The sequence below is a fragment of the Ischnura elegans genome, chromosome 13 (genome assembly GCF_921293095.1).
Source record: "Ischnura elegans chromosome 13, ioIscEleg1.1, whole genome shotgun sequence".
In the NCBI taxonomy this organism is placed as follows: domain Eukaryota; kingdom Metazoa; phylum Arthropoda; class Insecta; order Odonata; family Coenagrionidae; genus Ischnura; species Ischnura elegans.
The window spans coordinates 7,327,755-7,399,843 of record NC_060258.1 but is presented as its reverse complement, the minus strand read 5'-3'; the positions used below and the strand labels follow the sequence as shown (position 1 = coordinate 7,399,843).

Genomic DNA, 72,089 nt, shown 5'->3' with positions numbered 1-72,089 from the left:
ATGGCTGGTGTCCTAACACCCCCTGCCACTCGCTTTTAAGCGGCTTGCGGGTCAGTGTGTACATTTAGATGTAGATGAATAAATCGTCCAATGAACGCATTCAGCGCAAAAAAATATTTTGTGGAAACAGCGCTGAAAAAAATACTCTTTGTCTGAGATTTACAACAAAGTAATAAGTTTTAAAAATTTTAATGCAAATTTTGTAAAACCAGTACCCCTATTGTTTAAACATGTAACACAAATTTTGAATTGAGTGTATGTATTTTCATTATTTGATTTGCAATCGACTACTACATACGGTTTAATTCATGATTCTTAAAAATAATTGTTATTAACTTTTGACGATGGAAATAATATTTAATAATGTCAAATAGTGTTTTTAATGAACTGATTCAACAATAAATGCTATTAAACTGAATATTAGTTGAAAATTAGGCGTTTTATTCCAAAATACATTTTAGGGGTCAAATGACCCCTAGCCGTCCTTCTAGGTAGCGCGAAACTCCCGTCCTCCTAGTGTTAACTCAAGATGGTTCCTTTTGAATGTGTGTCCTGGGTGTATGGCAACCACAAATCATGATATATTTTCGAAACTTGAACCTGAATCACAATTAAACTCAACCTTAATAATAATTGTAATATTTCAAACGTTTTAAAAGAATATTGACCAAAATCCGACGATAAATACTTTTTAAACTCAAGATGGTTCTTTTTGAATGGGTGTCCTGGGTGTATGGAAAACAAAAATCATAAAATATTTTCAAAAATTGAACATAAATCGCACTGAAACCCTACTTGAATAATTATTAGGATATTGCAAAGGTTTTTAAAGTATTCTGATTAAAATCCGACTCGAAATATTTACATTACTTAAGATGGATCTTTTTCAATGTGTGTCCTGTGTGTATTGCGAACAAAAATCATGAAATGTTTTCGAAACATGAAATTAAATCACAAAAAAACTCTAACTTAATGATAGTTAAAATATTCCGAACGGTTTAAAAGTATTTTGACCAAAATCCGACGAGAAATACTTTTTTAACTCAAGATGGTTGATTAAGTATTTATTGTAAATTTCAAAGTCCAGTTTCGGACCTGGAAGGACTGAATTTAGGATCGCGAAAAAAGATGATGCTACAACTGGGTGGGACTGCGGTACAAGTACGATCACGCTATGAATTAGACCTACGAATATCAAGCGCCGTAGGGAAAGGAAAAGGAAAATTCCCGTAAAATCACTCTCACTTGTCACTTCCGCGATCTTTGTAACTCCCTCGAATGCCGTGTGGTTGGGAGCCGAGAGCCTGCGTAAAAAAATGCAACAAAATGCCTCCAGTGTTCAGTGGCCGGGATGAGAACCCGGGTCCCCGAGGGGAAAAGGTGTCAACTCAGGGACCCGGGTTCGCACCCGGCCACTAAACACTGGAGGAACCTGAGACTACCTAACCGACATACGTTCTGATCGACCTGACTCTAACGAACCCAATCTTAACGCCCTAATTTTTCACATTTTTTCCGATGGCCGCGGCCGGGAATCGAACCCGGGACCCCCGCGTGGGAATCCAACACGCTAACCACTAGTCTACCGCCCCCCGTTCAAAACGTCTGATAATTAAGGTGGTCTTTTCAAACGCGGAACCCCTGTGGTGACTTTCCATAACTGCAGGTGATGATAATAAGAACTTAATACGCAAAACAATCATTTATCGAGAAAATAGTGGTTAGGGTTATTCAAATATACTCTCGACGCGTTCTTTACAAAACTTTCTGTTGGAAATAGCCTGATAAGACAGTTCCTAAGGTAGAATGTTCCCGTTGAAATTTTTTTCTAGGTGTACGCCATCAACAATTACTACAATATTTTTAAAAGTTGTAAATCAGTCGAACAGAAAATCTACATAACTATTTTCAATTCTTAAAGAACATTTAATCACGCATACGAACAAAATCTTTCTGATTTTGAAAGGGTGGAATGCAACCAAAAATCCTACGATATCTCCCGAAGTTGAAATTCTGTCACAATAACACTACTGAGTCATTTCAAACGTTTTAAAAGTAATCTGACCAAAATCCGATGAGAAATAATATTTAACACCGGTTGGCTGATTTTGAATTCTTTCTTGGGTGCATGACATCCACAAATCATGAAATATTTTCTTGAAACTTGAAACTCATTCACAATGAAACTCTACTTAAATAATAATTAGGATATTTCGTACGTTTTGAAAGCATTCTGATCAAAATCAAACGAGAGATACCTTTTTTTAGCAAGATGGTTCTTTTTGAATGTGTGTCCTGGGTGTATGGCAAAACAAATCTTGAAATATTTTCGAAACTTGAAATTTAATCACATTGAAACTCCTCTTACATAATAACTAGGATACTGCAAATGTTTTAAAAGTATTCTGATCGAAAACCGAGGAGAGAATACTTCTTTAACTCAAGATGGTTCCTTTTGAATGTGTGTCCTGGGTGTATGGCAACCACAAATCATGAAATATTTTCGAAACTTGAACCTGAATCACACTTAAACTCAACCTTAATAATAATTGTAATATTTCAAACGTTTTAAAAGAATTGTGACCAAAATCCGACGATAAATACTTTTTAAACTCAAGATGGTTCTTTTTGAATGGGTGTCCTGGGTGTATGGAAAACAAAAATCATAAAATATTTTCGAAAATTGAACATTAATCGCACTGAAACCCTACTTGAATAATTATTAGGATATTGCAAAGGTTTTTAAAGTATTCTGATTAAAATCCGACTCGAAATATTTACATTACTTAAGATGGATCTTTTTCAATGTGTGTCCTGTGTGTATTGCGAACAAAAATCATGAAATGTTTTCGAAACATGAAATTAAATCACAAAAAAACTCTAAATTAATGATAATTAAAATATTCCGAACAGTTTAAAAGTATTTTGACCAAAATCCGACGAGAAATACTTTTTTAACTCAAGATGGTTGATTAAGTATTTATTGTAAATTTCAAAGTCCAGTTTCGGACCTGGAAGGACTGAATTTAGGATCGCGAAAAAAGATGATGCTACAACTGGGTGGGACTGCGGTACCAGTACGATCACGCTATGAATTAGACCTACGAATATCAAGCGCCGTAGGGAAAGGAAAAGGAAAATTCCCGTAAAATCACTCTCACTTGTCACTTCCGCGATCTTTGTAACTCCCTCGAATGCCGTGTGGTTGGGAGCCGAGAGCTTGCGTAAAAAAATGCAACAAAATGCCTCCAGTGTTCAGTGGCCGGGATGAGAACCCGGGTCCCCGAGGGGAAAAGGTGTCAACTCAGGGACCCGGGTTCGCACCCGGCCACTAAACACTGGAGGAACCTGAGACTACCTAACCGACATACGTTCTGATCGACCTGACTCTAACGAACCCAATCTTAACGCCCTAATTTTTCGCATTTTTTCCGACGGCCGCGGCCGGGAATCGAACCCGGGACCCCCGCGTGGGAATCCAACACGCTAACCACTAGTCTACCGCCGCCCGTTCAAAACGTCTGATAATTAAGGTGGTCTTTTCAAACGCGGAACCCCTGTGGTGACTTTCCATAACTGCAGGTGATGATAATAAGAACTTAATACGCAAAACAATCATTTATCGAGAAAGAAGTGTTTAGGGTTATTCGAATATACTCTCGACGCGTTCTTTACAAAACTTTCTGGTCGAAATCGCCTGATAAGACAGTTCCTAAGGTAGAATGTTCCCGTTGAAAGTTCTTCTAGGTGTACGCCATCAACAATTACTACAATATTTTTAAAAGTTGTAAATCAGTCGCACAAAAAATCTACATAACTATTTTCAATTCTTAAAGAACATTTAATCACGCATACGAACAAAATCTTTCTGATTTTGAAAGGGTGGAACGCAACCAAAAATGCTACGATATCACCCAAAGTTGAAATTCTGTCACAATAAAACTCTACTGAGTCATTTCAAACGTTTTAAAAGGAATCTGACCAAAATCCGATGAGAAATAATATTTAACACCGGTTGGCTGATTTTGAATTCTTTCTTGGGTGCATGACAACCACAAATCATGAAATATTTTCTTGAAACTTGAAACTCATTCACAATGAAACTCTACTTAAATAATTTTTAGGATATTTCGTACGTTTTGAAAGCATTCTGATCAAAATCCAACGAGAGATACCTTTTTTTAGCAAGATGGTTCTTTTTGAATGTGTGTCCTGGGTGTATGGCAAAACAAATCTTGAAATATTTTCGAAACTTGAAATTTAATCACATTGAAACTCCTCTTACATAATAACTAGGATACTGCAAATGTTTTAAAAGTATTCTGATCGAAAACCGAGGAGAGAATACTTCTTTAACTCAAGATGGTTCCTTTTGAATGTGTGTCCTGGGTGTATGGCAACCACAAATCATGAAATATTTTCGAAACTTGAACCTGAATCACACTTAAACTCAACCTTAATAATAATTGTAATATTTCAAACGTTTTAAAAGAATTGTGACCAAAATCCGACGATAAATACTTTTTAAACTCAAGATGGTTCTTTTTGAATGGGTGTCCTGGGTGTATGGAAAACAAAAATCATATAATATTTTCGAAAATTGAAAATTAATCGCACTGAAACCCTACTTGAATAATTATTAGGATATTGCAAGCGTTTTCAAAGTATTCTGATTAAAATTCGACGAGAAATATTTACATTACTTAAGATGGATATTTTTCAATGTGTGTCCTGGGTGTATTGCGAACAAAAATCATGAAATATTTTCGAAACATGAAATTACATCACAAAAAAACTCTAACTTAATGATAGTTAAAATATTTCGAACGGTTTAAAAGTATTTTGACCAAAATCCGACGAGAAATACTTTTTAACTCAAGATGGTTGATTAAGTATTTATTGTAAATTTCAAAGTCCAGTTTCGGACCTGGAAGGACTGAATTTAGGATCGCGAAAAAGGAGGATGCTACAACTGGGTGGGACTGCGGTACCAGTACGATCACGCTATGAATGAGACCTACGTATATCAAGCGCCGTAGGGAAAGGAAAAGGAAAATTCCCGTAAAATCACTCTCACTTGTCACTTCCGCGATCTTTGTAACTCCCTCGAATGCCGTGTGGTGGCAACATCGTCGCTCATCGATACGTACGTTCTTTGCCACCGAGAGCCTGCGTAAAAAAATGCAACAAAATGCCTCCAGCCACATCTCCTCCAGTGTTCAGTGGCCGGGATGAGAACCCGGGTCCCCGAGGGGAAAAGGTGTCAACTCAGGGACCCGGGTCGCACCCGGCCACTGAACACTGGAGGTACCTGAGACTACCCAACCGACATACGTTCTGATCGACCTGACGCTAACGAACCCAATCTTAACGCCCTAATTTTTCGCACTTTTTCCGACGGCCGCGGCCGGGAATCGAACCCGGGAGCCCCGCGTGGGAATCCAACACGCTAACCACTAGTCTACCGCCCCCCGTTCAAAACGTCTGATAATTAACGTGGTCTTTTCAAACGCGGAACCCCTGTGGTGACTTTCCATAACTGCAGGTGATGATAATAAGAACTTAATACGCAAAACAATCATTTATCGAGAAAGAAGTGGTTAGGGTTATTCGAATATACTCTCGACGCGTTCTTTACAAAACTTTCTGGTCGAAATCGCTGATAAGACAGTTCCTAAGGTAGAATGTTCCCGTTGAAATTTTTTCTAGGTGTACGCCATCAACAATTACTACAATATCTTTAAAAGTTGTAAATCAGTCGCACAGAAAATATTAATAACTATTTTCAATTATTAAAGAACATTTAATCACGCATACGAACAAAATCTTTCTGATTTTGAAACGTGTTTCCTGGGTGGAATGCAACCAAAAATCCTACGATATCTCCCGAAGTTGAAATTCTGTCACAATAACACTCTACTGAGTCATTTCAAACGTTTTAAAAGTAATCTGACCAAAATCCGATGAGAAATAATATTTAACACCGGTTGGCTGATTTTGAATTCTTTCTTGGGTGCATGACAACCAAAAATCATGAAATATTTTCTTGAAACTTGAAACTCATTCACAATGAAACTCTACTTGAATAATTTTTAGGATATTTCGTACGTTTTGAAAGCATTCTGATCAAAATCCAACGAGAGATACCTTTTTTTAGCAAGATGGTTCTTTTTGAATGTGTGTCCTGGGTGTATGGCAAACACAAATCATGAAAAATTTTCGAAACTTGAAATTTAATCACATTGAAACTCCTCTTACACAATAACTAGGATACTGCAAATGTTTTAAAAGTATTCTGACCGAAAACCGAGGAGAGAATACTTCTTTAACTCAAGATGGTTCCTTTTGAATGTGTTTCCTGGGTTTATGGCAACCACAAATCATGAAATATTTTCGAAACTTGAACCTGAATCACACTTAAACTCAACCTTAATAATAATTGTAATATTTCAAACGTTTTGAAAGAATTGTGACCAAAATCCGACGATAAATACTTTTTAAACTCAAGATGGTTCTTTTTGAATGGGTGTCCTGGGTGTATGGAAAACAAAAATTATAAAATATTAATAATATCAAGCGCCGTAGGGAAAGGAAAAGGAAAATTCCCGTAAAATCACTCTCACTTGTCACTTCCGCGATCTTTGTAACTCCCTCGAATGCCGTGTGGTGGCAACATCGTCGCTCATCGATACGTACGTTCTTTGCCACCGAGAGCCTGCGTAAAAAAATGCAACAAAATGCCTCCAGCCTCCTCTCCTCCAGTGTTCAGTGGCCGGGATGAGAACCCGGGTCCCCGAGGGGAAAAGGTGTCAACTCAGGGACCCGGGTTCGCACCCGGCCACTGAACACTGGAGGCACCTGATACTACCCAACCGACATACGTTCTGATCGACCTGACTCTAACGAACCCAATCTTAACGCCCTAATTTTTCGCATTTTTTCCGACGGCCGCGGCCGGGAATCGAACCCGGGACACCCGCGTGGGAATCCAACACGCTAACCACTAGTCTACCGCCCCCCCGTTCAAAACGTCTGATAATTAACGTGGTCTTTTCAAACGCGGAACCCCTGTGGTGACTTTCCATAACTGCAGGTGATGATAATAAGAACTTAATACGCAAAACAATCATTTATCGAGAAAGAAGTGGTTAGGGTTATTCGAATATACTCTCGACGCGTTCTTTACAAAACTTTCTGGTCGAAATCGCCTGATAAGACAGTTCCTAAGGTAGAATGTTCCCGTTGAAATTTTTTCTAGGTGTACGCCATCAACAATTACTACAATATTTTTAAAAGTTGTAAATCAGTCGCAGAGAAAATCTACATAACTATTTTCAATTCTTAAAGAACATTTAATCACGCATACGAACAAAATCTTTCTGATTTTGAAACGTGTTTCCTGGGTGGAATGCAACCAAAAATCCTACGATATCTCCCGAAGTTGAAATTCTTTCACAATAACACTCTACTGAGTCATTTCAAACGTTTTAAAAGTAATCTGACCAAAATCCGATGAGAAATAATATTTAACACCGGTTGGCTGATTTTGAATTCTTTCTTGGGTGCATGACAACCACAAATCATGAAATATTTTCTTGAAACTTGAAACTCATTCACAATGAAACTCTACTTAAATAATTTTTAGGATATTTCGTACGTTTTGAAAGCATTCTGATCAAAATCCAACGAGAGATACCTTTTTTTAGCAAGATGGTTCTTTTTGAATGTGTGTCCTGGGTGTATGGCAAAACAAATCTTGAAATATTTTCGAAACTTGAAATTTAATCACATTGAAACTCCTCTTACATAATAACTAGGATACTGCAAATGTTTTAAAAGTATTCTGATCGAAAACCGAGGAGAGAATACTTCTTTAACTCAAGATGGTTCCTTTTGAATGTGTGTCCTGGGTGTATGGCAACCACAAATCATGAAATATTTTCGAAACTTGAACCTGAATCACACTTAAACTCAACCTTAATAATAATTGTAATATTTCAAACGTTTTAAAAGAATTGTGACCAAAATCCGACGATAAATACTTTTTAAACTCAAGATGGTTCTTTTTGAATGGGTGTCCTGGGTGTATGGAAAACAAAAATCATATAATATTTTCGAAAATTGAAAATTAATCGCACTGAAACCCTACTTGAATAATTATTAGGATATTGCAAGCGTTTTCAAAGTATTCTGATTAAAATTCGACGAGAAATATTTACATTACTTAAGATGGATATTTTTCAATGTGTGTCCTGGGTGTATTGCGAACAAAAATCATGAAATATTTTCGAAACATGAAATTACATCACAAAAAAACTCTAACTTAATGATAGTTAAAATATTTCGAACGGTTTAAAAGTATTTTGACCAAAATCCGACGAGAAATACTTTTTAACTCAAGATGGTTGATTAAGTATTTATTGTAAATTTCAAAGTCCAGTTTCGGACCTGGAAGGACTGAATTTAGGATCGCGAAAAAGGAGGATGCTACAACTGGGTGGGACTGCGGTACCAGTACGATCACGCTATGAATGAGACCTACGTATATCAAGCGCCGTAGGGAAAGGAAAAGGAAAATTCCCGTAAAATCACTCTCACTTGTCACTTCCGCGATCTTTGTAACTCCCTCGAATGCCGTGTGGTGGCAACATCGTCGCTCATCGATACGTACGTTCTTTGCCACCGAGAGCCTGCGTAAAAAAATGCAACAAAATGCCTCCAGCCTCCTCTCCTCCAGTGTTCAGTGGCCGGGATGAGAACCCGGGTCCCCGAGGGGAAAAGGTGTCAACTCAGGGACCCGGGTCGCACCCGGCCACTGAACACTGGAGGTACCTGAGACTACCCAACCGACATACGTTCTGATCGACCTGACTCTAACGAACCCAATCTTAACGCCCTAATTTTTCGCACTTTTTCCGACGGCCGCGGCCGGGAATCGAACCCGGGAGCCCCGCGTGGGAATCCAACACGCTAACCACTAGTCTACCGCCCCCCGTTCAAAACGTCTGATAATTAACGTGGTCTTTTCAAACGCGGAACCCCTGTGGTGACTTTCCATAACTGCAGGTGATGATAATAAGAACTTAATACGCAAAACAATCATTTATCGAGAAAGAAGTGGTTAGGGTTATTCGAATATACTCTCGACGCGTTCTTTACAAAACTTTCTGGTCGAAATCGCTGATAAGACAGTTCCTAAGGTAGAATGTTCCCGTTGAAATTTTTTCTAGGTGTACGCCATCAACAATTACTACAATATTTTTAAAAGTTGTAAATCAGTCGCACAGAAAATCTTAATAACTATTTTCAATTATTAAAGAACATTTAATCACGCATACGAACAAAATCTTTCTGATTTTGAAACGTGTTTCCTGGGTGGAATGCAACCAAAAATCCTACGATATCTCCCGAAGTTGAAATTCTGTCACAATAACACTCTACTGAGTCATTTCAAACGTTTTAAAAGTAATCTGACCAAAATCCGATGAGAAATAATATTTAACACCGGTTGGCTGATTTTGAATTCTTTCTTGGGTGCATGACAACCAAAAATCATGAAATATTTTCTTGAAACTTGAAACTCATTCACAATGAAACTCTACTTAAATAATTATTAGGATATTTCGTACGTTTTGAAAGCATTCTGATCAAAATCCAACGAGAGATACCTTTTTTTAGCAAGATGGTTCTTTTTGAATGTGTGTCCTGAGTGTATGGCAAACACAAATCATGAAAAATTTTCGAAACTTGAAATTTAATCACATTGAAACTCCTCTTACATAATAACTAGGATACTGCAAATGTTTTAAAAGTATTCTGACCGAAAACCGAGGAGAGAATACTTCTTTAACTCAAGATGGTTCCTTTTGAATGTGTTTCCTGGGTTTATGGCAACCACAAATCATGAAATATTTTCGAAACTTGAACCTGAATCACACTTAAACTCAACCTTAATAATAATTGTAATATTTCAAACGTTTTAAAAGAATTGTGACCAAAATCCGACGATAAATACTTTTTAAACTCAAGATGGTTCTTTTTGAATGGGTGTCCTGGGTGTATGGAAAACAAAAATCATAAAATATTAATAATATCAAGCGCCGTAGGGAAAGGAAAGGGAAAATTCCCGTAAAATCACTCTCACTTGTCACTTCCGCGATCTTTGTAACTCCCTCGAATGCCGTGTGGTGGCAACATCGTCGCTCATCGATACGTACGTTCTTTGCCACCGAGAGCCTGCGTAAAAAAATGCAACAAAATGCCTCCAGCCTCCTCTCCTCCAGTGTTTAGTGGCCGGGATGAGAACCCGGGTCCCCGAGGGGAAAAGGTGTCAACTCAGGGACCCGGGTTCGCACCCGGCCACTGAACACTGGAGACACCTGAGATTACCCAACCGACATACGTTCTGATCGACCTGACTCTAACGAACCCAATCTTAACGCCCTAATTTTTCGCATTTTTTCCGACGGCCGCGGCCGGGAATCGAACCCGGGACCCCCGCGTGGGAATCCAACACGCTAACCACTAGTCTACCGCCCCCCTGTTCAAAACGTCTGATAATTAACGTGGTCTTTTCAAACGCGGAACCCCTGTGGTGACTTTCCATAACTGCAGGTGATGATAATAAGAACTTAATACGCAAAACAATCATTTATCGAGAAAGAAGTGGTTAGGGTTATTCGAATATACTCTCGACGCGTTCTTTACAAAACTTTCTGGTCGAAATCGCCTGATAAGACAGTTCCTAAGGTAGAATGTTCCCGTTGAAATTTTTTCTAGGTGTACGCCATCAACAATTACTACAATATTTTTAAAAGTTGTAAATCAGTCGCACAGAAAATCTACATAACTATTTTCAATTCTTAAAGAACATTTAATCACGCATACGAACAAAATCTTTCTGATTTTGAAACGTGTTTCCTGGGTGGAATGCAACCAAAAATCCTACGATATCTCCCGATGTTGAAATTCTGTCACAATAACACTCTACTGAGTCATTTCAAACGTTTTAAAAGTAATCTGACCAAAATCCGATGAGAAATAATATTTAACACCGGTTGGCTGATTTTGAATTCTTTCTTGGGTGCATGACAACCACAAATCATGAAATATTTTCTTGAAACTTGAAACTCATTCACAATGAAACTCTACTTAAATAATAATTAGGATATTTCGTACGTTTTGAAAGCATTCTGATCAAAATCCAACGAGAGATACCTTTTTTTAGCAAGATGGTTCTTTTTGAATGTGTGTCCTGGGTGTATGGCAAACACAAATCATGAAATATTTTCGAAACTTGAAATTTAATCACATTGAAACTCCTCTTACATAATAACTAGGATACTGCAAATGTTTAAAAAGTATTCTGACCGAAAACCGAGGAGAGAATACTTCTTTAACTCAAGATGGTTCCTTTTGAATGTGTTTCCTGGGTGTATGGCAACCACAAATCATGAAATATTTTCGAAACTTGAACCTGAATCACACTTAAACTCAACCTTAATAATAGATGTAATATTTCAAATGTTTTAAAAGAATTGTGACCAAAATCCGACGATAAATACTTTTTAAACTCAAGATGGTTCTTTTTGAATGGGTGTCCTGGGTGTATGGAAAAAAAAAATCATATAATATTTTCGAAAATTGAAAATTAATCGCACTGAAACCCTACTTGAATAATTATTAGGATATTGCAAACGTTTTCAAAGTATTCTGATTAAAATCCGACGAGAAATATTTACATTACTTAAGATGGATCTTTTTCAATGTGTGTCCTGGGTGTATTGCGAACAAAAATCATGAAATATTTTCGAAACATGAAATTAAATCACACAAAGACTCTACTTTAATAATAATTAAAATATTCCGAACGGTTTAAAAGTATTTTGACCAAAATCCGACGACAAATACTTCTTTAACTCAAGATGGTTGATTAAGTATTTATTGTAAATTTCAAAGTCCAGTTTCGGACCTGGAAGGACTGAATTTAGGATCGCGAAAAAAGATGATGCTACAACTAGGTGGAACTGCGGTACCAGTACGATCACGCTATGAATGAGACCTACGAATATCAAGCGCCGTAGGGAAAGGAAAAGGAAAATTCCCGTAAAATCACTCTCACTTGTCACTTCCGCGATCTTTGTAACTCCCTCGAATGCCGTGTGGTGGCAACATCGTCGCTCATCGATACGTACGTTCTTTGCCACCGAGAGCCTGCGTAAAAAAATGCAACAAAATGCCTCCAGCCTCCTCTCCTCCAGTGTTCAGTGGCCGGGATGAGAACCCGGGTCCCCGAGGGGAAAAGGTGTCAACTCAGGGACCCGGGTTCGCACCCGGCCACTGAACACTGGAGGCACCTGAGACTACCCAACCGACATACGTTCTGATCGACCGGGCCGCGGCCGGGAATCGAACCCGGGACCCCCGCGTGGGAATCCAACACGCTAACCACTAGTCTACCGCCCCCCCGTTCAAAACGTCTGATAATTAACGTGGTCTTTTCAAACGCGGAACCCCTGTGGTGACTTTCCATAACTGCAGGTGATGATAATAAGAACTTAATACGCAAAACAATCATTTATCGAGAAAGAAGTGGTTAGGGTTATTCGAATATACTCTCGACGCGTTCTTTACAAAACTTTCTGGTCGAAATCGCCTGATAAGACAGTTCCTAAGGTAGAATGTTCCCGTTGAAATTTTTTCTAGGTGTACGCCATCAACAATTACTACAATATTTTTAAAAGTTGTAAATCAGTCGCACAGAAAATCTACATAACTATTTTCAATTCTTAAAGAACATTTAATCACGCATACGAACAAAATCTTTCTGATTTTGAAACGTGTTTCCTGGGTGGAATGCAACCAAAAATCCTACGATATCTCCCGAAGTTAAAATTCTGTCACAATAACACTCTACTGAGTCATTTCAAACGTTTTAAAAGTAATCTGACCAAAATCCGATGAGAAATAATATTTAACACCGGTTGGCTGATTTTGAATTCTTTCTTGGGTGCATGACAACCACAAATCATGAAATATTTTCTTGAAACTTGAAACTCATTCACAATGAAACTCTACTTAAATAATTATTAGGATATTTCGTACGTTTTGAAAGCATTCTGATCAAAATCCAACGAGAGATACCTTTTTTTAGCAAGATGGTTCTTTTTGAATGTGTGTCCTGGGTGTATGGCAAACACAAATCATGAAATATTTTCGAAACTTGAAATTTAATCACATTGAAACTCCTCTTACATAATAACTAGGATACTGCAAATGTTTAAAAAGTATTCTGACCGAAAACCGAGGAGAGAATACTTCTTTAACTCAAGATGGTTCCTTTTGAATGTGTTTCCTGGGTGTATGGCAACCACAAATCATGAAATATTTTCGAAACTTGAACCTGAATCACACTTAAACTCAACCTTAATAATAATTGTAATATTTCAAACGTTTTAAAAGAATTGTGACCAAAATCCGACGATAAATACTTTTTAAACTCAAGATGGTTCTTTTTGAATGGGTGTCCTGGGTGTATGGAAAACAAAAATCATAAAATATTTTCGAAAATTGAAAATTAATCGCACTGAAACCCTACTTGAATAATTATTAGGATATTGCAAACGTTTTCAAAGTATTCTGATTAAAATCCGACGAGAAATATTTACATTACTTAAGATGGATCTTTTTCAATGTGTGTCCTGGGTGTATTGCGAACAAAAATCATGAAATATTTTCGAAACATGAAATTAAATCACACAAAGACTCTACTTTAATAATAATTAAAATATTCCGAACGGTTTAAAAGTATTTTGACCAAAATCCGACGACAAATACTTTTTTAACTCAAGATGGTTGATTAAGTATTTATTGTAAATTTCAAAGTCCAGTTTCGGACCTGGAAGGACTGAATTTAGGATCGCGAAAAAAGATGATGCTACAACTAGGTGGGACTGCGGTACCAGTACGATCACGCTATGAATGAGACCTACGAATATCAAGCGCCGCACAGTGGTCTGAAATCGGAAAAAGCTGGACAAAAGTCAAAAAATGCGTTTTTTGAGGTAGAGACTTGAAACTGGGCGTATATACTCACAAATAGTTGGTGATCACGGTATAATAAGTTATTTCTCCTATATCTAATCCGTTACTGAGATACAGGGGACAAACATGACCAAATTTCCAAAAACACGCCCGATCTCGTTTTTCTCCGAAAAACGTCGGAGTTAAACTGCTGGTAGAGTTTTTGAAGGATTTTAATGCAGTAAAAAACGTTATATTCCAAAAATATTGTACTTTATCTACATTTTCCATTATTTTTCAACTTTTTGGTTAGTATTGGTGCAGTATAATGTCGCAAAATGGCGGACCCTTTTTTCTGGCCAATTTTGACATAAAGTAGACAATATCTTTAGTTTAAGAAAAAACATATCTCCAATTTTTCCTCAGAGTATTTAATAGACATCATTTAAGAGAATGGAGCAAAAATCTATGAAAAAAGTTTGCCCCTTCATTAATGAACGCGATTTTTCGATCGCGCTGCACGTCCCGGCTCCGCGACACGGGGGCCTAGAGACTCGGGGACACCGTTGGATATTTCACTTTGTTTGGAACTTAATTATTTAAAATCGTAATTTTAAGCACACTATACAGTCTCTATTGACCCAAAATACTTAACTGAAGACATTACTAGAATATTGGATCGATATACTTGGTTACTGAACGCCGTAACTCTGGTAAACATGCTTTGGTTTCGAAACCTAACTGAATCATTACACTTTTTCTTTCACTACGGAAGCACATTAGGAACACCCTTTGGGTAGGATTTAAGTTTTCTCGCGAAGCTTGCCATGCACAGTTACCAGGAAAGGCTGCAGCCCGGATTCTTTCACTAATTCTTTCCCTTTTCACCCACGCCGAGGAGGAGCGTGCGAAAAGGGACATTTTATGATACCGCGCGGCCGTTGAGGGAATTTCCGAAGGGGTTTTTCCAAAGGGGTATTTTTCTTTCCCCTTCAGAAATGCATCTTACAATGCATCTTGTAGATTGCAGATCTATTTTGAACTTGGTGAAAGAGTGTTGTGCCTACAGTGACCTAGTGAAGTGGTATAATCTTCTGTGTGTCCAGTGAATTTGCGTGTACATCGTTGAATTAGTTTCGCTTTTTACTTCCGTGTCCGGGCCTCGGTTTCCCTTGTTGTTCTTCTGAGTAGAGCCATTTTTCCAGTTGAGTCTTTTTTATTTTTCTCTATCATGACTTATTTTTATACGTCATTCCGAAGTTTTATTATTCCGTTTGGCAATATCTAGTGGAATAAGTCTCAATCATGCAGTATTCTCGGATTACTGCCGGAGAACAGCGGAACTGTACGTGGACCTGTACCCATGGTATTATATGCCAACCACGGTCCATAAAGTGCTGATGCATGGAGGAGAAATTGCGAAGGAGGCAATTCTCCCACTAGGGCAACTATCCGAAGAGGCATTGGAAGCTAGAAATAAGGACTCCCGAAAATTTCGTCAAAGGTTCACTAGAAAGCACTCAAGAGTGGCCACTAATCAGGATCTCATTCAAAGACTGTTGATTACGTCGGATCCATTTATTTCATCAACCGTAACAGTAAAACAGAAAATATCAAGGAAAATACCTAAAGAATTGAGGGAACTACTAGATTTAGATGAAAGTGAAGGAGAAGAGTCAGATAGTGGTGATGACCAAGATTCTTCGGAGGACTGAAGTATTGAATTGATTGAAGTTTCAAACAATAATCATAATTACTAACACCCAGGGTGGTATTAGGCAACATCAAAATTGTACATTTTCTTATTCCTAGGTGTTTAAAATTAATTTTATTTCATTCGTAAGATTTATAGTTAGCATGTTTTGCTTATCTCATTGTACACATGTTTATTATGATTTCAAATTATTCCCTTCAGGAGTGTATATCCTACTTTTTCTTCATCAAATTTGAAAAATATTTTTATTGGTCTGTCTTTTGATTTAGTATTAATTGAGGTATATTCTCTAGATAATTTACATTGGATGGGATGTTCAATAGTTAAACATGCAATGGAAGAGTAAAAATGCAATTTCATAATTTCCATCTTTATATATAATACGCCATGTTATTAAAAAATAAGGTAAAAAAATCTATTTAACCATTTCATTATCCCATCATTACTAAAACTTCCTCGTGGTAATATTGCATGGTTAAAAAGGAAAGGGAGCGGAAAAAACCCTTTGGAAAAACCCCTTCGGAAATTCCCTCAACGGCCGCGCGGTATCATAAAATGTCCCTTTTCGCACGCTCCTCCTCGGCGTGGGTGAAAAGGGAAAGAATTAGTGAAAGAATCCGGGCTGCAGCCTTTCCTGGTAACTGTGCATGGCAAGCTTCGCGAGAAAACTTAAATCCTACCCAAAGGGTGTTCCTAATGTGCTTCCGTAGTGAAAGAAAAAGTGTAATGATTCAGTTAGGTTTCGAAACCAAAGCATGTTTACCAGAGTTACGGCGTTCAGTAACCAAGTATATCGATCCAATATTCTAGTAATGTCTTCAGTTAAGTATTTTGGGTCAATAGAGACTGTATAGTGTGCTTAAAATTACGATTTTAAATAATTAAGTTCCAAACAAAGTGAAATATCCAACGGTGTCCCCGAGTCTCTAGGCCCCCGTGTCGCGGAGCCGGGACGTGCAGCGCGATCGAAAAATCGCGTTCATTAATGAAGGGGCAAACTTTTTTCATAGATTTTTGCTCCATTCTCTTAAATGATGTCTATTAAATACTCTGAGGAAAAATTGGAGATATGTTTTTTCTTAAACTAAAGATATTGTCTACTTTATGTCAAAATTGGCCAGAAAAAAGGGTCCGCCATTTTGCGACATTATACTGCACCAATACTAACCAAAAAGTTGAAAAATAATGGAAAATGTAGATAAAGTACAATATTTTTGGAATATAACGTTTTTTACTGCATTAAAATCCTTCAAAAACTCTACCAGCAGTTTAACTCCGAAGTTTTTCGGAGAAAAACGAGATCGGGCGTGTTTTTGGAAATTTGGTCATGTTTGATCCCCTGTATCTCAGTAACGGATTAGATATAGGAGAAATAACTTATTATACCGTGATCACCAACTATTTGTGAGTATATACGCCAAGTTTCAAGTCTCTACCTCAAAAAACGCAATTTTGGACTTTTGTCCAGCTTTTTCCGATTTCAGACCACTGTGCGCCGTAGGGAAAGGAAAAGGAAAATTCCCGTAAAATCACTCTCACTTGTCACTTCCGCGATCTTTGTAACTCCCTCGAATGCCGTGTGGTGGCAACATCGTCGCTCATCGATACGTACGTTCTTTGCCACCGAGAGCCTGCGATAAAAAAAGGCAACAAAATGCCTCCAGCCTCCTCTCCTCCAGTGTTCAGTGACCGGGATGAGAACCCGGGTCCCCGAGGGGAAAAGTTGTCAACTCAGGGACCCGGGTTCGCACCCGGCCACTGAACACTGGAGGCACCTGAGACTACCTAACCGACATACGTTCTGATCGACCTGACTCTAACGAACCCAATCTTAACGCCCTAATTTTTCGCATTTTTTCCGACGGCCGCGGCCGGGAATCGAACCCGGGACCCCCGCGTGGGAATCCAACACGCTAACCACTAGTCTACCGCCCCCCCGTTCAAAACGTCTGATAATTAACGTGGTCTTTTCAAACGCGGAACCCCTGTGGTGACTTTCCATAACTGCAGGTGATGATAATAAGAACTTAATACGCAAAACAATCATTTATCGAGAAAGAAGTGGTTAGGGTTATTCGAATATACTCTCGACGCGTTCTTTACTAAACTTTCTGGTCGAAATCGCCTGATAAGACAGTTCCTAAGGTAGAATGTTCCCGTTGAATTTTTTTCTAGGTGTACGCCATCAACAATTACTACAATATTTTTAAAAGTTGTAAATCAGTCGCACAGAAAATCTACATAACTATTTTCAATTCTTAAAGAACATTTAATCACGCATACGAACAAAATCTTTCTGATTTTGAAAGGGTGGAACGCAACCAAAAATCCTACGATTTCTCCCGAAGTTGAAATTCTGTCACAATAACACTCTACTGAGTCATTTCAAACGTTTTAAAAGTAATCTGACCAAAATCCGATGAGAAATAATATTTAACACCGGTTGGCTGATTTTGAATTCTTTCTTGGTAGCATGACAACCACAAATCATGAAATATTTTCTTGAAACTTGAAACTCATTCACAATGAAACTCTACTTAAATAATTATTAGGATATTTCGTACGTTTTGATAGCATTCTGATCAAAATCCAACGAGAGATACCTTTTTTTAGCCTTATTTCACATCCTTAGCCTTACATCACGAGGTATCCCATTTTTGTGACCGTAGAAACGTCTTGATCACTTCTGATCACCACGGAGCATAAGTGAGGCAAACAAAAGACTTCGTTCTGTTTCATACGGTACGCTCTCATCGAGTGATCACATTCGATTAATTTCTGTACCCAATGATTGGAATCATGAGTTGGAGATGAAATTATTCATAATGAACAAAATTATTCGTGCCGGACGATTAAGCCGAGTCCAGTTGAGTTAGTTGTGTTCCTTGCATTGTCAGTGAACCATGTGATGCAGCTACTAGCTGAATCCATCGAACATAATTCGCTCTTAATTATGGAATTTTATTCAACTTATAGGCTTATTGTGGCATTTTTTTAGTGTTCCCCCCCAAAATTTCTGGTACCCCTCCTCCCCCAGAAATTCCTCGAACTTCCTCCGAACTTATCCGCAGAACTTCTCCTGCCAAGGACTTTTCGCGCTAAGGTTTTTCGCGCAAAGTATTTTCGCGCAAAACGGCCCTGTAGCAAAATGCCCCGTCTCGCAAAATCCTGTCTCTGGAAAATCCTGCCTCTGGAAACCCTGCCTCTGGAACCAAGTAACTCAGGCTCTGGAATCAGCCTCTGAAACAGCCCCGAAACAACCCCGAACCAACCCCGAACCAACCTACCTGCAATCCAAGACATATAGGACTACTGCGGAGGAATACTTACACCTTGGCAAGCAAGGGGAAATCGGTGCTAAGGCCTTGCACTTTGGAGTGAGAAGTTTTACCATTGTCCTATCACAACTCTCTCTCCCTTTAACACCTCACCCCAGTATCTCCTTCCCCTCCATGTGTTCCAATGAATTATACCGCTGATTCGACTGATGTTTTAAACCCAGAAGTTGAGGGGAAAATTCTGGGTGGTATGCTGTTGACTCAAAACCAAGGAATGGTGTGTTGCGGAGCGGCCGTTCTGCAGGGGCAGTGACGCACCAGTGGCGCGGTAGTGGAATTCGCCTGTCTACCCCTCCACTCCCTGGAAGAATCCCTCCCCTCAAATCCTCTCTCGTCTTGCAATAGGCAAGCCCTCTTCTGCTCGTGGCCTGGTCGGGGACACATGTCTAGTGAGACATGGCAAATTTAGAGCAATTATTCTGCTGGTATTTAGCTGGTAATGTTTCCTTTGGGATCATGAATTACTATCATTGTTTTCTGTAATACTTCTGATTATTTAATACTCTACTTTTGAATAGATATCGAACGGCAATAATCCGTAAATTGTTTTTGGCTACCTTTTTTGTGAGCTGTTTTTCTTGTTTGTGGAGTCTTTTCCCTGATCCAGCTTGTGACCGACGGTTGGAGTATTTCCCTTGTCTGGGCCTACGTGAAAAATCAACTAGATTTACGACGTATCGTCACATTATATTGCCCTAAATTTCATGGTACCAGCAACAGAAGTACTTTACGTAGTTATACTGCTAAATAGATTAAAATTTTGAGGGCATAATATTCCCTAACTCTTTATTGGTTGCGTGTAACCAATAAAGCTGCAGCTGGCTCATGAGCTCAAGTGAGCCCATGGACTCGCCACTTCCCTAAACTTTTCGTAGCTATTCCAGCGTAATAAAAAGAGGCCCAACTACGAATGTCATTTCTCAGACAAAAAAGCACTATAAGTTCTCCACTTTAATTTTTTTGAGGAGGGTATACTGCGTTCCACATCTTGTTGACAGTGTGGGCTCGTATGGAGAATCGTTTCCCATGTTAATTTCCATAAGGCCAGGAACGCTGTGTTTTCAAAAGCAGCATGAAAATTAATACTGCCATAAGCACTGTTTAACGTTGTATTCTAATCTAGGATGAGACGCTGCATTCATTGGTGCCAATATTTTTTCGATAAAAATTATAGCAAAGGTCGTATAAAAACTTTCATAAATTTCCATTAGAAAGGTGTGTTTTTTTATTTTATCTTCCTCTCGTAATTATCACATAATCGTTGTTTATATTGGATTGAATCTTCTACACAAAATCCTTCACACCCTTTTCTCTTTGGAGGTCTTCCCTTTTTAAACACTTACGTTACAATTTTGTTATACCGAAGTAGCACTCTTATGGGTAAGAAAATTTGGATTTGTGCTAGGTAAAAATTAGTCGCTCATTAACTTCCATTTCTTTACGTCATAGGTCCCTTTATTTTCCGTATCAAGTTGGGGGAAGAGGTGCAAAATTTATTTTTAGTGAAACAATCATTAACTTATGTCAATTTTGAACGGAGTACAAAGGTTTTAATCATATGAAAAAATATAATATCGCCGCTGGGACAAGAAGAAAAAAAAAAAAATTAAATTGTTGCATCTTTGAATCCAGTGAATCGAGATATGTGTTGTGGAGTTGTTTCAAAAATGAAAAAATATTTTCAATGAGAGTTGTGGGATCGAAAAGCGTATCAATAATGCCATAGGACAATCTAAAATATACTAATAGATTCCTTTGAATAAACATTGCAAAAAATTTAAAGAGTATAGATTATAGTAAATACTCCACTAGTTAATGGTAATTGAGGATTCCCCGCGCTCTCCTCCCCTTAATTCCTTATTTGTGCCTTTATGAATGAGACAGATCTTTTCGGAACCATTTTAACCCTTTGACTGCTGTTGAATCTGCGAAAACCTTCTCCTCACATGCGGCGAAAATGTTAAAATGCGTTTCGTTGGGCCATGGAGCAGGTACTTCCAGGATGGGCGTAGTACACCCTCTATCGGGTCGCTAATCCAGAACCCTTTTATCGTCGAGCTCAACCTCGCTGGCCCGTATGATTGACCCTCCGAGCATGGAGCCTGAAAAGTGACCCTATTGCTGGTCGCTTAACTATTACTCGATTAGATGCACTTAATTAGCAGAGGGGGTATTTTCTGGACTTGCATTATCTCAATTTTGAGTGTTTACACGGGGAAATTATGACGGTAAACATGTTTACGCATCTACTCTGGCGGGAGAATCCATCGTGTAAACACGCTTTTAAACCTTATGCATACACGCAAAAAATACCCAAACTGGCGCAGTTATCACAACAAAATTATGGTAGTTGAGCATTCTGCTTGCAAATCCCTCCTCCTTCGAAAGTGGAGGATGCGTGACATCCAATTCAAAACAACAGTGGAGTTAGGTGCCGCTCGATTCGTGAAATGCAGATGAATTCCACTGATCGTATTTTCAAGAGTCTAGTTCGCATTGATAAATCAAAAAGCCGATGGTGGTAGCATCATTGCCGACAAAGAGTAGATGCGATACTAACGGCTTTGCTTGAAATTGTTTAAATATTTATTTATTTCAGACCAAAAACAGCACGAGGCCAATTACAGAGGAATCGCAATAACAAGAGAAACAATTTAATAATATTAACCCTTTCGATGTTTTTTAATCTCTGAAAACCTTCTCACTTGCGGCAAAAAGGTAAAAATGCGTTTCGTGGGACCATGGAGCAGGTACTTCAATGATGGGTCGCTAAACCGGGGCCCCATCCTCGACCAGCTAACCCAATCAGGACCGTCTCATCGGCCCTACCAGCGGGGGTCGAAAAGTGACCGCTCTGACTGCATGTTGAAAATCAATCAATCAATCCGAATATCAAAAAATGATTGTTTGAGTCGCCCTCCTGTCAATCAAGTACGACTTTGAACCGTGTTTATGCGTTGAAAAATAACGATTTTGTTAATTTTACTAAAAAAGCGGCTGCCGAGCACCGGAAAATGGTCACTTTTGGAAAGTTAACAAAACCGTGATTTTTCATCTCAGAAAAACGGTTCAAAGACGTACTTTATTGACAAGAGTGCGATGCAAACAATCATTTTTTGACGATCGGATGGATTGATAGTTTTTCAAAATGCAGTCAGAGCGGTCACTTTAGGGGAGGGAGGCCCCCCTCTCAGAGGGTCGAAGAGAGGGACCAACGAGGGTGAGCTCGTCGAGGAGAGGGTCCTGGATTAGGGACCCTTCGAAGTGCTTTACATGGCAGTGAGGAAGAAAAAGTACGTTCACAGCAGCCTGCCGTGCGATCGTAACAGCTACGCTCAAAGCAGTGAAAGGGTTAAGTGAGAATCTGGGTAATTAAGAAAACTCTATGAGCTAGAATATAATGCCAGTCCTTGACCTCTCACTATCAATGTGTTCGACACTACATACATTTTTCTCGTTGTTGTAAAAAAATACACCGCCGATGAGCTGCACATTAGGGCGGATCGGAAAAATGGATTTTTTCAAATCCATGGCCCAGTAAAAAAAAGTTGTGGGACCTATCTAAAATAAGGCCTGAAAGTTTTGAGACCTCCAGTTGAACCCCTGACCCTCGCTCTAATGCAATTTAAAAGGAGGGTCATGAATCTGAAAAAAAATTTCGTGCATTTTGACGTATCTACCACCGTTTAGCCACAAAATGCCTAATTTGAGTCCGTGAAGAAAATATTCCAACGCCCATGCAGCGTCGCGGATACAAGAACGGCAGGCCGATCCCGTTTCCTCCCCGCTCACTTCTCCCCCTCCCACGCCGCGAATACAGCAAAATTCATCCCGCGAGTGTTGCTAGGAGGGCGTTTATATTTGATAATATAGATCGGAAGATGGTAGAAGGTAAATAAATAATGCGTAGTGAGACTTCTTGTCCCTTATTTGGACCTCCTCGACGTTAAATCGATGTTACCAACTACATAAGAAGTGATGAAATATTACTCCAGATTACTAAAACCCGTGATAAAATGCCTACTATATCCTGAAAGTTATGCACTACAGCCTTGCCTACGAAATTAGGGGTGTTGCGTTTTATAAGGATTACCACTCATGGCTGGAAAAATGCTGGCCTGTTTGTTCATGTACTATATTTCCAATTAAATGTTTCACATCGAGTATTTGACCCCTCAACGCTCAAAATTTTTTGAAAAACAGGATAATAAGGGAAGGGTTTTTAACAAATACAAACACTTTTCATCATCGAAAAAATTTTATTTGTGAAGGAAATATTTTTTAAATTCATGATTTTTCAACATTTTCTTAAGAAGGAAAATAACTTTATATTTAGAGGGGTCCGGACCCCCCCTTGGCTATGCGACTGGTGGGGGTTTTCAGGGCCCCTCCCTCAGAAAAATCTTTGAAATACCTAATTGATTCTAAATGGCGAGTATTATGGCCGTGTGAATATTTTGTTGTTTTGTTAGTGAACTATCCGTACCCCTGGTATTAGTTATAAAAATTATCACATTAAAATATTTTTATATGCAAAATTCTCTGAGCTCTGTTGAGGCTTTTATCCTCCTCAGGAGGTTTTGTCCCCCCCAGAGTTTAAGGAATCCCCCTCGCTGTGCCTCTGGCTAGCGCTGCCCCTCCTCACATGGGCATACCTAGGTGAGGCAACTGCCCCCTGGAAGCAAATATAAATTAAGTTCAAAACAATAGTTATGAACTAATTTTTCTTTTGAAGGAAAACGATATTAGTTTAATACTTGGAACTAAAATAAAAATCATTATTTTTTTAGGCAAATAGTCGTAAAAACTAATAAATTGCTGTCGTAATTTCCTTATAATTTTGGTTTTATTAAATTTTTAAGGAAATGAATAAATTAGTTTAAATTTTTAAGTAGTTCTCATTTTTCAGGCAAATAATTGTAAAATCTAATAAACAGTTATCATAATTTCCTTAAAAGTTTGGTTTAATTAACCTTTCCTGTGCAAAAAAGTTAACACTTGAACGCCCACAATTCTTTTGCCCCCCCCACCCGGTTTTAATTCTAGGTATGCCCTCTCATCACCTAGGAAGACCTCGTCATGATCAGTGAGCTCTACCATTGTCATCCTTGTAAAACGCAACACACTCAAATTCGTCGGCAGGACTGAACTGCATAGCACTGCATAGCATAGGCAAGGATATCCAAGGTATTTTATCAGGGGTTTTTGTTATGTGTAGTATCTTAAGTGGTTAATTTTTACATTCACAATGAGAAAAATGTAAGTACAGTTGAAAACCTTGATATATGGGAGTTCAAAGGATCGGCCTTCTTTTCTCACTTATAGAGGTTTCTTTCTTACCCAGATTTTGATGGATGCATGAAATGGTTCCGATGAGACCTCTCTAATTTACAGATGTACAAATAAGGGAGTAGGTGGTAAGAGCACAGGGAATCCGCAGTTATTAACTTATTGTGTATGCCATCATCTACACACTTTAACCTCTTCCCTACGCAGGGCGTGATTTCACGGCCTGTATTTTTCGAAGCAAATGGCCAAAGGCCGTGTTTTCACGGTTTCGCGGTCAAGAATGCCAAGTGGGTCCCAACCGTCATTAGGGTCCCTCGGCGCGAGAGGTCCGACCCTTTCCTATTGTCCGTGTGGGGATTACCTCGGCCCATTCCGGCTCTCAGTGTCCCACTCAAGGAGGGTGCTCATGGTCACTTATTTGTTTATAAGGTGGAAAAACTAAAAACGTTCATGTTGCATTTATTGAAAATCAATGCGAGGAATAACATTCTGTATGTTCTGCTGATTGGTTCCAAATTTTAAACGGAATTCTAGCGTTCATATTAACGGAGTTGATCATCAACTAGAACAATTTTTGGAGACGCCAAGGTTAGATGTTTAATTGTTATTTTTATAACTCACTAGCAAGTTTATAGGAGCGATGTTGTATTGATTTACATCTAAAAGTATACGTTACTCTGTTAGCTACATTCTAAGTGTACATTTGCGGTGAAATTCGATAGAATATCCGATTTAACTTCTATGAAAAAAAGCCCTCGTAATGTAATAAAATATGATTCTCTCAGTTCTTTGTCGTGAGCCAAAATTACAGCGACTATTTTCAATAACCTCTTACCAACCTTTGAATACAAAGGTATTATAAACGAATTTCGCTATAAATACTGATTAATGCATATCCTAAAAATTCGTAAATTTAATGTACCAATAGGGAATGTTTTACGTAGACACATGTTGTGAGAAGCATTCCATACCAATGCAGGAATAAGAACTGCTCTACCCAGGTAATTACTCTCATATTGTAAGTACTCTCATTGGTGTAAGTATTGTCCTACTGAAATATGTACGTGGAAGATGATAACCTCACTCTTCTCGGAAAAGCTCATTTGGCAATGATAGAGTGCCGTTTTGCTGAAAACCCTAAAAATAACCGTAGAACTTCGTTTAAAAGTTCTACAGGCATTGCAAAATGAAAGGAATACATTGATGAACTGACATTTAATGCAACAGTAACAATTAAAAAAATTAAAATTGCACTGGCAATAAAAAACTGACCGCAAAAGTACGCCGGGATTAGCTGCCTTCGGGGAAAAGGGTCGAGGATTATATTTGCCCAGTTGCCGAGGAAAGGGTACCTGGTCAGTCCCAAGCCGAAAAAAAAACTCCGTACAGGGCGAAAGCAACTTCCCGCGAAAGAGCTCGGCGCGAAAAGGTTAAATTATTTAAAAATTTTACTCAAAGGAATCTATAAATATCTTTAAGGTTTCCCAATGGTATTATTGATATGCTTTCTCGATCCCATAAATCTCATAATTTTTTTCCTTTTTGAAACAAATTAACAAATCTCAATTCAATGGATTCAAAGATGCAACAATTTTAACTACTAAAATTTTCTTTTCATCCAAGCAGTGCCAAATTATTTTTTCTTCAGACCAAAACCTTGAAACTCCCTTCAGAATCGATGTAAGTTAATGAATGTTTTACTAAAAATAAATTTGCAGTCTCCTGCCAATTTAAACAATCAACATATACCCAGGGCTCCTTCGAGATATTTTCTTGTCTCTTGATGGGGATTCGAAACATGCATTTCAATACACCAAAATCATTCATGCTGTGTGGTCTTCTGTGTTGTAATTTATCTTGTGGTAAAACCCTGTATGTTGTTTTTTTAATATTGGGGATCGTTACAATAACTTCAACAGATAGAAAAAAAATAGAATTACAAAATGACAACAAAATATTGAAGAATTACTTGCAATTAATTCGGATGAAAGTGCAACTTTGGCAAGCAAGGATGTATCACAGAAGGGTGTGAGAAAAATCTCTGGTATGATTTCAAGCACTCGACTACCAATACCATTGCATTACTCTCCACAAAAGATTGTGTATGCAAGAGGAAAACTCATCTCATAACCTTCCTTCTCAACTACCAGTTTACCATACAAAGGCATCTCAACTTTCTCAGATTCCACCGTCTCTTCCATGAAGGAATGCACGTAATCATTAGAAAAGGAAAAAACGGAATGATCTCAAGGTGAAACAGTGAAATTTGAATAATTCTTTATCTCTTTAGGAATAAATACTTTTGGGTATATTCACTAAAGGGAGAATTTCCCTGTAGCATCCGAAATTCTCTGCGATAAAATCATTTGCCTACTCTGGAATTTGAAATGTGTTCCTCCGAATTCTGTCAGGCAAATAAAGTTAAGCATTCCCAAGTTATCATTAACCTTTGCAATCCACACAAGAGGACAATATGACACTCACCTCCCCACCGCAGCAACGAAAAACTTGCACTGTTTCAGAAACTTTATCACTTTTCCTACGTATTTGCCATTTATCTTTTGCCAAAACCTAATTTTACTGACAGTTCCAACACAGTATTAACTTTTATACTGCTTTTGTTTGACATGAAAGGATGATTTGGTTCCAGGATGATGATCAAAAATATATCCTTTGCTTGACACATTTCACATTCCCTTAACATGGAAATTGAATGGAATTCCCTTATCTTTGAAATATTCTGTGATGATTGCATTCCACCAATTACCTATCCCCCATTGCAACGAACTGTTCTCACTGATATTTGATGCATGCCATGTGTGCAAGGAATCGTAAATTTCTAATGAATTCATTTCCAATATGTCAGATTTTAATTGATATTATTTTAATACTGTTTTCTGTTATATTAATAAATGCCCAAACACATAGAAGTAAGAGATACCAAGATTAATTATGTTATAAACTAACAGAAAGACAATTAGCCTAAATAAAGCAAACACGCACAATGATAATTTTCTTAAATACACTGAGTAAGTTTGTCATAAAACTACATTCATGAACATAGTTTCTTATGTTGGAGTAGCATAAGTGAGGCTAAATTACACAATGCATAAGATCAATACTACCGATACCTTTATTCTAACTTCACAGCAGCACTATACCCTAAAGGTCACAGATGTATAAAAAATTATATGCATCATCCTTATGGAAAAGTCGTTCAGCAGTTGGTAAAAATAGTGAAGCACCTGGAGCAAACTCTGTAAGGTAAAGGTTTGATTCCTGTGTGTGCAAGCCAGTGTACGACTCCTTGTAGAGAAAGATCTGAGCGAATTAATTATGAATAAAATTTCTCTCCATTGTGTGTATGCAAATTCGAGACAAAGCAGCCCTTTCAAGCAGAAGACTTTTCACAATAATAGCAGGGATAATATCAATATATGCTTTCTATCCCAAGTGTGCTACCATGTGATTGCTGAGGGAGAGAACCTTGAATGAAATATTTACAGCATACCTTGCATGGGAATGGTTTCTTCTTTGTATTTGTATTCAAGTGTATCAGCAGGTTGCTCCTTCTAGAGAAAGACTGCACAATCATTTAATGAAAAAGGCTTCACTTCTGCATGTGTATGCATGTGTGCATTTAGGGTACTACTTTCAGCAAAGTTTTTGGAACAAATTTTGCAGTAATAAGGTCTTTTTACTTTGTGTGTCCGCACGTGTTGATTGAGGCTGCTCTTACAAGAGAAAGACTCTGCACAGTGATTACATGAAAAAGATTTCTCTCTTGCATGCATACGCAAGTGGAGCATGAGGCTGTATTTTCTAGTGAAAGACTTTTGGCAATTATTACACAAAAAAGGTCTCTCCCCTGAGTGTTTTAGCATGTGATTGGTGAGAGAAGAACTCGAAGTGAAAGACTTGCAGCACAAGTTGCATGTAAATGGTCTCGTGCCTGAGTGAATGCGCAAGTGGCGGATCAGGTTGTCTCTTCTGGTGAAGGACTTTGCGCAATCGCTGCATGCAAAGGGTTTCTCCCCTGAGTGCGTACGCATGTGGTTAGTTAGTTGATAACTCTTGGTGAAAGATTTAAAACACGTCTTGCACAAGAAAGGCTTCTCTTTTGCGTGAATGCGCATGTGTTCAGTGACACCAGAAGTCTTCGTGAAAGACTTGCTGCATATTGTACACGGATAACGTTTTCTTCCTGCGTGTGCACGCATGTGGCTGTTAAGACTGCTTCTCAGAGTGAAAGACTCTGCGCACACGCTGCAACTGAAAGGCCCTCCTTTTGTGCATCCTCTTGCATCATTTTGGAGGTTTCCAGCACAAGAAGTGGACTCATTCTGTGCGTGTGGTTGCCCATCTCCATCAATGCTTCTCACTCCTCCCAGAGTTTTCTTCTCTTTCATTCCACATGAGGATTTTACAACAGGAGTATTTACTTTATGCATCGGCACTTGTCTTTTCCTTTTCAATCCTTTCAATGTCTCGGAGGTGGATGACTCACAAGAATTATTACTCACATCACTTGATGCAGGGATTATTAAACACTCATTTTTTCCCATAGATGATTCTGCATCAAGATCCAAATTGCTGGCACCGAAATGAATTTCCATGTGTTTGATCAGATCACTTTTGGTGTTGAATCCATATCTGCAGTGGGAGCAATAATATAACTTTTTGTTTGAATTTTTACCATTACTAGGATTTTCGATGAAGCAATTACTTATCTCTTTTTTGTCTCCCATGACTGCCTCAATGCCACTTCTTTTGCATTCACCTATTCTGATTATCCTAAGGCTATCTCTGATATTTGGTGCATCACCTCTACACCCAACAACATTCATTGTTGCTCCATTTCCACCGTTATTAGATGCTGGAATGTGTTTCTTATAACTGTGTCCATCATCAGGAATTGAGTCAGACATTATCTTCTCAGCATGATGAGCACTGCCCTCTTCCAAATATTTATCCATCACATTCATTCCTTTACCTACATGGGATGTTACAGTGTTGGATTGCCTGATTGTCAATGATACTGCTGGAGCAATAAAGTCATGGTTAAGATCGATTGTTACATTTCTTTCCTTCAGCACACATGAAGTTGATGTTGTTTCCATCAGCACTTTGTCAGGAGTTGATATCCCTAGAAAAGAAAATCGTACTTCAATTTTCTGAGTCAGACAGGAAATCTAGGACTCACAGACCCAATTTTTAAAAACCATTTGATAGAAAGAAACCTATTCCCTTTAATTAATATTTTTGCTGGCTGCTTAACACATGAAAAAGATGTCACTCTTTTTGGCAATTTCAATATAGGTTCAATTATGTCCGAAAAGGAAAGGCAAGCATCAATAATTATCACATATCTAGCTTAAAATTGTTGATGAAAAAAATCATCCCCTATAAAAATTCAAAAGACAAAAGTGTTTAGTAATTTTATGTTCTGAATATTGTAATGTCCCAAAAGCCGATATTTAAAATGGCAAACGATTTTTCATTTAGGAATACTTTAAGAGAGAATTATGTTTTCAAAATACTCCTATGCAAGTAAAATAGGTGTTGGTCTTTTTGGGTCATTTCAATATTGCTACAAGTTTGCCCAAAAAGGACAAACAGGCATAAAAAATCATCACACATCAAGCTTTAAATTGCTTAAGAAAAACGAATAAGACCCATTAAATTCTTTTTTCATTTAAAAGACAAAAATGTGTTCAGTGATTATTGGTTATACACATCGTAATGTTCATTAAGTTGATATTTTAAAAGACAAAAATCTTTCTTTTGAGAATAGTTAAGGAGAAAATAATGTTTTCCTTATCCTTCTATGCGAGAGAACAACAAATATTTAAATCTTTAAGGAATGTAACTTATTGATTGATAAAATAGTTACAGACTTTCAATATGAGTTTAATTTTACCATCTACTACTTTCGACATCAAAAAGTAAATATTTTTCATAAATTACGTAGCAACTGATATCACATATTCCATGGAAGAGGCCACAATTCATGCGCTTTTATTTCAAAATTCGCAGCACATTTTTCTTGAAAAAGAAGGAATGCCCCAACCATGAATCAAGTCTAGTCAGCAATCACAGTTAAGTCTGATTTAAAAAATAAAATTTGTTAAAATTAAATAATTTCCTCTTTTTCTCTATTTCAGGATAAAAGTAAAAAAAGTTGTAGGGGTAGCGATTACATTTTCCAGGTTGACAAAGATAATCATTTTCTGATCAACTTCATGATGAGATGCAAGCAAGCATATTGAAATAGTAGGGATTTCGAATTTTTTTATCAATTCATTTTCATAACCAGAAAGCATTTGAGCACTTTCACGTGGAAGTCGAGTCACACTCCATCAGCATGCTTTTCCATTTAAGGTATTTAAAAAATAAATTCCGAGTGGACTGTTGGTATATGACTACTAAATTCCAACAGCAAAAGGTTAACGTATGCAGCAAATGCAAAAGGACACAAGAATATTCAAATGAAAAATATATTCATTACAGTCTTAGGATATCCAACAACCCAATTTATTCAGACTAAGGGTGCGATTCATAGACTGCACTTTAGGCTAAAGTATACTTTAGCCGGGCTAGAGTCTGCTTTTTCCGTTTCATAAACGCCACTTTAGAAGAAAAATGGCCAACTCGTCACTTTACCGTAAAGTGCCCAACGGGAGCTCACTTTAGGGCTAAAGTGTCCTTTACGGATGTTTAAATATGGCTGCACCGGCTGTTATTGAAGTTGAAATATGAAGATATTTGGGTTACGGAAATGAATGGGAACGATTTTTTTGGTGAGAACACAGTAGCAGACAGGCGCGTTTCAATAAATAACCAGACACGTAATATATGTCTTTTCCCTGGAAATATATCGAGTCGGTATTGATGGCTTACTTATATTTTGACGTTTAACTCTATCAGTCATGTGATAATTACAACACAGTAGTTACACAATTACAACATAGTTGAACAGGTTGACATAATTTATGTTGATTTTGTATACAAGCTAACTGTTAAGTTCTTAGGTTATTTATGCGTTTATAATGCAGAATTTTCCTTCAAGATACTTGAATATGATAGCAAAATTCTGTTTACATTGGCGTCAATAGCCTTCGTGAGCAAAGACTTGATTTTCATTTCGTTTGGCTGGCCAAATACTAGTTTCTATACCTTGCATTGCATTTTAAGCGTTTTTACTCAATATTTGCTTTATGTACTCTTTCCGTATGCCTCCATATCACGTTTAACATGTTTCTGTGATTTTGAAACTAGAGAGTATCTGTTTCGTTTTTCGACTATGCATTTGAATGTTTACAATGATGATATAGAATCTCATCATGAAAGGCAGCAATAAAAAGTAAATTATACTTTCCTTCATAGTCATATTATAGAGAAGGAGAGATCGAGGGGAAGGAGCACGATCCCTCCATCTTCCAAGCAACGAGGCTATGAGCAAAGGAGCAGGGAAAGAACACGTCCGATTTTGCATGTGACGTTGTTGCCTTCAAAGCAAAAGGGGCGAAGACACAGGAATGTGATATACGCAGTTTGCATTGCCTGAAGGTACCAGTCCATCTTGTCTTGTTTGAATGCGCTCATGCTGTGCTTTCTTCTTCCAAAATCGTGCTGTTTGGACTATTTTGAATATTAGTAGCCTTTTTATGTCTATAAATCTTTGTGTCAATAAATAAGAGCTTAAAATACTTAAACGGAGTCAGATATCCATCTTGTAATGTCTCATTCATTTTTGAACCTCATGCATGTCATACAATCATACAATTGCTGAAAGCTATCAAGATATCTTGGAACTCAGTAGGTGACTCACCTACTGAGTTCCAAGATATCTTCCTAGCATTTGGCTCCAGAAACTGGGAGAATTGAAGCTGGTAGACTGAACTAGGTCAGCAGGTGAGACAGGTAGGGATGAAAAAAGTTTCGATTGTTCCCGCGTAACGCATTGGACGAATTTGGATCCAAAGTACATTAAGATGAAGGGCATTATTTGTGGATATTTGGATCTGAGGTATCCGATCCGACCATCACAAGTAAGTATCATAAGGTTAAGACTACAAGTGGATACCTACTCATCTACGAGCACCATACATATCATGTAAATTTAGCTGAAAAATTCCATGTGAATTATTAGTGTTGAAAGTGGAAACTTTGATGACTGTCGAAAGTCTAGGCAAAAGTCCACAACACCGTGCAATAGGATAGAAAAAATGCCAAAAATTGTTTTCTTTATCTCCGGTGTTCAAAATAGAGGTGCGTCTCTTACACGAGCTTATATTGTATTAGAAATCCATAACCACACAAATGTAAAGATAAATATTCTCTCATATGTAAGTGACATGTAAACTTAAGTAAACAAAAATTACACATGGATGACTAAATTACGTCCTTCATCCTTCAACAAGTTTGCAACAACTTCTACATATATTTATGTAATTGAAAGCCCTAGAGTTTACTCACCTGTAGCCTTAGTTGTGGAGTCTTTGGTCATTTTCCAATTATCAATCAGTTTTTCATCCTTGGTAAACATAGGCTAAAAGTAAGAATCATCATATTAATCATGAATGCTCAGGAAAATCAACAATATTTTAGGAAATTATCATCTACAACTGAATTAAAAACCAATAATCAAAATTTGAAATTTTCTGCACAAATATTTCTTTTTAGAAAATGGAACTCATGTCCATACCTTCACAGCAATAAACACTTTCTCATTTCATTCAACAAAGAGACAGCCTTTGAATTAGTTTCATTCTAGACTGAGCAATAACTCTGCCATTGATGTAATTCTTTTTACCATTTGTTATCATCGATGTAATGCTCTGTTTCACAAAAAATTAAGAAACATTATTGAAGATAGAAATTCTATTTCCCAGTGGAAAATTTGTCCATAGAATCGAGATACAATAAAAGTATTTACAACCCTGAAAAGGTTATAATTCCTGTTGTATAAAGAATACAGCCTAAATTTTGAAACAAGGCAATATTTTTGTAAAGTAAAACATCATAGTCAACAAAGTAAATCTCAGTGTAAACAAAGCAACAACTCTTCTGCTTTGGGAGAAGCCGTACTTATTTAAGAAAATCATTTGATCAGTTGTTCACCCAACCTATGTCTTAACTAAGGTACAACCTTAGATTTATATCATCATATGAACAGGAATTGGTTGCCTTTACATATAACAGTAATTTTTAATGCTACTACCAGATTACAGTAAGCAATTTTGGTGAGGCCATAATTAGATGGAGGTATGAGGAGAAGAATAAAATTATCGTTTCGGTAAAATGAGAGTGATATTGTACACCAAAGAATCTCCATCATATATGACATCTCCATCATCAAAAAAATGTATTTTACTGCTAATTTCCAAGCAAAGGTCAAACATGAATGTAATGAACAATAGCAAGCCGATTACACTACCTTGTGGGGCAAAAGATATGTGCTGTTGATAAATAATGTTGGCCATTATCCACAGAGGATAGATTTGTATCCTAGTAAAACTTTGCTAAAAACGGAAAAAGTTCACTTACCAAGCCATCGATTGACAGAGGATCAGAAGTCTCACTTGAAAGTCCACCTGTATTCGACGAGTTAAATGCAGGATAATTCCCTCCACTCAGGAGCTCTTCGTTCTCCCCTTTTACATTGCACTAAAAGATAATTTTTAGTGTCACTCAATAAATGCAATATAATATAATCATAACCTTTTAAATGATAATTTATAATAATAAAACCTTGTCCTTAAGTGGAGACCACTCAAGCTGGTTGATAGTGTGTATGCCTGAGATTCTTAAGACTGACTCTAATACACTTGCTGATTTGACAGGTGTTTTTCCATCCCACTTGGAGTGGAATGACTCTATATTTGCTAGATTCAGTGGCAGCTAGCAAACATCCTCACGTGGAACTCATGGGTGGTAAATTTTGTTCTTCCAGTTTCACAAACTCAGATGTTTCAACATTCTCAATGGATATGAAAGATGTTGGAAGTCTTGATGCCAATTCTCGTTTTTGCTCTTTCATTTCCTTCCACTATTTCAGGGAAATTGTCATGCATTTCCTAAAAATGGCAACATTGAAACAATACAAATGCCTCCTGAAAACCTATGGAGCCAAAGTGTGGAGTTTAAAGACCTCTGGCAACTATCACGTGACTCATGAGTGTGGAGACATATACATTGGTCAAACTGGAAGAACTATTGAAACCAAGATATCAGAACACAAACATTGCATAAGATACGCTGAGGGAATCAACAGTAGCCAACCACTGTATCACATACAATCATGCCATTCTAATTACTGAAGCCATATTTGTCTTCTATGCAGATGGATATTGGGATTGGCTTAACAAAGAGGTAAATGGAATAGGACTCAAAGAAAAGAACTAATATAAATGCAGGTTTCAACCAAAGCTAAACATAATTAAAAGAATGGGAAGCATCACCTTTCTATGAGAAGAACAGCAAGAATGTACAACAAGGATCTAATCAGGGGAAAAAAGATTCGCGTTAAGGCTTTCTGACATAGCGAAGACTTACCTTGAAAGTACACTAAATAAAGTTCACCACTGGCCTACTCAATGGAATGAAACACTTTTCTTTCAGAAGAATAGTTATGTTGTACAAAAAAGATTGATTAACATGAAAATAGATTGAGATCTCAATAGTTTTGCTATGTAGTGTATAGTGTTGCCATATAGTAGTGCACTGGAAAGGTTTTAAAACAGAAACTCGCACATTTGAGGGTGGCTTCCCATGAATATCCATACATACACTCAATGCAAACCTAATTTTGTCACACAACAAACAATTTTACTCAAATAAAGGTCATTCTACTCCTAGATGAGAATAAACCTTGCCACAATGTTGGCTCTGGGCAATTGGCAGTGTTGCACGGGAATGCATATTTCAGTCATTTGAACGGAGCATGCAATCTACAAAGTAACTTCAATCGTATCTCAAATGCATTCTTTTGTGCCAGCAGAAGATTCCGCATTGTCATCAGCTGCCTTCTCTTCTTTGATGATCTATGCAGAAAGTAAAAGAGATAAACAAGTCACCTACATCGAAAATAATAAATAGGTCATTTTCATCAGGCAAGGCTGTAGCAAGGAGGTTAGATCCCCCCAAAATGAAAAAAAATAAATACATACTTTATGCTCGCTTGGTGCTCACACAGCGATATTATACAGACTGTCCCAAGTGTCGTGTGTCATTTTTGACCTGTAATTTTAGTAACTTTCCGTAGAGCTATGTTCATGAAAATTGGCACACTTATGGGAAAAGGTCCTAAGTGTTGTTGAGTGAAAGCAAAATTTTAAAATTTTGACCATTTGACCTCACAATTTGGGTCCAAACCAAAAATTTGAATTTGCCTTATGGGGTTTCAATGTTAAAAAAATCGAGATAGAAAAATGTCTGAATTTCATTGACCAAGGTGTCAATTCTTATGGTTTCGGACCCGAAAAACCCGAAAATAACAATTTTATTTACGAAAATTCAACCGTTGACCCAGTAAGGTCACCGTCAAGGTCATAAGGGTGGCAAAAAGAATAGCATACCGACAAAGGTGTCGATCTATGGGTTTTATAGGGTGCCCAAGTCATTGGTATTGTCCAAATACCCGTATTATTCACTAATTGACCTACGAGGGTCACAATGGGGGTCAAAGGTCATAGTGTTAAACGTCAGGCCATCGTGGCAACTAACGTGTCAAACCATAGGTTTTGAAGGGTGCCAAAGTCGGATAGGCAGTTCATAGATCCGTATTGTTGGTTTTTTGCCCTCCGAGGGTCACAATAGGGGTCAAAGGTCATAGAATGAACTTCGGGCCATCATGACAGCCAACGTGTCAAACCATAGGTTTTGAAGGGTGCCAAAGTCGGTTAGGCAGTTCATAGATCCGTGTTGTTGGTTTTTTGACCTCCGGGGGTCACAATGGGGGCCAAAAGTCATAGAGCTAAACGTCGGGCCATAATGACAGCCAAAGCGTGGAACCATAGGTTTTAAAGGGTGCCCAAGTCAGTGTGGCAGTTCGTAGCAGTTTGCATATTGTCGATTTTTTTACCATCGAGGGTCATAAGGGGGGGTCAAAGGTCATATATGTATGTTTTGAAATAATAGGAAAACTAATTTCCCCAACTAAAGGTTTTGAAGGGTGACCAAGTGAGTGGTGTACACATATCCACTGCCTTTTCCGACAAGCCTCCCTTACCCTCTTAGTTTTACGCCGTTCTTGATTATTTATTTCCCTAGACATCCTTTTTCCCGACTCTGTGTCCACATTTTTCCACTACATCTCTCTGCAAAGAAGGTCTTATGGAGGTCTAACGCCACATAGGACTTTCTTTATAACTACGCTGAAATCCCATTGGTTTTAAAGATCAACAAGCAAATAGCAAAACCCATTCATGCCGCTTTTCATTTAAGTATTAGACCTCCATTGGTATCGCTCAAGTTAAGGGTTGCGAGTTTTTCCCATGAAAGTCCTAAAGATATGTTAAATAAGTAGTTAAGAAAAAGTCCCAGTTTGACTGTAAAGACCGCAACCTTCTGACTGACCCTCGTCCTGCAAACATTACTGTCTGCAAATTTATCAGGACCTCACTTCACATTCAAACTTGCAAATCGGTTGGGTATAACACCCAACAGTCTCATTGCTATGTCTTGGCCTTTCCATTAAGATGCTTTTGCCGCTGAGCACTATTGTCCGCGCAGCGTGAACTGGACAATTCCAGGTGTGCGATATAACAAAATTTAAATATTCTAAACTTGAAGCCCTAGAAAGTGTAATGTTGCAGCTTCGAGAAGAAAAGCATGGCAATCAAAACCATCTCTGCAATTGGATGGTTGACTAGCCCAATGTATACTACATGTTCACATTTCAGTTTATAATCCTATTAATTTTGTCGTTTAATGATATTTCTCTTTAATGGTTAAATATTTATCACAACGCATGATACAATCAAAATAAAAGCTGGATTTATCCATTTCTTTTACGTTTTACCTTATGGTTTCGGACATAGCCAATATCTTTTTAAACGGAGTTTTGTCTTCCACTTTGAGCTGCAAATCAAAATGATGTTTAGAGAAATAAATGATCAACTTCGGCATGAAGCTAAGATGGCATGGGAAGCCTGCCGGAAAGCACTGCGAGGAAATGGAAAATTTTTGGAAGGAAGGGGGGTAAGCGCATTGCATATTTTCTTTATGACCTTTGATCCCCATTATGAATTTCGGAGATCAAAAAAATCTGTTATGCGGAACTATGAACTGCAAAACTGACTTGGGCACCCTTTAAAACCCATGGTTCCACTTTTTGGTTGTCATGATGGCCCAAAGTTTAACTCTATGACCTTTGATCCCCATTGTGACCCTCGGAGGCCAAAAAACCAACAACACGGATCTATGAACTGCCTAACCGACTTTGGCACCCTTCAAAACCTATGGTTTGACACGTTGGCTGTCATGATGGCCCGAAGTTCAACTCTATGACCTTTGACCCCCATTGTGACCCTCGGAGGTCAAAAAACCAACAACACGGATCTATGAACTGCCTAACCGACTTTGGCACCCTTCAAAACCTATGGTTTGACACGTTGGTTGTCATGAAGGTCCGACGTTTAACTCTATGACCTTTGACCCCCATAGTGACCCTCGGAGGTCAAAAAACTAACAATACTGATCTATGAACTGCCTAACCGACTTTGGCTTTGTATAGCTGCGCAGGGATATCTAGTAGTCCAATGCGACTCAAGTCAATAATTATCTAAGCAAATTTGTAGATGCAGTGTGCGTAGTTGTAGTGCAGCGTGTGAAATAATAGTGCTGTGAATTAGAAGAAAGGTGAATGACTTATGGACCTCCTGAGGGACCCCAGAATTGACAACGATACCAAGGAGTTAATTCATTTGGTCGCTGCAAAAAAAACTAGGAGGCTAAATTCAATTTTATAATAATATTTTTATATTTTCCTTTAAGGGTTTATAATAAATATGTATATTTTATTTTTGTCTACTATTCCATAAACCCCCCGAAAATATTTTCTGGCTACGGCCTTGTCATCAGGTGAGCTGTTCAGCCAGAGTCAACGTTTCAATGGCTAGCTCTGCCATAGTCCTCAGGGCATTGAGTGATGGACCAACAATTCATCTGCATGGTCAACAAAAGTGACATCATGATGAGCTTTGAAACTCTGTACCTATCTCTACAAAGGATTTCCCTTTAGAGACATGCTTCAGCTCCCGAGTATACCCTTCCAAATCAATATAGTAGAACTATTTCTTCTTGAGAGGATAACAACATACTTCATGAAAGATAGAAAGTTCTTTGAGCAGATGGAAGGCATCCACATTGGATTAAGTCCAAACATCGATGCAGCCATGGCACATTTTTAATGGAGGATTTTGAGGAGAAAACTCTACCCAGTAACTCATAACAGCCTAAATACTGAAACTGCTACATGAATGACACATTCATTGTTTGGCCACATGGGCAGAAGGTAAACCTCAAGAAAATTAATAGAAAAAGCCACAAAATCAAGTCCACTATGGAGCAGAAGAAAAATGGATGTCTGCCGTTCCCTGAAATTCTAATACATCAAGAAGATAGCAGATGCCTGGACAACCAAAAGCCCACTCATATTAATATCTATTTGAATGGGCGGAGTCATCACCATCCCATCCAACGGGATGCTGAAAATTTAATTCAGTCCACCTTAACCATAGCCAATGAAGAGAGCTTACCCAGTGATTTGAAACACCTTCACCAATCGTTTAGGCAGAATGGATACAGTAAAAGAGACATCCATCCTGCTCTTAAGAAACCCTATGATGAAAACATGTCAATCCTTAATACATTAAACAAGAAAGAGAAACAAGAAAACCAGTCATGAGGTCTGGCCTCCCATTCATCTCCACTACATCCAGTAAATTATCAAATATTCTAGGAATAAATCGAATTGACATAATAAGCTACCTTGGAAACTAATGATGTCTAAAGAAAAAGACAACATGGAATAGGGAATACTTAGCAGAGCAGCTTCAAATACTATACTTTGGCATAGAAAATGAGCTCACCTTAAGCCCGTATGACACTTGCCAATTTATTGGCCAATATATCGGCGCGCAATATTGGTTAAAATATTGGGCTTAAGGCATCGTATGACACGTACCAATATTTACACCAATATTGGCCGTTATAGTGTTCTAATACCCCACTAGAGAACGCCACATAACACAAAATGACAAAAGAGCATCTCAAGACGCAGATTGATTGCCAATGAGCTACAGAATGGAAGGTGGCATAATAATTGTAAATTTAATAACTATTTCGAGGGGCTGCAAAGATATTTTCGAATTGCTCGAAATTTCATTCGGATGAGTTCCTTGAATGATGAGAGATAGGAAATATTGTGATCTCATAGGTGAGCCAAGATAACGTAGCGGCTCGTTTTGGCTGGAATATGTTCATCGAATAAACAGAGATTGTGTCATCAATTGGGACTTTCACCCGAAACTTTAGCGCTCAAATCATGAAAAATAGTTTAATAATTGTAATTTAAATAAAATATAGACGCAATCGAGGAGAATCACGACGTTTTTATTCATTAAATATACGAAATGTTATTTCCGAATTACCCACTTTAGACAGTTGATGTTTGTGAATTTATGTTCTCTCAAAGTACATATTAATTATTTGAGCTATTCCATGGATTGCTATGCTTCTAAAGTTTTTATATATGATATTAAAATTCCGAGGTGAAATGCTTTGCAACGAGCTTCTAGATTTGGCCACTAGGAGTCGACAAGACTGAGTTCTGATTGGAGATTGGCCTCGAGAAAATAGAACCCGTTCTAAAATCTAGATTGGCCAAGAAATTGTGCCCAATATTGTGAAACGGAGATTGGGCTAGAAATTGGTGTGTGTCAGTGGGTCCACAATCCAATATCCAATGGATTGGCCAATAAATTGGCAAGTGTCATACGGGCTTTAGCCATGAAAACATGGAAATATTAGAAAAGGTTGTAAATGGGTTGAACATTGATGAAAAGGATAAAGATACTTGGGCTGTGAGCCTGGAAGGAAAAAAACAAAGCTGCTACACAATGAAAAAACAAACGAAGCTGCTACACAATACTGCTAAGGAATACTGCAAATCGTCCATCGTAAATTGTTTATACTGATGTCATGGAGCCTCTTTTTCCCATATGGCTCATTTCATGCCAGTTCATCCAGGCATGACCCCCACCAACTTGGATTTTGACCAAACATGGCAATTTTTATCCTTCCATGTAGGAATAAAACATTGTAAAATACTTCTTGGCTATCTTACAGCTTTATTGCGACCATTTGATATTTGGGTGAAACTGCAGTTTTTAATGAATGTGGTCTCCAGGGGCTTGTACCTCCAGAGGGAAATAATTTGTCTCAGCCATACTTTTCATCCCACTCTTATGAAAATTTGCAGGTTTACAATAGTCATGAGGATTCTAAAAACTAATTGAAAAATATCCTAAGGGATATTGAAAATTCCCTAAACTCATATGTTTCATAAGATTTTAGAAAATTTTGCGACAAAAATATGGTTCCACAAAACATTTATAACATAAACTTAAAATTCATGGCTTTTTGCTTGCTTTGTTGTTAAAAAAATCCCTTTACACTACTCTGGTAGTCTGTGTTGGGTCCTCCTTCAAGTATGACGAAATGCTTGTGGTAACTGCTTTCTCTATACTAAGTAAGTATTTATGACATGAATCTTGTGCATAATAAGTTCCAAAATTAAAAAGAAATTATCTACAGGTTTTTTTTCTCTCGATAAGAAAAATATACTTTTGAAATAGAATATTTAAGGAATTCTCAGAACTTACCCATCCTTGCTGGGATAACTTGATCGTTGCTTTATAGAACACATAAAAGTACTGGATACATGTCGACACAACTTAACTTTCTCGATTTTTATTGACAAAAATTTCATGAACGCGTTTTACTTAATTAATGTTGTGCAACTTATAAAAATAATCTGAGAAGGCACATTGTCCAACCTTGACAAGCCTTTACTCTAATGAGGATTAGACATTCATTTGTTACTGTAACTTCTTGGAAGAAATGATACTTTTAAACTTCATAGTTGAGCTGAGGAAAATATCAGATTACATTTGAATATGGTAACAATGTAACCACATCTTTTAGACCTGAAAAGGGTCCATGGAAAAGGAAGTGAAAATGAACTGAGTAGGCCCTGCCACTTTCACCATTTATACAAAGTAGTTTTTCTCTCAGGAGGTAGCTATTGTTTGACCTTTGTCTTCCCCAGTTGCCCTTCAACTTTGGCAGTGTGTTCATTAAGTTTATTTTTTCCAATGAGCTCAGTTGTTAATATTTGTGTCCATCTCTAGAAACCAGGTATGTAAACATTAAGGAAAATATTTTGACAAAATTTGTAATTTCTATCTCAGCTAACAATCATTCGTCACTTTCATATTTTGATTTATCATTCAGGTTGATGCCTTTATAACGACATAGTACCAAGAACTTGGTAACTGTAGTCTATGAGAACTTAATGGTACATAGTGCCATAAACTAGCTACACTCAATTAATCTCCAAAAAATCGAAGAATTAAGTGCATTGGAAAGACAAATGATTGAACTCAGGAGTGGCATAAGTTCTGGACTTCTTCTGAGTATTTGTGAGCACCAAAAAACCTACTTCCTAAAAACATAAAACGTAACAAATAACTTGCTGTTATCAAGTAACTTGCTGTTGTTACTTGTTGTTAGATGTCATAGGAAAAAATAGTAATTGATTTGATCGCCTGCATAATGCATTCAGAAAAGGAGTAAGAAGGATAAACTTCATGGCTACTTACTACTTAGCCTTCCAACTTTAACATTAAAGGCCTTATTTTTAGATCTGGCAAAATATTGACACATAATAATAAAAAACACAATAATAATTTTAACTCAAGTGTTTTTGGCATGAGTTTTTTGATCCTGTTTCAAATAACAATGTTTACTTACAATTTGGGTTGTATTGGGAATGTAAAAATTTTAATGTACGTTTTACAATAGTTACACATTTAAAGAAAAAATCAAACAAAACGATAAAAATGGCATTGCAACATTTTATGAATTTTTGATTTATTGCAGTCTCCCATACCGCACGTCACTGGTAGTGTAACAAGAATTGCACGTCACTGGTTAAGGGTTAAAAAATAAATGTCTGCCTACTTCTTTTACCAGTCTTTCATATACAGGAATCTAGCCTATCTTTTCAGGAACAGTCTTTCATATATGTTATGCCTTCCTTGTAATATTATCTGTTAACTTTGATTTGTTAACTCTGCAATTGATGTCATTTTATTCATGCAATGCCATAAATATATTAAGGTTTCTTTGGAGAGGAAAAAACAAAAATAATGTAATTGAAACTAGGCATCCATGTGAAAAAAATGGGATAAAATCTGATGCTGCCGCATCTCAGAAAAATATTTCCACACATGAAACTAATTTCTTCAGTGAAATTAATGGAGACAAAGATGAACAGCAGGCAGGCACAACCACAATAAATCAATAATTCATACAATGTTGCAATGCCATTTTTATTGTTGTTTGATTTTTCTTTAAATGCTTAACTATTTTAAAACTAAAATTAAAATTTTTACATTCCCAATACAAACCAATTTGTAAGTAAAATTTTGCACACAGATAAGTAGAAAAAAATTATGAAAAAAGAGCACTACATGCGAATGTCAAACCTAGGACTTCAAGGTAGTAGCCAAACACCATTAACACTGGGATACCGCTCCTTCCTCTATAAGAATAAAATAGACCTGTGAATGTTTAACTGCACTTCTTTTTAAAACCATTGGTTATGTAACCCTGTGTGTGGGTTATTTGTGGTCAGCTCCAAATGGACTACAACATTAAAAAGTTTGACTGAAGTTTGAGACGTGGTTTTCTTAATGAGCTATTATTTATCAGTCCTAGGATTTCATATCGTCAAATAAACATCTTCATGAGATATGATACCAGTGTTTAACATACTAACATATAAGACAAGTACACTACAACAATTACGTACAACATAAAAAGGAATAAACAGCTGCTTTAGAGACAAGAATACCTACTTGTTTCAGACCTCTGTAACTTTCAATTGAATGGGTTACACTGCCCATAAATACTCGTGCATCGGAGTAGCAAAGAGAACAGGAATACTGAAGAGGGTTGGTGTACTTTCAATAAACAGCACCACTGGAAATCCACATTCCTACATTGCAGGAAGACAGCTCTTTCTTATTCACCGGAAGAAAAAAAAGTTAAGCTTGTTTACATGTAAAGCTAGAGCTTGAATGCTAAGCATGTGCCGGTTGCTAGCAAGCAACTATGTGATACTTTTGACACCTAAATGATGGGTAACTTCTGAAAATCACAGGTATTTTGTGCCATCACATTAATAACAGCACACACATGAAACACTTTGGACCACCAAGGTGCCCCACGTCCCCACTGGAGGGCTAATAAGGTTAAGTTTATCGGTCCCAGGATTTTATATAGTAATGTATAAGGCAAGAAAACTACTACCAAATGAACAACATACGAAGGAAAAAAACTGCTTACATTAAGATAAGATAACTTGTTTGAATAATTAATTACTTTGAATCAAATGGGTTACCTATGAATCTGTGTAAAAAGTAGAATGTCCTATGATTTAAAATGACAAACATTTAGATTTTTACCTCCTGCAACAAATAATTACATTCCATTACAAGGATTCTGTACATACCTGGGCATTCTCCTCCGGAGATAGTTCCTTCTTTGCCCCAATCAGCGTCAAGTCCAGGTCTGCCACAATATCTCCCCTACTCTGAGTTTCCACCTTTTCACCTTGGGAAGCAGTTAAGGTATTGGGCTGCAACAAAATCCCCAATCATCATCATTAGCAAATGAGGTACAGAAACATAGATGTGCTTTTAGAATTATTCACACGCATAAAATAAAAGTTAGTTTCAAATGGATATCTTCATACTATCCGGCAAGGTAATTAATGTCAGGAATTGATTATGTTTATAGTTGTTATTAAACTTACCACTTAACTATACTCCTAATGCTTCTTATTTTCATTGCAAAATTCCTGAAAAATCCACGTCATTATCCTCTGGGCAACAGTTCTTGGAGGTGTAATTCTCCAGATATCATCTTATATTATAACAGAAACTCATATTATGGGAACACTATGTATGAGAATCCAGAGGCCATAGGTAATAGCTTTCATTCACGGAAAATAAAAAGGGGCACAAACAGAAAATAATTTCAGTTTATTTTGGTTTATAATTTGGTTTAGAGACATCAAGGATTTTGACAAAAAAAACTTACTCAGACGAGATACAACTGACGCCCATTTTCAGTTAACGAAAAAGAGAAATCTTTGGATTAATTTCTAATAGGACAAAATTTGCATAACTTCAATGAGTAAATATGAAGATTTTTTCTCTACATGTAAAATTAATAATTGGTGTTTTCTTGAGGTATTTTTACATTCAGTGACTTAATTAAGTTTGTATGATGTATATTTCCACACAACAATATTAGTTTGCCCGGAAAACACTGAATCCTTCACAACTTATTTGCACAAAAAATTTAGACTGTGCTTTCAAGCATATCAAATTGTTTCAGGAGTAAATGCACTTAATTAATGAAAAATTATAGACTTCAAATGATAATTTCTACAATTTAATACAGGCGGTCCTCGACTTTCGTACACTCGACTTTCGTACAATTCGCACTTTCGTACGTTCAAAATTGACACCTTTTACTCGACTTTCGTACGCTAAATTCGGACTTTCGGACGTTGGTCTGTAATTTTTTTAAAATTCCCCCGATGTTTATTGCGCATCCCAACATTCAATTGTTTCAAATGGCAGTATCGGCAGTATATGCGAACAATACGAACGTATATAATGAAGGGAATTGTTGGTAATTGACTCTAATCTAGATGATTTCTTTGGGAGAGAGACTGCCTGCTATAGGCTCCTTTATCAAGAGAAGAAGAAAGCCTTCATTGAAGATATTTTTCAAAAGAAGTTGACTGGACATCATCGAATAGCTTTCAATAAAACTAGTAAGAACTTCTTTCTAATTGTGTTTTTTCGTTTGAGTGCTGTTTAATTCATGTAAACCTTCATCAACGATATTGCACGAAATATCACCCGAATTCCGTTTGTCTTTTGTCTTTTTTGAATAACAAGCGGAATATACGCGATCACGAATGTCACCTGCCAAATATCGAATTTTGGTGTAAAAATTAAAAGGTATCCAGAGTGCGGGTTCAACAAATACATTTTGTAATGCTTCTTGATATGTCCTTTTATTCATAGTGGACGTAATAAGTGGAATGTCAACTTAAACGCCAAGAGGAAGTTTCACTCGATAGCCAACCGAGTTCTTGTTTTTTTTAACTTTTATTTGCATTTCTGCGTATTTTTGAAAGAAATTAGATGATTTGAGGAGTTTTATTAACATATTATTAAAATTAAGTCAATTGAAATGAATTCCGTGAAAAAAAAGGTTTTAGTACGTATATTCCGCTCTTTTGGAACGTAACCCGTAATTAGTATGGAAGTCAATGGTTCGACTTTCGTACATTCGACTTTCGTACAAGTTTTCGGGAACGCATTGTGTAAGAAAGTCGGGGACCGCGTGTATAAAACTCCACCACTGATGAAGGTTACAATACCTTTTGTCATTTTAAGGACATCTGTATTCTTACAAACAGACTGATATATTATGCTTTAGGAAGCTTAGTTACCAGTGATGATGAAGCGAGAAATAAATAGTCAGTGTAATGTCACAGGCACAGAGAACACTAGAAAAAAGAAGACTCTCCTACAATAGAGAGTATTAACACCTAAATAAGGAAACAGTATATCTGATACTACATTTCGAGCATAGTAAAAAATGGTCGCCATGTTTCAAAATGGACAGCTGCAGAAAAGTCAAGATTGGAAGCTTTCAAAATGTGTCGCTCTAGAAGATTACCAAAGATAAAAAAATGAAAACAAAAGAAGGAAGTAAAAAGAAGAGTGGGAGGAAAGGGAAGTCTTCTAAAAACCTTATCTTAATTGGCCACCTCATTAGATGTGATGGCCTTATAAATACAATAGTCGGACAAAAAGGAGAGGTGGACAGAAAGAAGGGAAAATAATAGTGCTGTATGTTTTTCATGGGCCACGTTATTAAGAACATAAAAAAGAAGGCCATCTATTTGAAAAAGATGAACAGATGCTAGACCGGAATTGAGGGCTGTAAGAAACCAATTTCAGTTTTGCTTACTGATGATGGTGATACAGTACAAAATAAAGATCATTATAGCATTACCTGATCAGAAGAGTCTTGATGTACCAGTTTGCTTGAGACACCATCAGAGCAATCATTGAGTACATATCCTTCTTCACCATCGCTAATCTGATCTTCTTTAACAGGAGAGCACTTGTATGTTACCCGATCACTCTATTGGAAAGAGGGACAACGATGGATACCCATTTTAATCAATTGGTATACAAATAAAAAGTGATCATGAACAAAGCTTGAATTACATGGTCTCTGTAGAAAATAAATTATTCCTGATGAATGATTCTGGCCTCTTTGTAGAAAACAGATTGACTTAATAAACCAAAAGGATTCAGCCAGTAAAATTCTTATTCGTTCTCAAATAATCTAATAACAGTCATAGTATGAAGAAGAAACAACTTTATTGGGAAAATCTTCGGAATAAAAAGCTTCTTAAGTTGTGAACTTCCCCGATCATTAAAATTAATTTCCAAAAGGGAACAAGGCCAAGAGCACTAACTTCTAAAAAAAATAGATAAAAATCTAAGAATAAGCAAAATCTTAATATTTCATTAAAAGTGGAATGGTTTCAAGACTATGAATAACAGCAGCAGAAAATTCAGTCAGACTAAATAAAAATCAGTAAACATCACTAAAAATTGATATCTTTTGGCAATCAACTTGCATTGCAAACGTCAAACACCCCATTCAAAATTGGCAAAGAAGGTTGAATCCCTAGCCTACACTATAAATTCCTCTTCACTTTCATCACAAAATCCGAATCTGCTAGAATCTGATTCCTATAAACATCAATCCCTCATAAGGAATGCAAGTTATGTAGTTGAATTTGGCTAGCAGCTACATCATGATGTCACGATCAATCTGTTTCACTGTACCTAATTCAAAAGTACTCAGTTTAACTCTCAATTCCTAATCCCCCTTCCACTCTGTGGTAAACGGAAGTGAAAAATGTGTTTGTATGATCACATTACAAATGACTGCTCAGTGCCGTGATGACAGAGAGCTTACTTGCTCAGTGAGTTTAACGGTCAGTTTGGCAAAATACACCAAATCTGTTCATTACATTTAATGTTAATGATTCAAACATGAAAGCTCTTCCGTAGTTGTTCATGATTGAAAAGGCAAGGCAAAATGCAGTACGTTTCTGCTGAGAGGTATAAATAAATAATGCATAAAGGAATGACAATGTGCCAGAGGAAAATTGGATTACACTTGGCAAAACTACACTCACCAGGTCATCAGTCGTCAATGGGTCTGACACATCACTGGAAATTCCAGCTGGATCGGACGTGTACTGCATGGGATTATTCTCCTCACTGAGGTGACCTTCGTTCTCCTCTTTCACTACTAGAAACTATATGAGAAAAATGGGCGTCACCCAATGAAAGCAAAACAATAATCTCATTTCAACATAAAATGGCAAAACAATAATTCCCTCATTCGATAATGAAAACTCCTATTTTAAGTGAGACCACTCCAGCTGGTCAAAATAATCGTGAGATTCTTGCAACTCAAAGATCAAACTCTAGAATATTAATTTCCAAACAAGGACGGGGAGCTGCTTCACCAAGATCACGTTCAATGATAGTTTTGTAGGTTTGAATGAGAGTTTTGGTCACTTACAGTAGGGGCACAACAGCGGGAATGATAGATCAAGGTTCCAGTGGACATTGAATTGTCTTTATCATTTCTTTACCTAGGCTTATAAAGAGGTGCCACAACAATTTATGCTAATTCCTTAGTAGAATTAAAGGAGGAAGATGGCTTGAACAAATAAGAGGGCAATCATGAGACACAACCTGGTAATAGCCACCACCTATGGCTTAAACAGATATTTGAAAAGGGTATCCAAAAGTCTACTCCACAGGATAAGAAACATTTCTCTCAACAGATTAGCAGCGTTGTACAACTGTTATTGACTTGTATGAAAAAAGATTTGTATGGTTCGAATTTCTACCTTATGTGTTACTACTAGAAAAGTACAACCACTAACGGTTGCATATATGTTAGTGACTTCCAGTTGAAATACTTACTATTATGACGGACATACTATCTTTCTTCATACGACTGAGAAATTTGCACAACTGACGGTGCATCAATATAGGTTTTATTGTGTATAAGAATAAAACTTACCAACTTGTCATCCCTGGGAAGTAGGCAGTCTGGCACAGGAATGTATATTTCAGTGGCTTGGGCTGAGCAAGTGAGCTGTGTATTGTTTTCAATCACGTCTTGAATGCAGTCCGTAGTCTCCACAGAAGGCCCCAAATTGTCATCAACTGCCCCTTCTCTTTCAAAACTCTGCAGACAAAGTAACAGTGACAAAACACTTATCTCCTCAAAAACACATACATGGGATGCACTAGAGCATTGCAAAAAAGAATGCTGAACATAATGTATCTGGCTTCATGTAAAAATGGAGAGTTGTCTGCACACCTATTAATCAATCACTGAAAAGCTACAGTGCCGACTGAAATAAAATTTAGCCGGAAGATCCCTGATATTCCGAGTTCATTCAGCGTCTTTTTTAAATTTATTTGTGCCATGATAGCCGGCTCTTCAATGCAAACTGTACAATACACAATGTAGATCACTCAGATATATCATTTTTCAAATTACGAGAAATCAAGCTAAAGATAAATGATTCAAATTTTTGTGATAATAAAGTAATTAATCGAGTTTCTTCCTATAACACACCATTTGCTTCCGCAATTAAAATGTTTGGAGTAGTGGCTTTTGTTAGGCCAAAATCACTATTTCACCTTTTCTCTTCAGTACACTTGAGGAAAAACAAGTGGAATATGTTTTCAATGCATTCATTATGTCCTAGACTTCCTGTTAATATTTAAATATATAAAATCTGGAGGAGAATACTGGGTGTCATATTTATGCAGAAAGAAAAGAAACCTCAAAACCATCTTGTTTTCCATATATTTTTTATGAAACTGTTTTTTAAGTAACACTGATACTATTAGCCTTAAAACAAGCTAAACCAATCATACAACAATTATGTATTATGCGATATGCAAAGTTCCTGCTGTCTGTCAATAGATGGCTTTAGCACTGATTGCTTGTCGTTTTTGAAGTACCAGAAACATCATGACTCAAGCTAAGACATTTGGTAGACAAGCAGCTCGATGACCATGATGAATACATCTCGGTAATAGATACTTAGTGTTGTGAGAAAATTTCGAAGTTTGAGCCAATTAACCATCATTTGTGGGAGGAAATGACTTCCTTCTTTCATTAAAAGAAAAGAGGGGATAAAGTTCATCAAGAGTCCCATTAAGTTAACCGAGATGCTGCTACACAAGAAACAACGTTAAATGATTGGTATCACTGCTTCAACCACAGTAATTCTAATGATGATGACCGTCCATTTGAAGGAAGACCAAAAGCCTTCAAAGAAACTTAATTGGAGGCATTGCTTGAAGAAGACGAATGGAAAACTTAAGAAGAGTTTGCTTTGTGTTTGGAGTTACCCACCAAGCCATTGCATGCGTTGGTAATTTAGTGTTAAGCAAGGATCTTGAGTTTCCAATGATTCAACAGTAATTATAAAGCATATAAATGATCCACCTCACATTAAAAAATCCATTACAACCTAGCTGGAAATAATCAAATGTAAAGGCCAAATGTTGCCCGCAAATCCTCCAGGCATTGCACTGTCTGATTATTACTTGTCCCATTTGATGGTACATGGTCTGACAGGTCCGCACTTGCACCCACGTGAATACATTGAAAATTGGCTTCATTCATGCATAACCTCAGAAGATGAACACTTTAACCATCATGATTCAAGCTCTGCCACAATTATACAGAAAAATTGCACCTAACGATGGACAGCTTCCTTCCTTTTATATGTAACCCATTAGAAATTTGGATACATAGCTCCGTTTTTATCATAGGGTGGACAGAAACTTATTAATCACCTAGATTTTTAAATTATTAATCAAATGAACCACTAAATACAAAATAAATACATACACCTAGGAAACAAAATCTTTAACTCTACAATTACATGAAAAATTTCTCAACACAGTTATCTGCATAAACTTAAATACACTTTAGAAAAATATGAGCAAAAAACATTAACCATTCCAATAAGTACTTAGAAAAAATTTCTGCTACCACACTTCAAACTCAAAGAATAAAATTCATCCACAAATTATAACAGTATCCCATTCAAATTATTACACAATCACTACACGAATGTCATCAAAACAGATAAAAATAAGGTTTCAAGAAATTGACATCAAAATATATAATAGGAATTTAAATACTTTGATCATACATTATTACACCTTAATAAAGTCGATAGCCCCAAAAAATTAAGAATGCAATAAACTTTCCACACATGCATATCATATAAAGTGTTATCACAGGTTTTCCAAGCTTAGACATCTGTGGAAGGTTACTCAGGAATTCCACCGGGTCAGGGGCCGTATTCTGTATCTCCAAACTGATCTGTGTGGCTCCGATTGGCCAGGTGGGACATCATAGAGAATTGCGGTAAGCAGTCCTGCGATTCTTTATGAAGATGATGGGTGCAGCACCGACGTGAAAACAGAGGATCATTGCTAGCCATACCAACACAAAAAAGGTGTCTAAACGGCCACCGACTAGTCGGTTCCATGAATACCCCATGCAATTCGTGTCTTTTATTTCGTTTTCCCCTCATCACCAAGTCATGAAAGAGGTTTGTGACAATTTATCTCTTTCTCCATTTTATTTCTAATTATCTTTTTCTTTTATTATGTGAAGGGAGTAAATAAATTATGATAGAGTGAAATAAAGCCTGTTCCAAGTGAGTGAAAGTGATATTATCAATGAGAGAAAGTCATGAAATGGTGGCAGACTTCATATTTATTAACCAATACCTTATATTTTTGTTAAGGTAATCAATAGTTGATGATAAAGTAAATTATACTGGCCTATTCAAAGGTTGACAAAGATTAAACATTGCAGAAAGCCTCATATTTATTTGTTGATGAGGGAAAAACAAAATAAAATGTACAATGTGCACGGGGGATTAATGAAACCCCCTACGCGGTGGCCATTCTGATACATTTTTGGTGTCCATACGGCTATCGATGATCTCTCTTTTACTTGTTCGTGCTGTACCACTTTGGTTCGTACAGAATCACACGACTGCTAACAGGAGTCAGTGTGACGCCCCACCCAACGATCGGTGCCTCACTGATCGGTTTGGAGATACATAATACAGCTCCTGGAAAACTCGAACAATGAAATTTCAGCGAAGATGGTGTTGGAGAATCTGACCAGGTGTAATTATGGGGCAACCTTCTGCATATCATGTATTTTCCACGATTTTGAAGGCTGTTATGCGGGATGAAAAAATGTACCTAAAAATGTATTTCCCAACACAGGTAACCTTTTAACTTATTTATACCAAGGTCATATTTAAAGTTGCAGGCCAATATCATACAGTTAACCTTTAAACTTTTTTGTACTAAGGTTATATTTAAAATTGCTAACCACCAATGTTAAAGGAAGCTTTCAAATTTTATAATGCATTTTTAAAATACAGTTTTTCTGAGAGATTTTTTAAAGAAACTGTTTTTATAACAAAAAATACAAGTAATTTTAATGAAGGCACTAACAGAAATGCAAATATAAAAATAATATTCAAATATAGGAATATTTTATATGTAAATTAGAGTTAGCAATTACGGATAAGATGTATCACATCAAAAATCCTAATTGCTTTTATTTTACACCCATAGATGAATATGTTTTCTAGGATAATTTTTGCGCACTTAAATTAATTTCCAATATTTTGCCCATCATGCCTTCATTGTACCCACCATGAAATGCCTTGAATAAAAACAATGAATTTCCGAAACGTAGCAAAGATGCTTAATTATAAATAACCTTAGCCTCATGAGATCACAGTTAAAGGTGAGGAAGAGGCCCCGAACAAAAGAAAGAAAATATGTTTGCATGCATACGAGACTTTATTTGACAACGCATAAAAATTTCCGGGTCTCTGACACTTCATTTTTTAGCAGCAAATCGTCAGGGATTTGTTGGTTCAATTTAGCATGCTCCGATTACCTAATCAAATACTTAAAAAGGTAGTGCGGTACAGCCTAGTGGGTAGATTGCCTTTTCAGTTGATAAATAGTGCATTTGAATGCTATGCTTACCAGGATATCATTGTTTAGCACACACTCAGTTTTGCCAGAAGACAAAATGTCTTCATTAGTTGCCACTGAAAAACCAACTCCAACATTAATATGACCCTTCCAAGGATTCACAGGTGCGGAAAAACCGTTTATGGGAAATAGGACTATTATCACTTTTACGTAAACCATGTTTGAGGGCCTTACATATCCCTACAATTGTAGATTAACAAGAGGTATGCTAAATTATCTTTTGATCGTTAATCGAAGTGCCTTTTTAGTTACTATTCGATTTAATGGTCACCGGCAGTTGTAAAACATTGTATATTTCTCTAATTGTGTCACCGAGCGACTAATCTATAGTCATATTGAGATAATCCTTGAGAATTTATGCTGTAACTATTTCTGTCAGCAAACATTTTCTCCTTAGATTCCTACTATTGTAGACAAAAACCAAAGAGAGTCACTTTTAACTGTGCAACATTTATACTACTCCAGTCTTCAAATAAGAAAAAACGAAAAGTACTCACCCTGAAGCATTTTCTCGTCAAACTTTTTCTCAGAAATGCGTTTGACTCTAAACAAGTCTTTTTGAAAACACTGAACTCCGTCAGTTTCTTCAAACACAGTGGACACATGGTAGCGGGCAGGCCATCTCCCACAGCAATCTGAGTGGTTAATAAACAAGTTAAACGTCAACAGCATTAGGAATTATCATGGAAAACATAATGAAGTAAGCAGCATTTTAAAGAAAATCGATAACATGTACCGTGTATATAATAACATGTAACTTACATATAAACCGACTAAATCATGTAGGGCATCCTTCACAGTTATTTTGCACGCTACACTCGAAGAGAATATGTTGTAATAAAACTCGTGATTCTTCATACAGAGTCTGCAATGGTCAATCTCTGAACTCCTTCCAGAAGAATCCGAGAAAATCCCACTGGTGTGACTCATCTTTTCGCTTCAAAATATCAATCAATATTTAAAACAGGTCTATCGTCAAAGAAATCATCCACTCAGCATTGACCAACATCACAAAATCCGGCAAGGAAACTGCATTCACTACGAGTATGTGAGAAAATGAAAATACCTTAGAATGCTCAACGAAAGGAACATAAAAGCCAACAATTAATGAATCGCCTGAAAGATATACCAGGACGAAATAGAATGGACCGAGAATATTTTCAACAATTTTGGACACGATTACAAATTCCGTGGACACATACACAACAAATATTGATCCACAACATTACTTGTTAATATATGACAATACAAGCACACCTCAGTATAGAGTCGATGATTCTAGTTGCCATTTTATCCGCCAACAGCAGACCTATAGTACAGGCCAAACATACGCGTTTGAAGACAATTTTCTTTCCATTTGATAAAATAAATAGACAATGCATTGTTATTCATAATTTTTTTCAATTTGTTGTAAAATAACTGTCTTTCGTAAATATTAATTCAATAATTTGTCCAGATACGGAATTTAAGGCCAACTTCGGCTTGCACAAGCTCATATTCCATTTGCGCTTTTTTAATCTAAAAATTACTTTAAACTTTATATGATGTAGAATTAGTCGTTTAAAAATATTCATGAATGATATTTCTCAATAAATCCCAAAATTATGCCACTAATCGTTGAAAATACCTAGTTTGGGTTGAAGGCCTGTTGAATACGTTATCCTCTAGCGGTTTAATACGCAACTAAAGTTCGGTATCAGAACTAAACCTAGCATACCTGGTCAGTTACAAGGTGTAAATAAGGTTCAATTCTTGTGAATCGTTTGCTGTTTACTCTGCTGCTATGTGATTTCTTTATGAAGTCCGATTTAAATGTGAACTTATTACGCCCTTTTCCTTGATAAGTCTAATGTTTTTGCATTGGTGTACGTCATGGAAATGATCTTAATGTATTAGGAATTTGGAAATTACTGAGTGATACGTGGATGATTTGTTGGAGTGAACTGGTATACAGATTCAATGAGCCATTGCAGTGAAAGCATGAGTATTACCATTGGGGATTTCTCGGAGTCTTCAGGAAAGTATTCGGAGAGTACCCCGTGCAGACTTTGCATGAAGAAAAATGATTATTATTACCACATATTCACTTCAGTTGTGGCAAGCCAGATAACTGTAGAGGATGCCTTATATGATTTAGTCGACTTAAAAGTAAGTGACGGTTTACATTTTATGAATTTCCTGAGTTATTTTTTTATTCCGTTCTATGAACTTATTTTCCACGATATGTCTGAGGTCTCTTGCATACATTTTCATTGATTTCTTAGGTTGCTGTGGGAGATGGCCTGCCTGCCACTTTATGTGCACTGTGCTTGGAAAAGCTCATCGAATTCAATGATTTCAGAAATGTTTGTCATAAATCGGTCGCAGAACTGAGAAATGTTTCGTGTATAAATTACTCAAGGGTGAGTGCGTCTTTTTTTCATTGGAATTCTAGTGTAACTGTCTTACAAATAATGTGAAATCATTCACGTAAGTCGATATTAACTTGTTCGTATTAGTTTACCGTGTAGCTAAGCCTTAATAGTTTCACGTTCATATCGACGAGATTTAAAACTTTAGTAATATGTTTGTATTTGTGGGTTCAACAGGTTAAGACAATAACGTGAAAAAGTAACTTAATCGTGTATTTGATGAAGCCACGACGGGCAAAGTGTTAAGATATACCTATGTCTGCATCAAATTAGTGCATGAAAATTTTATTAAAAAGCACTTTGATTAGGATACAAAAGTTAATGGAGCATTAAATAAGTTCATTAGCAATAAAGAATAAAGAAATATTTATTGTTCTTGGACCTTTATGGTCCACTAAGAACATACAAGGGCTTACATTCATATTAGAGCTCAATGCACAGAAGAATAAGATACATGCAAAAAAAATAGAAAATAAATTGTAACAGAATATAGTGGCATATTGGTACAATTACATTTTTTCTTGTAATAGCATTTTAGTGAAGATTAGATTTTTAAAAGACATCAGTGATTTTGCGGTTTTGATTGGTTCAGGAATACCATTCCATAGCCTTGACCCAACAACTGAAAATGAATTATCAAATGCAGTGGTTCGATGTTGAGGAACAATTAAAAAATCAGCTGATAATCTAGTTACAACATTGCGATATTTCTCTTTACTCTGAAAAAATTGCATAATGTATTCTGGCTGTTTGCAATTAAAAAGTTTGTATAAAAAAGAGGCAAGCATGTATTGCCTCCTTGTTTTTGCTTTAAGCCATTCTAATTTAGAGAAATAAGGGGATATATGTTCATCTTTTTTAAGATCATAAATGAACCTAACACACATATTTAATTGCCGTTGAATCAGGGTGTTAATCTTTTCGGTTAGGTCATTATATACAAGGCAGCAGTAATCAATATGGGGGAATATTAACGAGGATACAAGTTGCTTGCGTGTATGAGAGGGCATAAGGTTTTTATGAATTTTTAGCTGAAACAAGATCATGTTGATCTTATTGCTGATGGCTTTAACATGGTTTTGCCAAGACAAATTAGGCATCAATAAGACTCCAAGATTTTTAACGGAGTTTGCATATGATATTTCGGCATCACCAACAAAAATCTTGGGCAGAACATCAAAGTCGACATGTTTGAGTAGTTTTGAGGTACCAAATAACATAGATTTTGTTTTCCTAGGGTTAAGCACAAAGTTATTGTCTGCAGCCCATGAAGTGATGGCCTGAACGTCCTGATTTACTTTGGAAATTGCATCATTCAGCTCATACAAATGACAGTGAAAATAAATCTGTAGGTCGTCGGCATATAAGAGATATTTACAGTTTAGAATACACCTGGGCAGATCAAGGACATACAGGGAAAATAGGAGAGGACCAACAACTGACCCTTGGGGGACCCCGCAATGGACAGTAGTCCATTGCGATGTATTCCCATTCGCGTCCTTGACTGCCTGTTGACGATCTTTTAGATAGGAGTAAAACCAGTTAAGTGAGGAACAGGAAAAATTAAGGTTTTTCAACTTGTGGAGAAGTTTGGCGTGATTAACAAGACCAAAAGCATTGGTGAAATGAAATAGTACCAGAATTGTAACCATCCGTTTATCAATTCCTTGACGTATATCATCCGTTAATTTGAGTAGCGCTGTTTGCGTAGAGAAGTTTTTCCGAAATCCAGATTGATATGGATCATGCAAGTTGCATTGGTCCAGATAATTCGTTACCTGCTGAAAAACAATTCTTTCTAAGCATTTAGAAAGAGAGCACAGAATAGAGATTGGCCGATAATCACTGGGAGAAGTTGGTTTTTTAACTTTTTGTATTGGTGTGATTAGTGAATATTTCCATACATTCGGAAATTCAGATGACGATAAGGAAAAATTATAGATATCAAGTATTACAGGTAGAAGTACAGTTGACGCGGCCTTTATAAATTTAACTGAGATTCCATCGACCCCAGTTGAGTTCGATTTAGAGAGAGATAACGTTTTACGTAGGTTGTGTGGGGTTACGTGTTGGAAGAAGAAATTTCTCTCGTTATAGGGTACAAGTGGATCAAGGTTAGAGAGACTGAATATGTCAGCAATGTTATTTGCCTCGAAGGTAAAGGCGGGAGTGAAGTGCTTGTTTAGATCATCGATAGATAATTCATGTAAGGGCTGCTTGTTTTGTCGCTGCACGAGTCCAAGACTTCTAAGTTCCCTCCAGACCTTGTTTGGTTCTGTCAAATTGGAGAAGGTGGTTGCATAATATTTTTTCTTGGCTTCCGTGACGAGATGCTTTACCTGATTACGCAAGACGATAAACTCAGTGTAAGCAGTCTGGCTTTTTGTTCGTGTGAAAATTCTACGTGAAATATCACGTTCCTTCATTTTTTGCTTAATGTCACTAGTCAGCCAGGGGGCTGAAGGCCGTCTAGGTGCGCATGTTCGCAGGGGGGCATGACAATTTATGCACTCTAAGAATTTCTGATTAAAGAGTTCTAATTTTGAATCAATGGACGAGGAGCTAAATATGTTGTTCCAGTCAAAGGTGAGCAGGTCGTCCTGAAACTTTGCTGTATCGAAATTTTTAAGATCACGATAGAGAATTTTAGGTATAGGAAGACGAGGGGAATTGAATGAATAAGAGAGTAAAATTTTGTCATGTGCGGAGAGGAAAGGCACAGGGAATTGTGAGAATGAAGAGAGTTTTTCAGGGGAATCAACTATACAGAGATCAAGGAGAGTATGACTATGTTCTGTATGATGCGTGGGCTGCGTTGAGGCCAGATGAAGATTATAATTAAAAATGAAATTCCTGATGAAGGAAGAATGACAGCTGTCCCGTAGCAAATCGGCGTTAAAGTCACCAACAATTACAATGTTTTTATAGTTTGGACTAAAAGTTGTATATGTTTCTTCAATATCAGTCAAGGACCCAACATTTGGAGGTCTGTAAACAACAAATAGAAGAAGTTTAGAAAGGTTTATACCATGCACTTCAATAACTATGAACTCGGGTCGGCATTCATAGGTCGCGGAAGAGGTCGCCAGCACCGACGAACTCAGTCGATGATGAATGAAGGCACCAACCCCGCCACCGCCTTTCCCGGTCCGATCATGTCTCAGCAAGTAATGTTCACTAAGATCAACCATGCTATCAGGAATATTTGGTTTTAACCATGTTTCGGTTAAACAGATTATATCACTTACACAGGAAGAAAAATGAACCCGAAATTCGTCGATATGACACAGTAAAGATTGACAATTGACGAGGGAAATGTTGATTTCATTAGCAATTGGTAGGCCTGCGGGAAGAGAACAGGCCCCCGTATGTTATATTAAGCAGTCAAGGTCAGTTTCAACTAGGATAGAAATGCGTTCACCACCATCATGGACCCGAGCAAACACACGGCCATTACGAATCCACACGTATTTGATTTTACCTTCTTTTTTAAGTCCCCTGGCCATTGCATATAGCTTTCGGTTTAAGGATGTCAAGGATTCATTAATGTAGACAGGAGGGTTGGTAGGGTTCTGGTCGGCGACGATGTCGTTGAGTTTCAGTTGAGCAATATTAAATGATATGAAAGGACCTCGCCAATGAGCGAGGGAATGGTGAAATTAGTCCAGTTTCCCACGTAGTGTTTCCGATTTTATTTATTCAGTGTTGAGGACCGCAGACGTTTTGTCTTTTCGTACAACTATGTGTTTAAAATTTAATCCAAGCCAAAAAAGTGGGTAATTGGAATTCAGGTATGACCTACGAATTAAGGATATCAATGAACGCGAATAATTTTTGGGATGTGTTTTCGATATCTTTCTCTTTCTTTTAACCTCCTGTTTGGGTTTAAATTTTAACTCTTGAAGTTTAGGTCATTTATAGAATCGTATTTGCGGACGTTTTCAAAGTTCATTTGCCAGTTTAAAGTCATATTAAACATTAAGAGATGAGAGAAATGCATAAGTATACAAGTACTAAAAGGTAAATAAGCTACTCAAAAAGTATCCAATAAGATATTTCAATAAAAATATTAAAATCAATAAGGCATATTAAGAAAAATGATTAAACACACCATGGCTATTTAGTGTACTTGTCCGTTGTTATGTTAAAATATTATATACATGCATTTTTATATATGTATCATATTTGAGTGATTTGATAACAATATTATTTGCTAAAATTACCTATGTCAGTGGTTCATAAAAATTTTTATCTGCTTGATTACAAAAACCTTTATTCAAATTATTTAATGGTAAATAATATATTGTTTACATAACAAAGGTGTGGTAAGAGCTACCCTTAGATAGCATATATCAACTTTAACTAGCTTAGGATTTTTTTCTAGGCTTGTTAAAATCCTGAGATTCATTGAAAAATACATGTATTAATAACCGAATAAGAGTTTAGGATTTACATTCCTCTCTCTGTAAAGTGGTAATTTTGTAATTTTTTTCTTAAAGCCTTGTCAAGGGATCGTACTTTCCCCGTGCGTGGGGCAAGTGAGTCCCATGGCTGATGTGCAACATATTTCCACATTGCATGGCGCATGGGCTAAGTGCGATTTGCCCAGATATTCAGCTTTACATTACTCTTTATGGTACGAACTTACGTTTAACCGTTCATGAAAAACTCACCACATCCAATACCTTATCCAAGATATTAGAGTTTTTGTCTAGTACTTGAAAGAGCTTTATGGATTATTATCATAATCATAACTACCATAATTACATTATATTTTTATCTAGGAATAACTTATAGTGCATTTAATATAAACAATATATCTACAATTTGAATAAATCAGAACAAAAATAAATCAATTATGTTCATATCAGCATTGATTTCAATAGCACGAATTACTCTAATGTTGGTTATTAATTGATATTAAGATCTTATGTTAAGTTAGCAAGTAGCCTTCAAAGCTTCTATCAAAAGTAATAATCTTTTAGGTCTTAGTTTATATAAACAACTTTAGAATTGCAGTTTAATATCATTTCTATTTACTATAAACCCAATGACTTCCAATACCTTCTCCAAGGTATTTTAAATGGCTTTTATTGCATCTTCTGGTTAATTAGATATTACACTAAGGAATTTTGGTGAAATTGGTTCTGCTAATGATGGTTCGAATTGCATACATTAATTTACGCGTATTACAAATAGCTAATGTGTGTAGAAGCTGAATAATTAATGATAAAGTAGCATCAAGTTTTTATACGACAAGATATCCATATATAAATTAGATTGAAAGGAACAACTCAAACTATTTCTTCAAACTATTCAGCATTGAATATTGATTAGTTCATTTTAAGTTTGGTTTTATCCCGAGAAAGATGGGCAAATGGCTAACTTATTCTCAACAGCCAACCGAAGGCTTAGGTAATATGGTTATGTCTTCCCTAGTTATTTGGCTTGAACCCTCATTCTGTGGATAGGTAAAACTTTTTTCAGTCCCGCAACATGTCCTTGGAAAGCAAACCACAGGATCACCTGATTCATTGATCTCCAGAATTTTCCCAATATAGTGAGCATCTGACATTTTACCTCTGAATATAGCCAGAATCCAATCTCCACTACAATCCTGTATTTTTGGGAGTGCACCAACTATCCCAAGCATGTTTCCCTTCGAATACTATCAAAGGAGGGGCTTTGATTTCATTTGCACTTTCCGCCATTAACAATGATGCTCAAACGACCTAATAAACTAATTGTATGAGTCGAGGAAAATGCACTCTTGAAAACGACTCTTGTCTTCCCTGGGTACGTAGAAGATGAAGTTTTGTCCAGATTCTATGTGTACATTCTGGTTTATTATCATCGTGCAACTCATGGATTGTCTTTTGCAACAAATCAAATTGAGCATTTATCACAAAAGGTCAGAATTTTTTTTCCTTGCATACTCTATCCTTTGAGGTTTTTTAATTGAAAATTTGTGCCATGAAATTAGACCAAAAAAGCAATCTTCAGGATGTTTGTCGTCTTTGAAAGGTATTTTATGCTATTTTTATGAGCATGATCAGCAACCATTTCAAAATCCACTTTTTTAGACAACTATATTCCATATTTATTCATACTAGCACATTTTCTCCCCATTCTTCCAATTATAATTTCGTCAAGTGCCTTCTTTAGGTCATCGTTACTATTTGGCAGCCCTTTTGTGTTTTTCTCACATAATTGTGCACCATTTCGCCATGCAATATTAATTATTGCTCATATTATGACAGCAACCCCCAAAATATGCACGAAATTATTGAATATATGCTACCAGGTCTTAAACACAGTGAAGGAAATACACACAATATGTCTGCTAAAAATATAAGCTTGATTTTGGTAGGGCTTCAGGAAAGGTCTCAAGTTTAACTTTGCATAAACAATTTTGCCTGAATCGAACTTAGGTTATGACACTTAAAAAGATGCAATTGTTATGGTGAGAGAAAAATGCGAGGTAATTATTTTATGAAAATTAATTAAAAAAGCTTCTTTATCAAAACAACCATAAAAATAAAAGTTGATATGGGAACTCTCATTAAACAACCTAGTTCTATAGTCCACAATGATTTTTAATATGTATACAAAAAAAGTTTAACTCAAGAATTGCCAGACAAAAACTAAAAATTTAAGCCATACTACAATCCTGTAGCCCTGTAAGGAAAGAATGATTGGATATGGTGGGAAATGTGCGACACCCCCATCTAAACTAAATGTAATGATCCGAGTTCTAAAATTTAAAGTAACCAAGAAAACTAATCCATGAAGAATAGAAAACAAGATATAGTTCTTACCTAGCACCTCTGATACGCAGATGCTGAAGGAACTGTGGTGTTACCTGTCCTCACAACCAACATCAACTACGAGATGAACTGAAGGGTATATTTTCTAAGAGTGTGGAACAAGAATTCGAGGGGTACATATTTCGAAGTAGACGGCTCTGGTTCCATTACAATATGTGGAATATGTTGCATGACCGCTACGTGCCTCGCGAACGGAAATACGATCTTCTTGAGGGATGTCGTACTTACACCACCTCACCTTACTAGTTATTGTCCCAATAAATGAACCCATGAAATTACCCTTGAATGAATGTACACATAAATGTAATTTACCTGTGAAAATTGTCACCCTAAAGTTCTATTTTATGTACTAGCTTGCAAGTTTAAAAGAAGGGAGTTAAGATTCTTTGCATGACCTTGATATTCCCGGGGTAACATGAGTTTGCTGTGAATGACACGATTTGAAGGCCTTCTCATGGCCCATGTGATGCTATAATAAAGCCATAATAGTATGACCTGAGTTTCACCAAGAATCTTCTTGCCCAATGTTGATTCTAACAGCCATGTAGTTTATGGCTGATTGATTTGCAGACGCATTTCAATTTTCATTTAATGGCATTGATAAAATTACAAAAATCCTGTTTCATTGAGATTATCAGCATTCCTTATTTGTTAATTTTGAAGTGGGTGAGTTGTTTATCAGTGTTACTCTCTTTGCAGAGTATTGGAGGAAAGGAGGCAGTTCATGACAATTTGAGGTCTTCTGCTGAAACTAAGGACTGCATTCGAGATGCGATTGTAAGCACTTCAGAGAAAGCATGCTCAGTCCAACCAAATGAAATATTCATTCCTGTGCCAGACATCCAACTGCCCACTGCCAATATGTTGGTAAGTTTTATTCTCATACACGGTAAAACCTGTGTCGAAAGATTCATTATTTTAGCTTTTGTTATATTAATATATCAATTGTATGATGAAAATAGGTTTGCCTAGCATAAGTATATGCATTTCTATGGGGAGTCTTCTTTATCATTTGCATCATAAGTTGTATGATAGAAGGTAATATGCTTATCCATTTACTCATAATTCAATGTAACCTTTTCCCTACTACACACATACATACATGTGTGGAAGTTTCCTGACCCGGGAGAAGAGAGCCGTGTATTTATGTGTGACATTTTCCTGGCCAGGAGAACAAAAGCCGTGTGTGATGTGCATTTTCTAGCTCTGAAAAAAAAATGTGCATAAGATGTGCATTTTCTAGCTCTCCCCCACTTAGGACGGTCGTGGGTTTACTTTGTCTAGTTGTCTCGGGACTCAACCCTGCAGGGTTTAGGAATAAGCCTCAGAATCCGGGAGCATGTACCCAGACCCCTCGTCTTTTATAGCCCCTCTTAGCGGTAAGGGACAGCAGTCATACAATTGTTTATCCAGTCAGTTTTCCAAATGAATATTTGGTCATTTCTCAAGAAAAAAAGACTAAGAATTGAATTATTGGTCTTTTGAACAGCATTTACAATATTTAATCGAAATTCTACGATAAATATTAACTTAAATCTCGAGTTATGTATAAACATCAACATGGAAATTGTTGTTGCATTAAATGCTTTAATGTTGACCGTAGAACTTTACTAAAATTTTGACAATGCTCAGAAAACAATGAGGAATTCAATTCAAAGTCTGCAATTTATATGCAAGCAACAATTATCCGTATTCTAAATACGTATAAGCTATACATAAGTTGACCGCGTACCAATGCCGCAAGTATGGTCGTAAACCCGGAAAGGAGGGAGCACAACTACCCTCAGAGTCTGAGATAATGCAGAGTTCCAGCAAGGTGGGGTCAAAAAAGGTTCCGCGAGATCCTTCTTAACGAATGCCCTCCAAAAATGCTCTGTACCACGAGAAAGAAGAGTCTCTTGGGACTCAGTACAGCAGTCATGGGAAGACAAAAACTCTGCTGTCTCGAAAGGGTTAAGTTGTACAATACGGCCAATGTTAAATGACCTTGGTTTAAAATATAAGCGGCTCTCAAGTGAACTCTCGAGCGATGAAACTCATTATTAGCCGATTAAAAATAAAGTGTGTCTCATTGATCCCGAAAGGGACTGGCGGGTCGTAAAGGAAACCATTAGGTGGTCCTCTTTGGGACTGCAAGGATGATAAAGGTTATTTTATGTGCATTGCTGTGAAATAGCCACAGTAAATTAATCCTATGGTGCACAGAATTTAAATGACACTGTCTGAAATGCATCTCCCACTTACCATGACACTTTTTGGGATGATATCTGCAGTGTTCAGTGGGAGTGACTGTTACAGTTACCAATATTAGATGGAAAGAATTATTTGTGGGAGACCCTGATTTCGTTTTAAGAAGAAAAGTATTTCGTAAGGCTCTCAACTGGTTGTGGGTTCATTAACCCGGCGGTAGTCGCGCCCATTTTCCAAACATAAACGGTCGCGTGGGTCGTCTCTGTCACCCCAAAAGATTTTCTTCAATTTCTTTCTAGTAGTATATATTATTTAAAAATTTTGCATCTCGACGTATCCTTTGTTTATTTAGGAATGACTATACTATATATTTCAAACCATAAATTCAACTTTTATTAATTTAAGAAAATATTTTTGAATACCTTATTTTCCAGTAGGCAGTCCCAGTTCCTCCGGAAAAATTGCCAATTGTTTTTGTTTCAGCCAAAGAACACAGTTAAATATTGAGATATAAATACATGGCACACACTTTTATACACATCAATCACTGTATATCATCATATTTTCAGCGTCGACCTCTATTTGCCTTACGTAAATACTAATAAATGTACTAAATTAATTTACTTATCTATATTGAATCGATTTCCCAAAATGTATTCTTGAGGAAAATTTTTCGATGATACATATTACGGTCACTTATTACTATTGAAATACTCCTGTTACAAATTATATACAGCATTGGAAAGAAAAACTAACAAATATGTAGTCCTCAGCAGAGGTTCAATTTCGCACTATTGAAAAGTTTTATTGAGTCTAAAGAATGCAGAAAATAAATCATGTAAACTATTTATTTCCTTCTAATCACTTCTCAAAATTTTCAGCAAAAGTGTACCACGCGTTAGTTTCTAACACAGTTCACAGTATTATTGTTTTTATTTCTGTCGAAAAAAAAACACATCTTCCAACTTTTTTCTTTTTTTCTCCTCATCCCTTTCTCAGGCTCATTTTATTCATATTAGGCCGGCCCTTATTTTTCATAATTGCGAAAAGTTATGTTTTCCTGGTCTCAAAATGATCCAAATGGTCTTCATATTCACGTGTTAAAATTTGGTTACTTTAAAATAACGGCAACCCGTGCCCCAAGGGCCCCAAGTAGTAAGGACCCTAAATTGAGTTTTTTGGGGTTGAAATAGCACTATTTCTATGTAAAACGTAAAAGTAAAGTCTACAGGGCCGATTTTCTGTTTGTTTTAACCTATCTCTAAGCGTTCAGGAGATATTGTCTGTCGTAATGCAATCAATCCCCCCCTAGGGCGCCACCCCGTACCGCGGCACCGCTGAGGTATGTCCCGCACCACTTACTAGAGACTTCCCCTCAACCCCCTCCCCTCCCTCGGCAAAGACTTTGCTCCTGATGTCAAGATCTAGTCTCTGAAGAAATGTGCTTACTTTAGAAAGAATTTAATTGCCATAACAATGCTTCCAATCCAAGAGATCAATTTTTTTTCGCTCTGTCCATGAATTTCGGTACATTAACCAAAATAAAAGAGAATTTCATTGCATTTATAATTTTTCACTGACATCCCATATTTGGCAATTAAAGTGCCTTTCCGCACGTAAGGGTTGTATTGCGATGATAAGTCACACTTATTGTTAGTAATATTTTGAAAGCTCTCTTCCTTCAACGACACTGCCTAAAAATCTTGAATTAGTTTCACTCCTCTCGCTGCACAATCATTTCCCACTTAATGACCCCGAATAATTTGCCAATCGTTCTTGTATGTTCATCACATTCTCGCATGTTCACATCAAAGAATGCAATACATATTTACAATACATTAAATAGCTTTCTCGAATTAGTGGTGACAAAATTTGGTATAGATACCTTAGTCATGTCTTTACGTTTATAGACTGCCTTCTTCGGTGGATCATATTTTCCTACACAAGACCACATACGGCGTATCACGTTTTTTTCACACCTAGAAATGGATCCGTCAAAGAATGACAGGCATACCAACTCCTCACTCATGTACCACAAGTGGTTTGAAAACCTCTTTTGCGCTGCTTTCGCTATGTCCAGGTTAACACTTTCGTAATTAACAAGTCTTTGTAGGAACTGCGGGCCACTGATGGGAGCTAATGCAACAAAAGGAGCGGAGAACCACATCTTTCCATTTGTTCTTGAATGTATTGACATCTATTCAACCAATAACTGCATTTTGTTCTCCTCTTTATTTGCGTAAGAACTTTATTTCTTCAGCCCAAGCACATTTATCCGAGAGATTAACTGCACTTTCCTCCTCGCGCGTCAAAAATGCAATGGTACCGCTCCTTGCAATGTCAAGCAAATCATCAAGTTTTGTTACGAAAGATTCTCTTCTCTTCATATCCACTGTAGTTCGCGCTCTCTTTCTGCCGTTGCACGTTCATCCATTCTTCGCGTCATTTTTCTAACTTTTCTATCGCCTTATTTTCCGTAACAACAGGAATTCTAGTTTTATACTATGGATGAGACGCATTTCTCACGGTTTTTCTCGCCCTAAGTCTTACAAATTTCGAACCCATTAGGTGATATAGAAAACACACAGTACTTCTCTCACTGTCGGTAAATTTGAGCCGAGTATTTCTTCACTTTCTTTTCCAACCAGTTCAATGCCTGGATTTAGTCTTGATTTCCTTGTTGGTCTATTCTTAAAATGAACTTCACGTTCATGATAAAGTATTTATTTCACCACTTTTCTCCTTACATCCTAAAAAACTTAGCACTTCCTATCCTTTGCACACTATACACAAGAACTATCTCTCCACAGTGATCTACATCCGTGAACTGACTACCTCGTTTCGTCTTCCTTGAATATTTCTACCTACTGTTTGAGCCCTGTTAGCCCTGCTCATTCCCTTCATTCCTTTATAATTCATAGACACATTTGTAACACATGCTTATAATATTTTGTACATAAAAAGCACTTTGGAACAAAGCCTGCTGGAATAGTTCGCGGCCGTATGGCGGCAAAAATCAACGTTTAAGGGGTCGGTACCCAGTACATGGGACGGCATTGAAGGGTTAAAATTGACATTATAGGCTTTAACAACATTAATCATGACACAAGAGGAACAACCTATTCAATACTGTACCACTAGCATGTAAATCTTGTCATCAGGAGCAAAGTCTTTGCCGAGGGAGGGGAGGGGGTTGAGGGGAAGTCTCTAGTAAGTGGTGCGGGACATACCTCAGCGGTGCCGCGGTGCGGGGTGGCGCCCTAGGGGGGGATTGCATTACGACGGACAATATCTCCTAAACGCTTAGAGATAGGTTAAAACAAACAGAAAATCGGCCCTAAAGGGCTTTACTTTTACGTTTTACATAGAAATAGCTCTTTTTCGGCCCCAAAAAACTCAATTGAGGGTCCTTAGTACTTAGGGCCCTTGGGGCACGGGTTGCCGTTATTTTAAAGTAACCAAATTTTAAAACGTGAATATAAACACCATTTGGATCATTTTGAGACCAGGAAAACATAACTTTTCGCAATTATGAAAAATAAGGGCCGGCCTACTGTTCATGCTTACTGAGGGTAGAGATTATACCAGAGGTTACATAGGTCAAATTCCAATGCAGCAACACCACTTCAGTATATACCATATATGTATTTTCCTGTACATCTGTGGAGCATTGCAGAAAACGAGAACATACTACTTATGACCAAAACCCTGGTACACCAATGCAGCTGCCAAAAAACTATTAACCCTTTCGAGACGGCGGAGTTTTCGTCTTAGCTTGACTGCTGTACCGAGCCCCAAGAGACTCTTCTTTCTCGTGGTACGGAGCATTTTTGGAGGGCATTCGTTAATAAGGGTCTCGCTGAACCTTTTTCGACCCCTCCACGCAGGGACTTCGCATTATCTCGGACTCCAAGAGTAGTTGTGCTCCCTCCTTTCCGGGTTTACTACCATACCTGCGGCATTGGTGCGCGGTCAACTTATGCATTGCTTATATGTATTTAGCAAATGGATTATTGTTGCTTGCACGTAAATAACAGACTTTGAAATGAATTTCTCATTTTTATCTGAGCATTGTCAAATTTTAAATGAAGTTCTAAGGCCATTATTAACGGATTTAACTCAGCAAAAATTTCCATGTTGATGTTTATACATTACTCGAGATATAAGTTAATATTTGTTGTAGAATTTCGTTTAAGAATTCTAAACACTGCTCAAAAGACAAATAATTCAATTGTTAGTGTATATTTCTGGAGAAATGAACAAATATCTATTTCGAAAATTGACTGTATAAACAATTGAATGACCGCTGTCCCGTACCGCTGAGAGGGGTTCTAAAAGACGAAGGGTTCGGGTACCTGCTCCCGGATTCCGAGGGTTAATCCTAAATCCCGATGCATTGGGTCCCGAGACAAAGACGTCGTAAACCCAAGACCGTCCTAAAAGGGGAAGCTAGAAAACTTATATATACGGCTTTCGAACTCCTGGCTGGGTAAATCTCACACGTATATATACGCCCGTCGTCTCCCGGGTCAGGAAACGTCCACACGCATATATACGCCCGTCACCTCCCGGGGCAGGAAACGTCCACACGTATATATATATATATACATGTGCAGTAGGGAAAAGGTTAACCAAAGTAAATCTCTAAAGCACCATGTTGTGCTGAAGGATATGCATCAAATTTGCAGATAAAAATGGTGACTTGCAAAAAAATACCACCTTAGAATATGAAGCCATTGCTGACAGAATAATTGCATCTACAAGATGGTTGGTGGAATAGTGGCAGCTGCAGGATGGAGAATGAAATGTGCTGACATAGAGATTCAATTTTTATGTACATAGTACCTTACTACCATGCATACATTATTGATGAATTAAAACAGAGAAATATTAAAAGACTATCCCAACTTAAGTGAGAGACAATACTATGATAAAACATTTTGGTGGGTTACGCATACAACACGTTAACATATTAGAGTTAAAAATAAGGAGATGAATTTACCACTCGAGGCTTTTGAACATGGGTGCATTATATTTAAAAATCCAATTGAACTGGGTACATGCCAGCAGATCCCTTCAGTTTCATCAACTGGCAGGATCCTCTACCATGGATGCCCTAATATCACCATAACTCAAGACCCCTCCTAAAAAGGCCCCATTCCCCTAAAAAATACTTTTCCCGTTAACATTCATGATAACATAGAAACTGGAAATCAAAGATTGAACGAGAGTCTTCCACCCCACCACGTGACAACAGAACTCCACATTCCTGTGTAATAAATTTTCTGAAATGGGTAGATAGGCTATACTAGTGTACTCCTACAAACCTCCTTCAAGAGCCCACGCATTGATACATGATGCAATATGCGTCTTATTACAGCACACTGGCAGCATGTCATGTGATGATATATTTGCTAAGCTAAAATTAAAAAAATGTTTCTTGTAGTTATGGTTTTTAATTTTTTTATTACATGCATTAAGTACTAGTGATTCATAGTCCTGAACAAAACATTCCCTACCAGCCATGCAGAACTGCCACGAATTTCAACTAATACCAAAATGATATCAAATAACTCATATAAGGGATCAGGGTAAGTTGATATGATGTGAATAAATTGTACAATAACATACTCCAAAGAACTTCCCTTTTGGAGCTCATGCATTAATATATCATGCAAGGTGCCTCTCATGAAGGCAAATGAATAGCCACTATTAAACTAAAATAAGTCTATTTTGTAATGATGATCAGTTTGTTAAATATCCGTTCCCACTATAGCACCTATACCAATAAACACATGATCACGTAACACTCGCGTTTCGTGCGTACACATGACTTTAAATGCAAAAACAACCAAGCTTTTCAGTTAACAGAAGAATTAACTCGTAACGGACGGGCCCGGCTGTGGAGATGACATGGTGAGTTGTCAATATGGACGTTGGTGAGTTGTCAAACTCAGCAGTTGACAATTGATTATCAGCAAACAATAAAATATAGTGAAATCTCTGGCAAGGAATTGAAAATAGCCTCTCAAAAAGATTGCAGGACAAACAGTTACAGGTATGTAAAGCTTTGACAGGGAAAATGAAAGTGCAACAACAATACCCGGAAGGAAGCTCAGCTAATCAACACCCCCCTCCAGGAACCACAAAGGAACAGTATTACAATGCATTTATTCAACAATTAAAAACTTCTTTCTCTCATGGACCAGCTATTGAAATCGAGAGCAGCTTCATATGCTAGAATGGGTTTAATTAAACTGCTGCTACGTGCAAATAAAATTATAATAGTGACTTCTACAATATTTTCAATGCCATTTACTCATTAAAGCCTATATGTTTTCACTGTCTTTGATAAAGAAACAGCTATGGTGACATTGACCAAAAACGAAACACCGTGGAGATGGAAAATGTTTTTAAGAATCGTAATGTACAGTAATATCCATCACATCCTGAGTTAAAATAACCACATAAGGAAATGTAAATGCTTAATTGGTATAGCAATTAGTTATGGAAGGACAATAAAATCATTAAAATGTAACCTTTTACAATTGCTATGAAAATAATAGTTATGGTGTACAGGTCGCTTAGTGACGCAACGTTTGAAGCACCCTTACATGGCTGAATAAAGGAATATATTGTATTCCTGAATCAATGTATCAAAATGAAATTAGTCTAAATGATTTTGATTACAAATACAACGAACACATTGATGCCAAAATATTTCCTCTACATTCGAAGGAAATCAGCAGTTCATTTAATGGTAAAAAAGTTTCAAAAATATTGTGAACACTGCCTTTGTTGTGTACCTGATAACTGGAAATTACTCATCAGCTGATGAAATCTAACTTTCCTCCCCAAGTCATTGGATCCTATTGATGATATCATTGGAGAATAAAAGCATCCAATATCCAGCAAAACTCTCTGCAATTCCGTCACGCTCTGGCCGGATACGCAAAGTCCAATGGCAGCTGGATAACCTATGAGCAAAGGAAGCATTTAGTACAGAAAATTAAATGCATTAAAGATTCGTTGAAAAGAGAAAAACTTCCCCTGCCTCTCTGAAGGTGGCACCCCAGAAGAGACACCAACCACACAAAATGGCTGTCTCCCGCCATTATGTGCCTGTAAATATCGGGTCTATCCATGGAGAATCAAAATCAATCACACGTGGAACACTAGCGATTGACTATGACAAGGCAAATGTGGCCACGATAGGCAGGGTGAAGGTCAGCCAAACAACTCCACCTTCCACGCCTCATAAAAAAGCACACCAACAATGCACTCGGTTGAAAATCAGGAGGACCTCTGTCTCTCATCTCCCGATTGGTATAATTAGCTACTTTTTAAGTTCAAACAGGCAACCGGGAAAAAAATGTTGGTGACCTCTGCATTATTTCCAATGCCACAAACATATTGATGACAAAATACTCAATTTGAATACACCTATGGTGACAATATAAAATGAACACAGTGAACATGTGTAAAAATGTTTTAAAAAATCAAATAATCCAATTATATGCCCATACTTCATATTGAGTGACAAATTGAGGAAATATTTAAATCACAGGAAGGAAACATGGAATTGCAAAATGGCAATTCATTGAACAGATTGCTAATTTGTAAAATAACAATAAAATCCATGCAAAACAGAACTTTTATAGTAAGTACATAAATAAGGTTAAGTAACATTGTTTGCCGCAAAGTACCTTTACATAGTCGATAGTAAAGAAATAAATCATGTGACTAATTCA

General features: G+C 37.1%; 2 protein-coding genes across 2 annotated transcripts; one reads left to right on the top strand and one right to left on the bottom strand.

The window, feature by feature from the left end:
* Window positions 1-27,478: 27,478 nt before the first annotated feature.
* Window positions 27,479-54,413, bottom strand: LOC124170429 (zinc finger protein 774-like). The gene is made up of 9 exons (XM_046549150.1): window positions 54,387-54,413; window positions 53,408-53,464; window positions 48,865-49,032; window positions 47,963-48,085; window positions 46,759-46,890; window positions 44,168-44,293; window positions 33,913-34,032; window positions 32,842-32,914; window positions 27,479-29,509 (listed from the first exon to the last, which is right to left on the bottom strand). Exons 1-9 carry the CDS (start codon window positions 54,411-54,413, stop codon window positions 27,936-27,938), a joined length of 2,400 nt encoding a protein of 799 aa, XP_046405106.1. The 3' UTR covers window positions 27,479-27,935.
* Window positions 54,414-54,653: 240 nt separating this feature from the next.
* On the top strand, window positions 54,654-63,120 carry LOC124170428. The gene is made up of 3 exons (XM_046549149.1): window positions 54,654-55,058; window positions 55,175-55,312; window positions 62,848-63,120. The coding sequence occupies exons 1-3, from the start codon at window positions 54,870-54,872 to the stop codon at window positions 63,118-63,120; spliced, it is 600 nt and encodes a 199-aa protein (XP_046405105.1). The 5' UTR covers window positions 54,654-54,869.
* Window positions 63,121-72,089: the final 8,969 nt, after the last annotated feature.

Coding starts and splice junctions, on each gene's coding strand:
- LOC124170428 (XM_046549149.1), top strand. CDS start 54,870: ATGAGCCATTGCAGTGAAAGCATGAGTATTACCATTGGGGATTTCTCG. Junction 55,059..55,174: donor ATGATTTAGTCGACTTAAAA/GTAAGTGACGGT, acceptor TTGATTTCTTAG/GTTGCTGTGGGAGATGGCCT. Junction 55,313..62,847: donor CGTGTATAAATTACTCAAGG/GTGAGTGCGTCT, acceptor CTCTCTTTGCAG/AGTATTGGAGGAAAGGAGGC.
- LOC124170429 (XM_046549150.1), bottom strand. CDS start 54,413: ATGGAATATGAGCTTGTGCAAGCCGAA. Junction 34,033..44,167: donor CTCCGGAGGAGAATGCCCAG/GTATGTACAGAA, acceptor ATTATCTTTTAG/TGCAATGTAAAAGGGGAGAA. Junction 32,915..33,912: donor CTCTGTCAATCGATGGCTTG/GTAAGTGAACTT, acceptor TCTTACTTTTAG/CCTATGTTTACCAAGGATGA.